At 42.5% G+C, this 60,948-nt stretch overlaps 1 protein-coding gene across 1 annotated transcript; it reads right to left on the bottom strand.

The window, feature by feature from the left end:
• Positions 1-204: 204 nt before the first annotated feature.
• BNC1 (basonuclin zinc finger protein 1) lies at positions 205-36,169 on the bottom strand. Its single transcript, XM_034434643.3, has 5 exons — positions 35,587-36,169; positions 16,926-17,028; positions 14,170-14,405; positions 7,116-9,007; positions 205-4,935 (listed from the first exon to the last, which is right to left on the bottom strand). The coding sequence occupies exons 1-5, from the start codon at positions 35,638-35,640 to the stop codon at positions 4,254-4,256; spliced, it is 2,967 nt and encodes a 988-aa protein (XP_034290534.2). The 5' UTR covers positions 35,641-36,169; the 3' UTR covers positions 205-4,253.
• Positions 36,170-60,948: the final 24,779 nt, after the last annotated feature.

Here is a 60,948-nt window from a genome sequence, read left to right as displayed (position 1 = left end):
GGAGACTCCTGCTCTCGATACTAATTTGATAAGCCATTCTGTTCTTTCCCTCACTATCCAAGATGCAGAGGCCACCTAACAGAGAAAGGAGCTTCTTGAGGGTATCTCCCAGCATGTGGACTACTCTGCGGAACAACATTCATCTATGTCCCTCACTTCCATTTGCAACGCGGCTTGAGTGAGTCTGGCTAGGATCAACTGAGAGACAGTGTTATACATTTTTATTAACACATAAAAATTCTGGAGAAATACAAAACAGCATTACTTTGGCAGAATAGTAAGAAAACATAAGATGGGAGCAATACGACTTTCACTTACAACACCCATTTCTTTCACTGCATTTAAAAAAAAGATATTAAAATTTAAGTAAGCTCGTTTACAACAACATCAACAACAAGGGAAATTAATAAGGAGAGTTGAAATCAATGGAAAAAGATACGATGGGCTTGAATTCTATGTCTAGCTACTTTGACCTCAGTTGGATGGGGCACATATCGGTGCAATGTGATCATTAGAAGTTGCAACGTGGGAGTTGAGGTCCCAATCCTCTTTAGAGTATGTGATTCAGTAAGGCAGGAATAAAGGAGAATGTTTTACTTTTAATCACGAAACAACATGAGATGAGATTGTCCGAACTGTTTTTCAAACCGAAAGTCATACCCAAAAAAAGGAATCCAACCTTGAAATGAATACCTGTGTTTGTATACAACAAAACAAAATGTTTTAGTTATTCAGATTTATCCTGTTTCTACCTTTTTCTCTGGGTGATTTCTTTGTGATCCCATTTGTCCAACCATCAACCTAGGAGAACGATGCAGGTTGAACCTGTCCAACTTCTTTTCAGTGCTACGGACAACCTCAAAACGATGCTTTGAGTATGTAGTTACACTCAACATACACTGTTTCCTTAGATCTGTTCACTAGTGCTGTTATGTTGAGTATCTGCTAAAGCAACAGTTCTTCACCAAAGGGTCACCCCAAATCCCCTTTTCACAGGTTGAGAATTGCCAACTTGTTTTGTGTGTGTGTGTGGATTATCTTCCTCTTGACAATGAGCTTTGTTTCCCTGAGATTTTTTTTTTTTTGGTACGCCTGGTGCATGGTACAGCTACACCCTATTTACAGCACAAATGGTTTTGCTTCATTTAGTCCGTGATGAAACATCTGTGCATAGCTTGGCATATTTAAACATAGGAATGGCATCAACCTGACCGTTGCCCGTTCTATTCAGACTGGTTTTACTACATCTGCACACCACTTTCTGGCAGTGCTGTCAAAGTTTACGAAGAGGATTCTCATCAGTAACAAGAGTTGGAAGGGACCTTGGAGGTCATCTAGTCCAACCCCCTGCTCATGAAGAAGACCTGTACTAGAGATTCGAACCGCTGAACTTTCTGATCGGCAAGCTCAGTGTCTTAGCCACTGAGCCAACTAGTCAAGCTGATCATTTGAGCTTTCCTGAGTAACTTCTGAGACCTCCTTTTGCTCAGTTGCAGAAGAGAAGGCCTGAAATTCTAAAGAATCCACAGTATTCAGCATCTGCTCCTTTTTAAAAAAGATGTTCTTATGTATAACAAAACCCGCGGGAATGGGGAAGAGACCTGCCAACTTTATTAACCCTGTTGCAAGTCACAACTCTTCCCTCGTGTCTTCTGCTCACCTGGCTTATTCACTCATTCCGTTCAACCTTCATGTCAATATCAATGCTGCTGCAACATTAGGATCTTCGAGTCTTGGATGAATTTCCATCCAAAACACACAAATCAGTCTTTGGATTTAAGCGTATTGGGACCACACGATAAAGTAGGTGTGTCCAACCATGGCCACCTTAAGACTTATGGACTTCAACTCCCAGCATTCCCCAGCCAGAATAGAATAGAATAGAATAGAATAGAATAGAATAGAATAGAATAGAATAGAATAGAATAGAATAGAATGGAATGGAAAATATGGAATAGAATAGAATAGAATAGAATAGAATAGAATAGAATAGAATAGAATAGAATAGAATAGAATGGAATGGAATGGAATGGAATGGAATGGAACGGAACGGAACGGAACGGAACGGAACGGAACGGAACGGAACAGAACAGAATAGAAAATATGGAATGGAATGGAATGGAATAGAATAGAAAATATTGAATGGAACGGAACGGAACGGAACAGAACAAATTCTAAAGTTGCCAAGGTTGAACATCCCATTGTTCTCTCTTATCCAGTCTTCAAAATCTCATTTTGGAATCAGTGCACAAATCCAATTTGGTTTGAAGGAGTCAGTTTATAACTGACAATTTCTTTGGAAATTGCTCAGCTGCTGATATAAACAGTCCCCTCCCTTATGAATCTGGAGCCCCCACCCAATCTAACTGTTGATTAGACTTTTTTTAAAAAAAATAAACTTTAGACTCTAGCAACAGTAAACTGGGTCTGCAACCTTTACACGTCAGAGCAAGAATAATGCAACTGAGTGCAACTGGGTTTTATGGGATAGTACGCACTGTCTGGCTTAGAATAAATTAATCACTGAGTATCCAAGATACATACCTTGCCCTGTTTATCTTATCTGCAATGTAAAAAAAAACTTTTTTGTTTAACTTAATATTATTCAGACATTACACAACAGCGACAACAACAAATAACAGGTTTTCAAATGTAGCCAACTGGAAAAATCTGGGGAGGAGAGAGATCTCATGTCAAAGAAAGAAAGAAAGAAAAAGAATTGGAATGATTTTGGCATCATATGTACTCAATGTACCTTTGGCATCATGCTTGCTGAATACAATGGATCAACCCATGATATAAATATATATCATTCAAAGGTCTAGTGATTAAAAAAAAAAAACATATTTGAATTGCTTTCACTGCTCATCGTTATTTCACCAAACGTATTCGCACGTGGCATACACAACCACAGGAATGCAATCGCCTGATTGAAAATTAAATAGAACCAAAGTGTCCTTTCAGTAAAATGTAAGACCAATTCCAGTGTCGTTAAGTGCATAAGACATAACACCAAAGTGATATTATGCATAATGACCAGGATGTGGAATATTATTCATTTATACTAAATAATGTGCTAATACAAAACAGAACGTCATCAAAGTCAGTGGACAATTCTTATTAAAGCTGTAATAAAATATCGGTTTTCTGCCCAGCCCACCATTGTACATCAACACAGTAGAGAGATATCTATTCATATTAATAGATGCTCCCTCTTTCGCGTCGCTTCCCGCCGAATTCTGGAAAATGTCGAATGCAATTTTTTCCCCCAGGATTTAATTTTTCTCAACGAGGCAATAAAAAAAAGTGCAGTAAAAACTATACATTGCATTTCAAAATGTCCGACGTGTGGTTCAAAATGTTTGAATGCATCTCAGGTTTCGCTGGTCCTGTATACAATTCATGCGATCCTCTCAAAAGTCAATGGAGAGTCTTTCCAAAAAAAAAATCACACACACACAAAATTAGAACTTGCATTGTTTTCTAGGATTTGTTTCCTTGCAAAGAAAAATACGGGGTTGCTTGAAAGTAAGTTTCAAGAGACACCCAAGAACTGCTGAGTGGCTTTAGCATCTGGCAGTTCATAGGTCCATCTTGAAGCCAACTGTGTCCTTCAGATATAGAAGAAAACCTGTGGAATTGTCCTGTTTTCAAATGTGGTGAGAACAGTATACAAGCCATCGGGCAGAAGAGAACTCAACAATGGGTCTTCAAACAGAATTTCTTCTGCCACCAAGGACTCCAGAATCAAATGCTACAGTTTTTCTTAAATCTGCCACCTTTCTCTTCCCCAGGCATACAATAATAAATTATGGGGAAACCACCACATTAATTTAATACTGTCAAGTCAGCTCGTGGGAGGAGCTACACATTAAAACAAAGACAGGACTGGTGCCGAAAATGGCATCTGGGCGTCAAATGCAAAATATTGGTGTCACAAGCTGGACTTAGTTTTATAACAGAAGAGAAGAGTGAAGAGGAAAAAAAAAAACCTGACTCATTTTGTGGGCTAGCTTTGTATCTCGTTATATTATATTGGCGTCCACGTTTACAGTATGCAAAAACCGAACCCATTGGGGTGGGTGCATTGGAACGAGAATGGAATTGCACCTCGTGTTTCGAACAGGGTGTACGGAAAAGCAAGTGAAACCGTGCCTCTTTCTAACGCTTAACAACAACGAAGAAGAAAACGCTGAAATGATAAATAGAACACAACAACAGCAACTGAAATACTCTGAAATACTGAGCTATTATTACAGAGGGCTGTGGGACGACCTGCTCAAACTTTTGTGTAAATTGGGATTTTGGCTGTGTCGGTTCCTGCTACGAACAGAAGAAAACATCGTGTTGCAGCCTGGGATTTTGCATTTGTGCAGCTGACGGAGGTGCACGGTTTTGTAATGGGCTCGGAAGGTTCCTTTATTACTGTAGCTTTTTTGGCAGAGGTGACAGGTGATTGGCAAGCAGGAAGGTGCGGTTGGGAAATTCGGGTTAGGGGCCTCCACCGGACAACAGTCTTGGTAAAGCTCTTCATTGGGCGTCAAGCAAATACTTTCACAGCTTTCGTTGCTGTCCTCTAAAGGGCTTTCTTCGTTGCCTCCATCCGAATCCCAAGAGGAGTGAGTTCCACTCTCGGATTTAACGCTAGACGTGGTGCTTAAATCCAGAATGGCTCCCTCGTTGGGGTCGGGCCCGCAGCTCTCGGGACAGGCTTGTGCGATCTTGCTCATTGGGAAAACCAAGCTGCCAGTTCTGTTTGTTTTGCTTTTGAAAATGACCGTGGTGTGTTGCTCCAGATGTTCTTTCAAGCAGGCTTCTGGACAGACGTCTTTGGCCATGTCCTTCAAGAGATCGATCGCATTGAAGTGGTTCTTGTTGATGTCCAAATGGTCTTTTGTTAAAAGTTTATGGTGAAGGTTTAAATTGGAGCTGTGTCTGGAGAAATAAAAAAGAAATATCTAGAGTAAAAAAAGAGGAGCAGGGAAGCTTCCTTTTTAGGGAAAAAAAAAGTTAAAAGTTGTAAAATGTTAAAAGGGGATCAGAGGTTAAAACATACAATGAGCGATTGCAGGAACTGGGCATGGCTGATCTAGTGAAGAGAAGGACCAGGGGAGACAGGATAGCAGTCCTCATTAAAATATAAAATCAGGGGTGAAATGCTCCTGATTCGGACTGGATCACCCGATCCGGTAGCGATGGTGGCGGGTGGTTTGGAGAACAGGTAGCAAAAATCCCTGCCCCCTCCCCCATGCCCAGCTGAGCCGTGCGATTATCAGAAGCTTTTTTTTTTACTTTTAAAAGCATTTTTTGGCTGAAGAGGTTGTAGAAAAAATGCTTTTAAAAGTAAAAAAAAAAGCTTCTGATGATCGCAAGGCTCAGCTGGGATCATCAGAGGCTTTTAAAAGCATTTTTTTAACAACCTCTTCGGCCGAAGAGAGGGGAAAAAATGCCTTTAAAAGCCTCTGGTGATCCCAGCTGAGTTGCCTGATCGTCAGAGGCTTCTAAAAGCATTTTTTTCTGCAACCACTTCGGCTGAAAAAATGCTTTTAAAAGTAAAAAAAAAAAAAAAAAAAGTTGGCCACACTCACCCAGTCACATTACCCCCCCCCACAACAAGCTACACCCCACAGAACTGGTAGTAACAAATTTTAGATTTCACCCCTGTATAAAATTCTGCAGCTAAAGGCAAACAGAGGTGATCCTGAACGGCAATCATATTCCGTGTTAATATTATTTCCAGCCCTATTTGCACTAAATCGGTAAAGTGACCTGTTGCATTTTATAAACACAATCATTCCAGACAAAAATACCATTATCAGATGCACAGAATATTATCCCCAAGGAGGGGGAAATGTCGCCAAAGAACTGAAAAAGAATAGGAGCTGTGACAATTCCGACTGTCAATGCAGGAACTGGGCATGGCTGGTCTAGTGAAGAGAAGGACCAGGGGAGACAGGATAGCAGTCTTCCAATATTTGAGGGGCTGCCACAGAGAGGTGGGGCCAAGCTATTTTTCAAAGCACTCGAAGGCCAGACAAGGAATAATGGATGGAAACTGCTAGATTTAAAAACAATACGCAGGGCTTAATTTGGGCCAGCAGTGGCCAGGACGATTCCAAAGAACTCTATACTCTTCTTAAACCTCCCAAGATAAAAAGAGACCAGACTTTGCTTGGTGGATATTAGAACAGCAGGATAGAAATGGTGACAGCAATATAAAATAAATAAAAATACAGAGGAATCTTCCACTGTGATTTCTAGAAAGACATTATCGTTCATCCTTACTTTATAACGTGGATAGAAAACCTGGCAAGGAAAAAGAACCCCCATAAATAAAGTAAAGTCAGAATGTGAAGCGGTACTTAACCTCCTTCATCTTAATCTTAAAAATGCACTTCTTTTCTATTTTCATCGCCTATCAGCAATATAGCCACCTCCTTGCCTTCTGAAAAGCAGAGTTTAGTTCTATGTTGAGATGTTGAGACTCTAGAAAGAGTGCAGAAAAGAGCAACAAAGATGATTAGGGGACTGGAGGCTAAAACATATGAAGAACGGTTGCAGGAACTGGGTATGTCTAGTTTGATGAAAAGAAGGACCAGGGGAGACATGATAGCAGTCTTCCAATATCTCAGAGACTGCCACAAAGAAGAGGGAGTCAAGCTATTCTCCAAAGCACCTGAGGGCAGGAGAAGAAGCAACGGGTGGAAACTAATCAAGGAGAGAACCAACCTAGAACTAAGGAGAAATTTCCTGACCGAACAATTAATCAGTGGAATAACTTGCCTCCAGAAGTTGTGAATGCTCCAACACTGGAAGGTTTTAAGAAGAGATTGGATAACCATTGGTCTGAAGTGGTGTAGGGTTTCCTGCCTAAGCAGGGGGTTGGACTAGAAGACCTCCAAGGTCCCTTCCCACTCTGTTATTCTAAGAGAACCTTTGGACGATGGATTTTCATTTTAATGCTGTTCTGACAAAAGAGTGTAATGGGCCAGTAAAGGAGGCATGAACAGATTGTTGCATCCCTCCCCAAAACATAAAATAAGCCCTCTTGTGTAAACCCGTTTATTTTAAACACAAGGGGGGGGTACACAGTGATTTTGCCCGCCCATCCTTACCTGTCTCGGCTTCTACGCGAGGGAAACGCGGCATTGCAACCCTCCACAACGCAAGTGTGCATTTCTTTCAGATGCACGTTTTTAAAATGCATTTTGACGCTGTAAGGGTTTTTAAAAGTCTTCAGGCAGATGTCGCAACGAAAGCGGGCGTCTTCCTGCGGAAGGCCCAGGGCCCGGGGAGACCCGTGTTCCATCTCTTTACACGCTTCAAACTCAGAAACAGCCAGACTCCGGTTGGATAGCGTGCTGAAACTGCTTCCACTCAACAAGTGGTAATGCAGTTCGGGCCAGCTGTTCATTGGGATCCTGCAATTCAACGGTTCTCTAAGGTAGCCGTAGGGCTCAGATGCTGCTTTGGTCACATCGTGGTGTTGGCTGGATGCTTCGCGTGCATTCTCACAAGAGGCTATTCTTAGCGATTTGTCTTGGTCTGGCTTATGCCGTTGGTCCATTGCAGTGCACTGGTTATCTGTCTCGACAGCCTGCAACGATTTGAGCCCTCCAACCTTGGAAACGGACATCCCCAACGCCTCTGAGTGAGATTCCTTCTCCATGAGATGATTGGCATTTTTTTCTATCCTAGACACCCCCATTTCCACAGGCCCTTCACTTACCGCCTTCGAAGTCCCATCATCTTCTGAACCGGCCACTTCATTAGCTGGGCTAGTGGTGTCAACAGCTTCTGTCTCTATCTTGATGGGCATGCTAGACTTACGGGATTTTTTCTTAGGCAATGGGTCAAAGGGCAACTCACTGGACCCCTGCGGTTCAGGTACCGACGAGGAAACCAGAGGTAGAGAAGGAAGCGTACCTGGTGTGTTTGCTATTTCGGCCGGGGTGACCGGGCTGCGGTAGAAGGGAAGCACTGGTTGCACCGTCTTCAAATTGGGAAAGAGGACACCGTTGTGTCCGCTGTGGTGAAAACCTGGTTGGATTTTGGCATCGGTACCAGAACTCCCATAGATAGGAACCGATCTGTGATCGGGAGGCAAAAGGGTAAAATCGGTCCTTTTGGTCTCCTCCAGACCACGGAGGGACAACCCATTGCGGAGATCTTTATCCCGGTTGTTTCGGTTCATGGGCATGTGTAGTCTGGGGTTGGGATTGGCACTGTGACGGTTTCGGCTCCTCAACGAGCTGAACACCATGTTGCAGCCTTCAATGGTGCATTTATGCTTGATTTTCAGATGGACGGCGTTGTAGTGGATCTTCAGAGTGCCCTTGTCATAAAAGGTCTTCTCACAGGCCGTACAGAAAACACGACCTTTCCTTATTGCGGCCCCATTTTTGTCAACTGACTTCATCTTAGTTTCTTGAGACACCTGGTTTGTTTCCAGCTTGGAGGACGCGGTCTGAGTTTTCAATCCACTTGGTGAAACGTCCTCTTTCAGTTTCAAAGTGAGGTCCGGGCTGATGGTCCCTTTCTCCTTTTCTGGGTGAAATGACGGATTGGAAGTTAAGAAACTGTTTTCAGCAAACGGCATGTAGTCATCTTGTTTTAAGTCAGGGCTGTGATCTCGAGAGGACTCCATCAAGAGCCTCTCTGGGAGCGAACCAATCAGAGGTGGAGGAACGGGGCTATAAAACTGAAAGGGCAGCATAAATGCCATGTTATTGACCACATTTTCAAAGTGATGGACGTGGATAGGGTGCATTTTGTCTAAAGGAGCCGAAAGGTTGGAGTTTCTCTGATTGCAGCTTTCGATGAAGGCTCTAATATCCATACTGGCTGTGGTTGGTGGAACAGTAATGGATTGCCCTTCTTTCTCCTGAATGGCCATCAGCTCCACAATGGACTTGGTTTCCCCAAAACGTAGAAATTGCTGCAAGGTAGCCAGTTCTTCTTCGCCGGACATGATACTCCAGTGATCCAGGACTTTTCCTGAAGCATCCTTCAAAAAGACAAATGACAACAGTAACAATACACTTGAAAGGGCAACATACTAGCTTCAACAGAAAAGTAGATTAGTTCATTGACTTGGGTTGACTTCTCCAGGGTGACCAAAGAGAGAAATGTTCTGTTTGGTTTCTAACAAGTAGAGCACTCTCAATTGCCCTGTACAAGGGCACCGCCCTGAGTCCTGCTGGAGAAGGGCGGTATACAAATCAAATCAAATCAATAAATAAAATAAATACAAGAGGAGAGAGACTAGATGTTCGTCGTATACCTAAGCTGCTCTTCTTCATTTATCTGGTCTACTTGCTGTCTAACATAATTGATTGTCAAGAGTACAGCAGAAAGAGAAGTGAAGACAACTGGGGAGATCATGAGAAAGAAGAATTGGGAGACCCTCCAAGTGCTTCAATGACCCTCTAAAAGGATGCAAGTGACCAGCTGTCTGCAAGGAATATAAATCCTTCCATTCCCCACCATTCAATCAGAGCTGGAGAAGCTTCTTGGATAAGAAGCGAAACGTCTTCAAAAGAAAAAGCAAGGAAGTCCAGTTGCCTCCTGAAGAAAAAGCACTTCTGGGACAACCATGACCTGGATGACTGAGAAACTCAAGAATTGGGAGACCTTCTCTCTTCTTTCAATGGGAAACTTAAATAGCCATAGCACTTAGACTTACATACTGCTTCACAGTGCTTTACAGCTCTCTCCAAGTGGTTTACAGAGTCAGCATCTTGCCCCCAGCAATCTGGGTTCCTCATTTTACCAACTTTGGAAGGATGGAAGGCTAAGTCAACCTTGAATTGAACTGCCAAATTGCTGGCAGTCAGCAGAGTTAGCCTGCAATACTGCATTTCCAACCATTGTGCCACCACGACTCTGAAAATCCTTGGCCTGGCATCAAAAGGGCAAGGTTTATTTATTTATTAGTCCAATTTATATGCTGCCCTTCTCCGTAGACTCAGGGCGGCTTACAATGCATTATAGCAATAGCCTGCATACTTTTTATGTATATACCTGCTTATTAGGGCTTTCGGGCCCCCCTAAGCGGTATTGTTCTATACAAAGCTGGCTTATTGCCCCCACAATCCGGGTCCTCAATTTACCTACCTCGGAAGGATGGAAGGCTGAGTCAACCTTGAGCCTGGTGAGATTTGAACTCGCACTAATTGCAGGCAGCTGACAGCTAAGTGCTAGCACTTAACATCACTTAGTCCGCTGCACCACCGAGGTGGGAACTTTAATAAAATATGGCCCCCAAAATGTGGCAATTAAAAAAATCAAGTTGCAAACTGCTTTGGAAGCCTTCCTTCCAGATGTGGTATTCAGCAGGTTCTGACCAGTTCTGGAGAACCGGTAGCGGAAATTTTGAGTAGTTCGGAGAATCGGTAAATACCACCTCTGACTGACCCCGCTCCCATCTATTCTCTGCCTCCCGAGTCCCAGCTGATCAGGAGGAAATGGGGATTTTGCAGTGTCTTCCCCTGGAGTGGGGAGGGAATGGAGATTTTACAGTATCTCTCCCCTGTCACACCCACCAAGCCACGCCCACAGAACTGGTAGTAAAAAATGTCCACTGCATATAAGGAAAATCAATATAAAATGTTTTATCGATGGCATATGCCCCCTGAGAAACTGGCAAAAATGTTTAAAGATAAATCAGCTAAATGTTGGAAATGTCACCAGCTACCAGGTTCATATTACCACATGTGGTGGACATGCCCTGAAGTGAAAAACTATTGGAATAAAATTAAGTTATGGGTGGAGGAAATGATACAACAACGTATAGATTTAAAATCAGAGCTATTCCTATTGGGTATCTTACCAGAGAAAATTAGTAAAGATAATATGTATATTTGATTATTCATGTAATAACAGCGGCAAGGATTGTTTATGCACAAAATTGGAAAGTAGAGAATATACCTTCGGAGGGAGAAGTAATTAAAAAAAATGTAGATTGTGCCGAAATGAATAGCTTAACTATGATGATAAAGGAAAGAGAAGATTCAGAATACTTTAAGATATGGAATAAATTTTACTATTGGTTAGAAGAGAGAAACAAATAAGTTTTTAAAAGAGATTGGAAAACAAAAAGAATTGGTTGTAATTAAAATATTATATTAGTGGAAAATATTTGTAATGGATTTGGTGAGATTGAAGGCAGAAGAGGTAGAGAAGAGAAGAAACTTTTGAAGATAACACTGAAATGTTACATGGAAGAAATGAATGATGTACTAAATGTTTGTTTGTCTTAAAAAATAAAAAAAAACTTTACAACAACAACAAAAGAAGAACTGGTAGTAAAAAATGTTGAATCCCATCACTGCTTTCCTTTGTATTTGTTCCACCAAGCTGTTTCAAGAAATCCAGTAGGAAAGGAACAAAAGGCTACCAGCTGGACCTCATCCAAAAAAGCCACCCTTGTCTTATGAGCAGGGGTGAAATGCTCCTGGTTTGGACCAGATCGCCTGATCCGGTAGCGATGGCGGCAGGTGGTTCGAAGAAACGGTAGCAAAAATCCCTGCAAACCCCCCCCCCATGCCCAGCTGAGCTACAGGATCATCAGAGGCTTTTTTTTTTTTTTTACTTTTAAAAGCATTTTTTCTACAACCTCTTCCGACGAAAAAATGCTTTTAAAAGTAAAAAAAAAAAAAAAGCCTCTGATGATCGCGCGGCTCAGCTGGGATCGTCAGAGGCTTTTCAAAGCATTTTTTTCTGCAACCTCTTCGGCCGAAGAGGTGGTAAAAAAAAAACGCTTTGAAAAGTCTCTGACGATCCCAGCTGAGTTGCCTGATCAGCAGAGAGGCATTTTTTAAAAAGCCTCTCTGACGATCTCAGCTGAGTTGCCTGATCGCCAGAGGCTTTTCAAAGCATTAGAAAAAATGCTTTGAAAAGTTAAAAAAAAAAAAAGTTGGCCACGCCCACCCAGTCACATTACCACCCTCCACCACCAAGCCACGCCCACAGAACCCGTAGTAACAAATTTTACATTTTACCCCTGCTTAGGAACCAGTTTAGCCTCTGCTAGTTGCTGATCTTGGACAGCTTTCTGAGAGATGAGGGCTTCTGTCTCGCGGAATCCACATAATTGATCTACCTGCAGACAGGCTGCCAGCACACGTTTGCAGCATGTCATTCTTGAGTTTTCAATCACCTTGGCCCGAGTTCTTTCTACAGCCATCCTAACAGAATGATTGGAAAGGTGTTTTGTGATCCTCCCAATAATGTTAGGATATGTGCCGGTGGAACAAAACCCGAGTACAAGGCAACACGGTGGAGCAATCAAAAGGAGATTTAGCCTCACTTCTAAGTTGAGTATTCTTCCTTTGCAACTTTAATCATATTCTGCGCTAAGATCAGAAGAGCAAATGAACCCGAATCGATCCTTTCTCCGGTTCAGAGAGCACAGCTGTAATTACACGAGAGTGTTGGAGTTCTTTCAAACTCCCAACCTCTACCAAACTTTTCCCCAATAACTACAATAAATATTTTATTACAGAACATGTATTTGATGGCCCACTGAGAAATTTCACTGGGCACGCGAGAGGTTTTCTAAAGACGAACGTATCGTCATCAATTTTTCATGCAAAAGAGGTTCAAGGTAATTGAGCCCCTGGTCTTTTTTTTTTTTTTTTCATCTTAACACTAAAAAGCAAGATTATCAAGTGGCATTAAATATTTATTGGGGGCATAATGTAAATCATACTTTACATTAAAGGAAGGAAGCACAGCGAGCAGAGAGGTGGGCAATGGGTATTGTGTCGAGTGGACGTCCATGCTTGATGCAGGTCAAATCTAAAAGGATGTCACTTGGGTCTCGGTAATTATGCAGTGAATGAGTGACACTTGGTAACGAACAGGGGTGGGTTCTACATTTTTTTACTACTGGTTCTGTGGGCGTGGCTTATTTTGTGGGCGTGGTTTGATGGTCATGTGACAATTCTTTAGGATTTAGCAGAGGTACTGGTCTACCAGGTTTTTAACTGCTTGCAGAGCTGTACCAGTCTACAGTCATTTGTTCTTGGAGTGTCCTGGTCTACCCATTTGTTTTTAGAGGCACCGGTCTACCCATTTGTTTTTCAAGCGCACTGGTCTACCACCACACTGATCAGCTGTGGGGCGGCCCTTTGAAGCCCCGCGGCAAGAGTTTAAACACCTGAGTAGTGCAAATGATTCCTCTAGCCTGCAATTTTTCTCTGGAAATCCATTCCTGCTCCCACACCATTCAAAGGTGTTCATGGGAGTAGGAATGGATTTCCAGAAAAAAATTGCAGACTGCAGGAACCAGGAGCACCCACATAAACCTCCAAGTGCTTCAACGACCCTCTAAAAGGATGCAAATGACCAGCTGTCTGCAAGGAATATAAATCCTTCCATTCCTTCACCATCCAGTCAGAGCTGAAGAAGCTTCTTGGATGAGAAGCGAAAGGTCTTCAAAGAAAAAGCAAGGAAGTCCAGTTGCCTCCTGATAAAAAACACTTTTGGGACAACGATGACCTGGATGACTGAGAATCTTTACAGACCTTATATATATGTATTGTCAGCGTCTCAGCACTGACATAGAAAAGGGAGGATGAAGCCTGAACTTTTGCCTGCTAAATCCCTTTGAAGTTTCGGTCTCCTTGGAGATGAAGAGGGGGGTAAACATTCCTGTGAACTGACGGGAAAAGGAATCAGGAGAGTGACTTGGAAGATAGCCAATGAGAAGCAGAGAATTGGGGATCGGAAAGGGAGGGATTGGGGGGCAAAGGTCAGTACTGACCACGAAAGAGCCAGGATCCGGTTGCTGTACTCAAATAAAGAGAAAATTTCCTTAAAGATTGGCAGTTTGGAAGTTCATTTATTTTGAGATAGCATCGAAGCCTGACATGTATATTCCAATCCTATTGGTCAATCATCCATATATTTTAATTTGCATAACTCTAGCTAAAGGTCTAGCAATCCCACTTTTTTTTTTTTTTAGGTTGCTTTGTATATCTCCCTACCATAGTAAAAATGGTGCTTCGGTGGAGATAATGTCTGATTCCATCCCTGTTCTTCAAGAACTCTATGGCGATATGTCTTCTACGTGTCCTGATATTTTGGATTCCAATGACTCCATGCTGGCTCCCTTCCTCTCCGCCCTTTTTGTCTGTTAGGAAGAACCATGAATTTGATGCTTACCTGTAAAACATAACCACGTATGTAGTCCTGAAGCGTCCAATCCAGAGCATGGAGGATATGTATGACCTCTTCTTGCTTCAAGACACTGAAAAGACGATCCAGGAGGATTTTGAGACGGACAGGAACAGCCTGAGTTCCATACAGCATGAGGCTGCTTATGTCAAAGACTACATTGGATTGGACTATTTCCACTTGGCTGGTTGGGTACAAGTTTGGGATCCTTAGTTTACTTAAAGCTGAAACGATGAAAAGAAAATGCAGCCACCGATGAATAACTGGGTACAAAATAACCACACTAGCAATAGCGGTTCAGCAACTAGGGATTGTTATGTTTATGCTTGTTTATGTTTTATTTGATTTGTATACCGCCCTACTCCCGAAGGACTCAGGGTGATGAACAGCCACAAGATAAAAACACATTACTACAAAAATTAAAACAGAATAAAACCGGATTAAATAATTTGGCTGAAGACCGATTTAAAACACCCCAATAAATTAAAACCAATTTAAAATTTGTATTTTAAAAGGAAAAAAGGGAAAAATTAGGCCAGGCCAGCCTGATAGAATAAAAAGGTTTTAAGAGCGCGGCGGAAGGTGCGTAGATCCGGGATCCTCCCTATCTCCGGGGGGAGCTCATTCCAGATAGTAGGTGCCCCCACCGAGAAGGCTCTCCCCCTGGGAGCCGCCAGTCGACATTGTTTAGCCGACTGTACCTGGAGGAGCCCCTCTCTATGAGACCGTACCAGCCGGTGGGAGGCTACTGGTGGCAGCAGGTGGTCTCGTAGATAACCAGGTCCTAAGCCATGGAGTGCTCTAAAGGTGGTAACCAAGACCTTGAAGCACACACGGAAGATCACCGGGAGCCAGTGCAGCTCGCGCAGGAGAGGTGTTAATGGGAACGCCATGTCGCTCCCATAACCACCCGCGCGGCCGCACTCTGCGCTTATCCATCTGATCGTTCCTTAATTAATGCTTTAACAGCCATTCCAACATCATTCCCTATGGTCTGACAAATTAGAAATATCTGATCAATAGGCAAGGGATTTGGTCTTCCTGCTATTTGCTGAACTACAACTCCCAGCAACCTTAGGAAATAGCTAATGACAAGGGAAGCTGGGAGATGTAGTACCATAACATCTGGGCCAGGGTGGTATCCACTTACCTTCACTACCGGTTCGCAAATGTGAGCGCGTGCACCTCCTCCATGCATGCGCAGAGCCATCTGTGCATGCACAGAGGGTCAAAACCGGGACCTGATGATGTCTGGGTGAGTGGGCGGAGCCTCCTGCTGCAGGCACTACCGGATCGCGCGATCCGGATAGAGCCAGCTGAATTTCACCCCTGATCTGGGCCCATAGATTGCTCACCTTTGCAATAAACCAGGTGCTACAATCTATAGAACTTAGCAATAGCACTTAAGACTTATATAGCACTTCACAACTGTCTCTTAGCAGTTTCAAGAGTCAGCATATGGCCCCCAACAATCTGGGTCCTCATTTTACTGACCTGGATGGACCTGGATGGAAATATACAAAGAAATATGTAGAAACCTATACGATTTAAGTCAAGTAGATTTGCATGTAATGAAGATTCTGATAGCTTGGTTATTTTTTTAAAAAAATCAATCAGAAGTGATCATTCAGAATGCTTGGGAGACAGAAGTCTTAGACCAATCTTTTCTTTACCTGTTGTTCTCTTTTTCAATCTAAACCAGAGGTGAAATGCTACCAGTTCGGGGCGGTTTGCCTGAACCAGTAGTAAAAAAGTGCTTTAAAAAGTAAAAAAAAAAGTTCCAACGATTGCGCAGCACAGCTGATCATCTGAACTTTTTAAAAATTTGTTTAAAGCATTTTTTTTTACTACCGGTTGGGGCAAAAGCTAGTAAAAAAAATGCTTTAAAAAAGTAAAAAAAAAAAAAAAGAGGTTACGACAATCAGCTGTGACAATCAGCTGTGCTGCGTGATCATTGGAACTTTTTAAAAAACTTTTTTAAAGCATTCTTTTACTACCAGTTTGGGCGAATAGGTAGAAAAAAATGCTTTAAAAAGTAAAAAAAAAAAAAAGGTCACGCCCACCCAGTCACATGACCCCCCACTAAGCCACGCCCACCAAGCCACGCCCCAGAACCGGTAGGGAAAAATTTTGCATTTCACCAGTGATCTAAACCTATAGTTTCACTTATAATAGTTAATTCAGCACATATTGAACTGCAAAGCAGATTACAAAGCAAATTGGCATGTAAGGATAAAATATACTGTATAGCAATTTCTCCCTCAAAGGAGGCAACACCAAATCAAATTACGTATAAAAAATGTTCTAGGTTTTTATTTTTTATTCTTATCATCAGCTTTGCCACGCAAAATGAGGACTGGATTTGTATATTTATCTAATTGTACGACTAGCTGACAGCTAGACAATAGAGGTATACAAATCAGCAAAATCTGATTTAATTTGGAAGCTAGATCTGATTTCATTCAGTCATCTTAATCCAGTCTTCAAATTGAATTTATTCAATTCAGATTTTTAAATACGTTTGGGGGGGGGAACCTGTACATGCTTAGAGACAAAACTCATTCAGAAGGATCAATTATACTGTTTAATTATTCAAACAGACTGGCCAATTTTGCTTCAGACAACAGGTTTCTAGACTTAATTGAGTTGACTTTAAATTAAAACTCCAAACGAAACTTTCTCAGACAGAGAACATCAACAGCCCCATCACAAAGAATTTTAGTACATCATACTATACTACCTACCATGAGCTACCCATCCATGCCGACACTGATCACACTGTCGTTGGTTTATTTTTCCAGTCTTAAAACACTGGCAGCTACAGTTTAACAGAGTGCATCGGATGGCCTGCAAGATCAAGAAAAGAGATGCAAAAATCAAGAGTTTAGTAAAGATCTAATCAGAACTTCACCCAGTGCATTGAAGTAAATCTCTCTCTCGAAACTCAACCAATACTTAAGGGCAGTGGTGGGATTCAGCCAGTTCGCACCAATTCGGGAGAACCGGTTGTTAACTTTCTAAGCAGTTCAGAGAACCAGTTGTTGGAAGAAATCTTATTTTGTTTTTTTCCCTACTTTACAGGGCTAATCCTGTAAGGAAGGCAGGAAGGAAACATTCTGGTGGTGTTTCTAGACTAATCTTTATTGCTCTGCTTATAGAAACTGCCTCTCCGGTTAACCCTTATTACATTGTAACAGCTAAGGCGAAGCGCCCATCGACATGAGTGATGTTGAGTTGGCCACTGCGTGGGCCACGCCTACCCAGCTGGTCATTAGGGCAGAGAACCAGTTGTTAAATTATTTGAATCCCACCACTGCTTGAGGGTCAACAGACAAGCTGAAGAAAGAGATTCAGATGTAGCGGTAAAAGAAGCAAATAAAGACCTCCATTCCTAGGTTCTCCTCACACATATGTGCTAGTCATTCCTGACTCTAGGGGGCAGTGCTCATCTTCATTTCAAAGCCGAAGAGCCAGTGCTGTCCAAAGACTTTCTCCATGGTCATGTGGCCGGCATGACTCAACGCCAAAAGCACACAGAACGCTCTTACCTTCCCACCAAAGGTGGTCCCTATTTTTCTACTTGCATTTTTTACGTGCTTTCGAACTGCTAGGTTGGCAGAAGCTGGGACAAATCACGGGAGCTCACTCAGTTATGCGGCACTAGGGATTCGAACCGCTGAACTGCCGACCTTTCGATCGACAAGCTCAGCGTCTTAGCCACTGCGGTCCTGCCTATAAACCCATTCCTAGAGGTTTCCAAAAATAGACTGGACAACCATTTGACCAGGATGGAATAAGGTCTCCTGCCTTGAGCATGGGGTTAACTCGAAGACCTCCAAGGTCTCTTATACCCCTATGATTCTTTAAACAAGTTCCTTCAAAGCTACTTCAACATTCAGGAATCTAGCCTATAACAAAGCCAGGGTTTACACTATTTTATCCTATCTTTATAAGAATATTGGTGGATTCTGGTGTCTCACTTCTTATTCTTAATGCAGAAGGTATCTCAAAATGTTTTGATAATGATGATTCTGGCCCTGCAAGCTTCAGTCCTTGAAGATCCAGCCCCCCAACCTGAAATGTGTTGGATTTCAGCCCAAATACCCCCCATCTCTCTAACCCAGCTTGTAAAACAGCATGAATTGGATATCCAGCTTAGCAGATTTTCAGTGTCATGAAACAAGATACATGGTTAGTCACTACTGTATTTAATGAAAATAAATCATTAGTACCTTAATATATCATAATTACATTTTTAACTGTCACAGAGGGAATCTGGTGTGCTTTTCTGCATTCAGGTGCCAAAAAAATAATAATAATCCAGCTTTAAAACTCCATCTTTGACGTGGGGAGGAAGTAGGACTCACCCTTTGTAACTTTGCTCGAGGCAGCAATATTTCTCAAGTTGGCCCACCCCTTCTCTTAATAATTATTACATTATATTATTCTTCCTGTATTGTATATTTTAATTCCAAGGGATTCAATGAAGCCTTCAGGCTTCTTATACACCTCGGATGAGCCGAGGTGGAGCAGTAGTTAGAGTGCAATACTTTAGGCTACTTCAGCTGACTGCTAGCTGCAGTTCGGCAGTTCAAATCTCACCGGCTCAAGGTTGACCCAGCCTTCCATATTTCTGAGGTGGGTAAAATGAGGACCCAAAATTGTTGAGGGCCATAGGCTGACTCTGTAAACCGCTTAGAGAGGGCTGTAGAGCACTATAAAGAGGTATATAAGTCTAAGTGCTATTGGTAAAGTGGGAAGGAAGGAAGGAAGGAAGGAAGGAAGGAAGGAAGGAAGGAAGGAAGGAAGGAAGGAAGGAAGGAAGGGCTGTGGTGGCGCAGTGGTTACAATGCAGCATGGCAGGCTAACTCTGCCAATTGCCAGCAGTTTGATCCTGAATGGTTCAAGGTTGATTCAGCCTTCCATCCTTCCAAGGTGGGTAAAATGAGGACCCAGATTGTTGGGGGCAATAGGCTGACTCAGGAAACCGCTTAGAGAGGGCTGTAAAAGCACTATGAAGCGGTATATAAGTCTATGGCTATTGCTATTGATTGTCACGACAAATTGGCCAAGTTGCTACAGATAGCTGTCTTCCACTACTTGAGGGTCTATCACAATGAAGAGGGGATTGGCTTATTCTCTAAGGCAGGGATCCCCAACCCCAGGTCCGCAGCATGTCAGCAACTGACAACATAGCAGCACTAACATCGTACGTTTCTCCCTTTTGACCTTTCCAAATGAGATTCTCACTTGTGTGCGATGGAATATTGTCAGGGTTCCCAAGGGGGAGGGTGTGCATTATAGAGAAGCAAGAGACAACTCAGTTCTGATAGTCTCTGTGTGTGAGAAAGAGGGTGAAGATGGCACTTCTTAGTAGTTCCCTTAATATATGCTTTATGGGGATGTTAGCATGCTGTGGTTTGGTAAGATTATGTCTATGGGCAAGGAACAATAAAGAAATCTGCTAGGAAAAAAATCACAATGTATCTTTCTTGCTTTTGGGGACCTCCCTCCCTCCCTCCCTTCCTTTGCTTCCTTCCTTCCCTTCCTTCTTCCTTCCTTCCCATTCTTCCTTCCTTTCCTTCCTTCCTCCCTCCTTCCCTCCCTTTGCTTCCTTCCTTCCTTTGCTTCCTTCCTTCCTTCCTTCCTTCTTTCTTTCCTTCCTTCCTTCCTCCTTCCTTCCTTTCCTTCTTCCTTCCTTTCCTTCTTTTCTCCCTTCCTTCCTTTCCTCCTTCCCTCCCTCCCTTCCTTCCTTTGCTTCCTTCCTTCCTTCCTTCCTCCCTCCCTCCCTTTGCTTCCTTCCTTCCTTCTTTCCCTTCCTTCCTTCTTTCCCTTCCTTCCTCCCTCCTTCCCTTTGCTTCCTTCCTTCCTTTGTTTCCTTCCTTCCTTCCCTTCCTTCCTTCTTTCCTTCCATTCTTTCCTTCCTTCCTCCTTCCTTCCTTTCTTTCTTCCTCCCTTTCCTTCTTTTCTCCCTTCCTTCCTTTGCTTCCTTCCTTCCTTTCCTCCCTCCCTCCCTCCCTCCCTTCCTTTGCTTCCTTCCTTCCTTCTTTCCCTTCCTTCCTTCTTTTCCTTCCCTTCCTATGTAGTCTGGACTTCCAGGAGGGAGCGGCTGCATTCCAGAGGAGCAAGGGACTACTTAGCTCATAGAGTTTGTGTGAGGGAAAGAGGGTGAAGATGGCTCCTCCCTAATAGTTCCCAGAGTATATGCTTTATGGGGATGTTGGCATGCTTTAGTTTGGCAAGATTCTGTCTATAGGCAAGGAACAATAAAGATATTTGGTTGGAAGAAGCACAATGATCCTCTTTTAGTTTTTGGAGCCTAACACTGAGCTGAGCACATCTGCTTGTAACAACATGAGATTTTATGCACAGGTGGCTCTCTCTCTCTCTCTCTCTTTTTGATAAAATACATCCCTTCTTTCGTAACACTGGCCCACCCCACCTTCAAGGAACAAGATACCCTTAGAAAAAGGCAAGTGAATTTCACCATCCTCAGCCGCATTTCAGAGGGCCCTAAGACATGAAATATCTCAGCGGGAGAGTAATCGAGTACAAATGTTGCAAGATAGATTACATCAAAAGTTGCAAGATAGGATTAACACGGTCGGTTTATTCATTGGGCGAATTTGCACAGAATGCTAAGCCAGGAATTTTTTTTTTTTAACTTATGATTTATTGAACAAGCCATTAAGTGGCTTACTTTGCATCAGAATGTTAAATCCAGACAGGGGCTTTGTGTATCCTACTGTGCCAAAAACTTACACATTTGTTCCCAAGCCAAGAGATTCAAAGGCCTCTAAGTGGTATTCTAAGGGTATATATTTCCACAAAATAGTAGGGGGATGCAGCCAGTGCAAAAATGGGATTTCATTCATGACTGATTTCCTTGATATTGTAATCAAATTAGAATTATAACACACGTTATTTTTCTTCAGTTGTGAATTTCAGAATATTTCTCTTCTTAATGTTGCAATGGGGAATAATCCAATTTATTCAGGCATCATATACCCATCTAAGATCCTACATCTAGGATGTGAAGAGGAATTAAGGGGTGGGCGGAGAAAGATGAATTATAGAAAGGAAAACTGGTTTGGGGAAAGATTATTGATCATGAACCATGGTGGCACAGTGGTTAGAGTGCAGTACTGCAGGCTACTTCTGCTGACTGCTGGCTGTCTCCAATTTGGCAGTTCAAATCCCACCAGGCTCAAGGTTGACTCAGCCTTCCATCCTTCCAAGGTGGGTAAAATGAGGACCCAGATTGTTGGGGGCAATACGCTGACTCTGTAAACCGCTTAGAGAGGACTGTAAAGCCCTGTGAAGCGGCATATAAGTCGAAATGCTCTTGCTATCTCTGACTTGTCCATCAACTTTTCCAGAGATGGCAGAAATAAACAAAGCACAAAGCATCTCAAGAAATTATATTTCTCTGCCCCTTCAATTTAGTGTTAAACCAAGAAATTTCCAGCAAGAAAGGCTGCCCCTATAAGAAGCAGGGTCTTCCTGGTTTAAACTCTGTTCTTTCACAAATTATTGGCCTACATCATCTCTTTTTAATATGATTCCATAAACAAAGGAAGAATAATCTAAAGCAAAGCTTTAAGAGCTGAAGGTCAGCTAAGCTTTCGATTTTCAGACATGGATTTGGATTTGGGTTACACTGTATTTTTTTCCTCTTGTAATAATAAATCTCTACCACTTCAGCAGGCTAAACCAGTTGTAGTTTTTTTGGTTGGTTTAGGGCCAGATTTATATGCTCTTCAGCTGGTGCCCTTTTCAATATTGTAAACATTGTGCCTAGAGATTTTATTATCTGTGCAGAAAACTCCTGCTTAATTATTCCTTTTCATTTTTATAGTGTCTGGCTGCTGCTTTATTATTTTGTACTTTTGCTACCGAATGTATTGATTGGTATGTTTGTTTTATTTCATTTTTGAAGCTGATTAACTCCCGTCTTTATGATATGTTGGAGGAAGCACTCAGCACTCCAAATGCAGAGTATATAGTAATTATTTGGGTTACTCTTGCTACTTTTTTTTTTTTTCATTTCAACTGGCTGATTCTGAGATTTAGTATCTCAATTCCTGGCAAATAGATGGGGAAGAAATGGAGGTAGTGACAGATTTTATTTTCCTGGGCTCCAAGAGCACCGCAGATGGGGACTACAGCCAAGAAATTAAAAGACGCTTGCTCCTGGGGAGGAAAGCTATGGCAAATCTAGACAGCATTATAAAAAGCAGAGACATCACCCTGCCAACAAAAGTGCATACAGTCAAGGCTATGGTTTTCCCAGTTGCAATGTATGGCTGTGAAAGTTGGACCATAAGGAAGGCTGAGCGCCAAAGAATGGAGGCCTTTGAACTCTGGTGCTGGAGAAGACTCCTGTGAGTCCCTTGGACTGCAAGGCGATCAAACCGGTCAGTCCTAGAGGAGATCAACCCTGACTGCTCTTTAGAAGGCCAGATCCTGAAGATGGAACTCAAATGCTTTGGCCACCTAATGAGAAGGAAGGACTCACTGGAGAAGAGCCTAATGCTGGGAAAGATTTGATTGAGGGCAAAAGAAGAAGGGGAGGGCAGAGAATGAGGTGGCCGGATGGAGTCACTGAAGCAGTCGGCATGAGCTTAAATGGACTCCGGGGGATGGTAGAGCGTTGTCCATGGGGTCGTGGACTAACAACAACAAATAATATTTATCTTAATTGTTTTGATCTGGTTATTTAACTAGACAGAGTTTCCTAATGTCACATGCTGAAAAAGAACATGAAATGCGTCTGTAGTTGACAAGAGAATCACAATATAAAGCGAGAAAGAATGTTCTAATCAAGTCAAGAACTACACAACATTTGGGGATTTTTTCATCCCATTATATTTGCCTCATTACTACCCAGTCTGCAGTTCCTCCCTACCATAATGAAAGATTCTGTCAAGATGAGTTCAACTCCTAGTAAGGGCATGGACACAACATTCTGGTTTGCGAATGCCTTCTTCAGGGATTTACTTCCTAACCCATTCTACAATCCCAGGATTTCCTAGACAACAACCTCCATCCAATTATTTTTGTTTAGGTTAATGATTTCAGTTTTTAATGAATGCAGGAAGTCCTTGACTTACGACCACAACTGAGCCCAAAATGTATGTTGCTAAGCCAGACAGTTGTTAAGTGAGTTTTGCCCCATTTTATGACCTTTCTTGACACAGTTGTTAAGTGAATCACTGCAACTGTTAAGCCACAGTTGTAAGTGCGAAAAACGGCCATAAATCACTTTTTTCAGTACTGTTGTAACAGTCACTAAACAAACTGTTGTAAGTGAAGGACTATTTGTATAGTAAAAATTAATGCAAACTAGTTCAGCAAAAAGTCCATTAGGTGTTACCAGAAATTTCAAAACAAATACTTTATCTCTGGTCAAATAATCCAACTTTACATTCCTTTGTTTTGCTCTGCACAATCTTGACTTTTAAATCATTCTTGAAGCATCACAGGATTTAATATTTCATCACTCTTTGGTATTTAAAAGGAGTCTTCAAAGCTTTCATTAGCCTGCTTGATAAATCCCACAGAAAAGCATTGTCAAGGATTTCTTCTCACAGCTATTCCATGTCGAGATCTTTTTCTTGATTTATCTTTTGTATTCCCATTTTGGTAATCTCAAGTTTGTTGTGTTCCATGCCATCAAACTCTATAACGTCCATGTCAAGTAATTTTTTTTTAAAAAAAATTCTCATCAGCTTTTAATGGTTTATCCATTTGAAATCTATATCCTTTCTTAGATATATGTTATCAGTATCTCAGTCTATTTTTCAAAGGATACTTAAGCATGAGAAAAAATATCTGGCTTAACCATTGTAATTTTGTTTTTGTTTTTTTATCAGTTGTATATTATTTTAGATTCTTTAGACTCTGCTTAAAATTTCTTAACTCTAAAGACGATAAAACTTACCAGGTATCAAATTAAACTTGCCGTTTTGAAAGTCTCTAATATCCATAAAATGATTAAATGGAGCATGTGATTAGAAAGTCAGTTTGGCTGGTTTAGTATCTTTAGGAAAGGCTCCAGTGCTGCTGAGAACAAAGATATATATTCCCATTTCCCCCAGCTCCTAGTGCTGTTTTACAGTCTCTTCATGAGAAGCTATGATTCAGAGCACTCATGGATGATCTCCCAATCTCTCCTCCTGAGAGATATGAAGGACCTCCTCTCCAAAGCCAGTCTTTCATTCTTCAACATGGGTCATTATCTCACTTATTCATGAAGATGTCTTCAGTCAGCCATGACTCACATTGGAAGCCCGAGGTATTCTATCCAAGTATTAACCAGATACAAGGTCAACTGCAGTTGTTGGACACTCTACAAGCAGCCAAAGTTCATTAAGATAGCTCAATATAAGTAAATTCTGGAAGTGACAGTCCAAGCAGCAATTCGGAAGGAGGGCATCAAATTATCAATATTACAATATTAATCTAGGAGAACCTCTCCAATTCACCATTATTTATCATCTTACATTTCTACTTGGGCAAACCATTAGCATGATTTGGCCTGCACAATGTATCCAGCCATAAAACAGAACTGATAAAATGATAATAGCTAGATTCTCACAAATGAAATTTACCATGATGTACAAACTCACTTCTTTTTGTGATTTGGGGAGTTTTATTACTTATGCTAAGTTTGTTGATGGAGCTTGTTTTATCTTCCGGGTTGTTTGATGTTCCTTTTATATTTCTTAATTTTAAAGAATAATTAAAATTCTGCCTTATTGTATTCTCGTGCCTATATTTTGTTTGCTCCTTGGACTTGATTCAGAAAGTGTTATAAATATTTGAACAAAATACAATGATGGGTTTATTTTAAAAATGGTTGCAGTGAAAACTTGCATAGGCCCCAAATTAGAATTGGCCTGAAAAAGTGAAAAAGCAGAAGGGTTTAACGAAACTCTTCAGAAGAAACTTGCAGACAAACTTTTGAAGATGAACTAAACACTTCAGATATCTTCAGGCTGGATAGTAAGAAAAAAAGCAGATCCGAATAGCTCATGTTAATCTTGTTGGAAACAGGGAGCACATCTCCAGCTTGTGTAGCAGCTCCGTTTTTCCCACCAGTCCTAAATTTCTCCCACTTCTTTAAAAAAACAAACCACCACCAGAAGAAGAAGAATGTAACTCAAAAAACTTGTCTATTATCTGAGATTTAAGGAATACTTAAGGAATACTTCACATGTCTGCTGATTTTGCAGTTTCTTTTCTATCAGGCCTCCATGAACATCTTCAATTGTTTTAAAAGTACAGTAGAACCATGACCAAAATCAGGTTCCGAACAAAAAAATTCACAATTGTTTTCCCCGCAGTCGATTTCCCCTTCTGCGCCAGTTTTTTTTGTAAGCGTCAAATTTTCAAAATTAGGTTCCGGTCACAACCAAATTGGGTTGCAACCAAAGTTATGGAACGAATTCTGGTCATGACCAGAGGTTCTACTGTATATCTAGAGGAGGGACAAGCAGCCTACAGATCCTGAGCTCTACACAAAAGTGAAGCACCTGGAGTAATAAGTAACTTTGCCCACATTTCTCACTGGCTAGTAAAACAATCCTTTGAACAATAAGAAAGACTGGTTTCCTCCTGCCATTAGTAATGAAAGATCAGGGAAGTCTTCCCATTGGCTTGGTGATCATTCTACATAGCCCATGGGGAAGCCATTAACCCAACCTCTTCCTTGTTGGTTCATTTGTTAGATTTATCTTCCATCACTTTGGGGTTCAGAAGACCCATCCAAAACGTCTATGGAGATTCTCAATCATCCAGCTCATGGTTGTCCCAAATGTGCTTTTCCAGAAGGCAATTGGACTTTCTTGGGTTCCCTTGAAAATGTTTTGCTTCTCACCCAAGAAGCTTCTTCGCGTCTTCACTTCTCTGATGTGAATGAGAAGCAAAACATTTTCAAGGGGAAAAAAACCAACAACTGCCAAGAAAGTCCAGTTGCCTTTTGGGACATCCATCCCAAATAGGGCTCAGAAGCTGAAATGTTTTGAGGAAGCAAGACCGTTTAAGAGACACCAACCAGATCATTAGAATCCCAAGTCTTATTTTGGATTTCCTTATAGAACATTTCCCCACTTCCTGGTTTGTTGATTTCCATGGGCAAAAGAAGAAAGGAGATGGGAAAGTACATAAGAAAATAAGTGGGGGGGGGGATGGAGGGAACCCTCCAATGAAGATTCAGCACCCCCCCCAGCTTTTCAGAGTATGAATAGAAGTTGATGAACAGTTTATTATTGGCATGTCAGTCCCATTTTAATAATGCATTTTCTAAGTGCTCTTTAGTTCTTATAGGTTTTTTTTAAATTGATGTTCTTCCAGTGACAGAGATGAGAAGTAGAACAAAACCCCCAACAATATAACCATTGTATTACCCTTATCTAATTCCTATTTTTTTATTCTTTTTCCTATGGGTACTCAGGAAGGTACCCGGTAACTGGTCTAACAAATCTCAGCAAATCTTTGAGAAACGTTGAAACAATGCTTTCCTGAAAAACAATCTTCATGACAGGTTTGTTTCACACCTGATTGAAATTGAAAAGAGGGGATGCTTTGCAGTTCCCACATTCAAAAAGAGGTAAATATTCCAACCGTACAATTGGCAGATTGGGAGGACATGCAGTGGTAAATAGATTTGCATAAAGATCCATCCAGGTTCTGGATTAAGACCGAACTTTTCTTCACTATGTGCAAATTATTTAGATCATTAGAATAATTACATGTAAAAATTCTTTATTTCTGAATGCAGTGGAATGGCAGCTGAATCTCTCTCTGTGTCTCACTCTGTCTGAAATTATTAAGTAAGCTTAGAGAGAGACAGTAAAATATAAATTACTGGAAGCCACTTCTTTAGACCTTTCCTTTCCTTTCCTTTCCTTTCCTTTCCTTTCCTTTCCTTTCCTTTCCTTTTTCCCCTTCCCTTTCCGTTCCCATTTTTCTTTTTCCTTTTTCCTTTTTTGATATTTCACCTTATTAGTTTTCCTTATTCTTTCATTCAAACCTTGTACTGTTTTTAATTCTGTTCAAAAACTACATCAAAATTTTTAAAAATACTCAAAACTTAGTATTTCCCGTGAAGTTGAAATATAGACTTTACAAAGAAAATTCCAAATTTGAAATATAGAACAAATCCATGTATTCGGTTGAGAGTCCAGGAACAGTTTGTAATTAGAAATGAATTTTTCATATCAGGCTTGCTTTTAAAATTTGAAGCTACCCTGTTTCCCCAAAAATAAGACATCCCCTGATAATCAGCATACGCTAAAATAAGCCTCCCCCTGAAAATAAGCCCTCCTCAAAAATATTTAAATGCAGAACTGGAAATGAGGTAAGATGGCAAGAAGAGTTCCATCTTGCTCCACGCACCCCAAAATAATAAGACCCCCCAAAAATAAGGCCAAGCACTTATTTTGGGGTTCAAAAAAATATAAGACAGGGTCTTATTTTCGGGGAAACATGGTATTCTGAACGTCAAAGCAAACTCTCCCAACTTGTTTAACCATTCTTCTAAAGACTAAGGAATCAAACATGAAGTCAAACTTTCTTCTAGTAATACGTTCATATTTCCAAGAATAGGAATAGTTTTGTAGCCAAGCTTAGGTTTGGGGAAAATGGAAGAAATTTTCAAGGAGAAAAGTACTTCCTCTTAGTTTTCCTCAATTTTCTCTTAAATTTTTATGAACCTGTCCAGTTTTTCCCTGCAACTAATTTCCAATAGTCCCTATTTTTAAAAAGAACATTTTTATTTTTTTCTATTAGGCACATACCTCTGATCCCTGGTCAAAATTCACATATTCTAAACAGTTCTCCTATAGATACCATAGTTTAAACCTCAGCACAAATAGTCCTGAGCTATAAACTTTCTCAAAATATAAGACATTAAAAAAGTAGAAAATGAAAAAAAAAAAAAAACCAGCCCAATTCTATCTGGTTAAAGATTCCTGAGATCAAACAAGACAATTCTTAATAAGGGTTTTTACATACAACTACTACTTGAAGGGTTGTTCAAAGTAGAATTAGAAGTAATTTCAATTTCAAGGTCTTTGCTAAATATTTTGTGGCATACAGAATTATATATTTACAAGTAAGATTATTTGTTTAAGAAAAGTTTGAGGCCGGATGAATTAATTTGGAGGTAATAATACGGAACAGTAGAAAATGTAGATTTAGGAAACAAAAAAAAAAAAAAAAATAGAACGGAACAAATTATTCTTTGATCTATATCCACAAAATTCATTTCAGTTCAAGAGGAATTAGCAAATAAACTAAAGTGGACTAAACAAAATTTTTTGAAAGGGTGAATAAAACGGGAAAATGGTTGGCTTACCGGCTTAGAAAGGAGCAGGAACAACGGAGAATAGAAGGGCTGAAAGATGTAATTGGGAATTTCCATTGTACTAAGGAAGGCAAGAGAATGGTAGTTCAGGATTTTTTCACACAGCTTTATCAGAAAGGAGAGGAAAATATCTGTGAAATTCGGAAATATTTGGAAAAGACAGACTTGGCTAAAGTCTCGGAAACAGTGAAGGAAATTCTTAATGCGGAATTTACGATGGAGGAAGTAGAAACAGTTATGAAAGCACAGGCGAATGGCAAAACCCCGGGTAGGGATGGCCTTCCAGTTGAATTATACAAAATAGTGTTTGACGTGATAGGAAGACACATGACGGATTTATTCAATGTGGTTATGAAAGAGGCTCAGGTTCCAGTATCTTGGACTGAGGCTTATATTTCTATTATCCCAAAAGAAGGAACTGATCTATCTCTTATTAAGAACTATAGGCCAATATCATTACTAAACTCCGATTATAAGCAGTTGGACCATATTGATGGTGAAATGATAGCCATTATAATTTAGGGCCCAAAAATCCCACAATTTACTGACTTGTCAGGTGGACCTACAGGTTTCTTCTCAAAATGTTCCAAACCGATGATGCAGATTTGGATTTGGGAGCGGAGGAAAAATACCTTAATTCCAAATAGGCTGCCCATGCCAATTTATATTTCACTGGGATCTCCTTTGACCCTCATGGCTGCTCCAAGAATGGGAGAACCTCAATACACTAGAATCCTTTGAACCTTTCATCCCTAGTCCGATTTGGCCTTCATTGTGACAGCCAAAGGACAGCATGCTTGCACAAAAGGGTTTGAGATGGAAATATCTCAGCTGTCATTCTAAGACAGCTGTTACAGAAGATTGTGGGTACATCTGGAGGGACAAGGTATGAAGGACTAGTTAAATGAGCAAGAACAAGAGCTATCCGAACCATAGACGAGTTAAAAATAAGATGCTCTCCAAAGCACCTGAGGGTAGGACAAGAAGCAACGGTTGGAAACCAATCAAGGAGAGAAGCAACTTAGAACTAAGGAGAAATTTCTTGACGGTTAGAACAATTAATCAGTGGAACAACTTGCCCCCAGAAGTTGTGAATGCTCCAACACTGGAAGTTTTTAAGAAGATGTTGGATAACCATTTGTCCGAAGTGGTGTAGGGTTTCCTGCCTAAGCAGGGGGTTGGACTAGAAGACCTCCAAGGTCCCTTCCAACTCCAAGAAGAAAAAGGGAAAACTGCTGGGAATCTTGAAAATTTGCTCATCAAATATTAGCATCTGGGATAAGTATTGATGGATCACAGTCTTCTACATCACCATGAAACATTTTTGCATTTGAAATAAAATGACCATACCTGTAGATTGTCCAGATTTGAAACAAATGCATTCTCTGTTTCAAGCTTTTTATTTTTAAAATGGGCCAAATGTCTCCTATCCCAGCATCTCATAACAGATTGTTTCACCTGTGTGAGATTTACAGTGTGTGTTTCTTTAGACTGCAGTCTGTTAGATTAACTACCGTATTTCTCAAAATGCACCGAAGTAGCCGCTTTGAGGAAGTTTCAGAGTCAAGTGAAAAAATGCTCTTGGATGTTTTGGAGCTCCTCCCCTTGTTTTCTGAATTGAATTTGGGAACCTTCCTAAAAATGTACTTAGGATTTTTCAAGGCCCAACTCTGAATGTCTGTGGAGATTCATCCAGCAGGTCAATCGTTGTCCCAAAGGTGCATTTCCAAGAGACAACTTGAAGAGTTGTCTGAAGAAGCTGAAGAAGCTTCTTGGGATGAGAAGTGAAATGTCTTAAAAGAAAAACCAGAAAGTCCAGTCGTCTCTTCCAGATTGCCTCTTGAAAAAGCACCTTTGGGATGGCCAGCCTTGAAATGTTAGGAAAACTCCATTAGGTAAAGATTCCCCTCACACATATGTGCTAGTTGTTCCTGACTCTAGGGGGCAGTGCTCATCTCCATTTCAAAGCTGAAGAGCCAGCACCCTCCATGGTTATGTGGCTGGCATGACTAAACGCCAAAGGCGCACGGAACGCTGTTACCTTCCCACCAAAGGTGGTCCCTATTTTTCTACTTGCATCTTTTATGTGCTTTCGGTTGGCAGAAGCTCGGTTGACAAGTAATGGGAGCTCATCCCGTTACACGACACTAGGGATTCAAACCATTGAACTGCCGACCTTTCGATCGACAAGCTCAGCGTCTTAGCCACTGAGCCACCGCGTCCCTTACAAACCCCTAAAAGAAGATTCCCAAACTATTTCTAACATGACAAAGTGCAAATGCTTTCATGCTAGAGGTTTCCAACCAGGGAGCCCATCAGTTTAATACTTCAATTTTCCCAACCTTCAAATGTATAGAATTCGGAGAGATGCTCTGATTTAGAGACTTCTGAGAAGGCACAAACGTATCCACAGTCCAGTTAAGCTCAATGCTAACAGGAAAGAAAGCATTTCAGGGATCATTTGAGAAATCAGGGATCCTATCTGTCAAATGATAGGATGCTAAGGGGTAAAAAAAAAAGCTTTGGTCCGGTTGGGGTCATTTTTCTAATCCAATCCATTGTGACCGTAATAAAACCCGGAGTTTGTTGTTGAAATGAGCATCTACAAGATGCTTCCTTTAATCTGGCAACCTCCAGCCCACCAAAATGCCCACCATTTTGCAACTAGTTACACAGATTACACAGCCCACCAAAATGCAACTAGTTTTGGTCAGGATGGATAAAAATCAATGATTTTTTTAAAAAAATCAAAAAAAATCAGATTTTTTAAATTTAAATCGGATTTTTTTGATTTTTATCGAATTTATTTTAATAAAAAACTTTTGGGGTAAAAATCTATCATAAGATAGTTTTCTGTTTAAGATACATAAATAATTTAGTTTATTCAGCATGAAATGGAGCTTAGCTATGTAGCATGAGGCTGTATATTCTGCAACACCGGGACTATCGGTGAGTCAACAGTGGGTCAAAGGAGTAGCAGAGGTGACAGTTGCTCTTTAAAAATTATGATTTAAATCGAGTTGATTTAAATCAAGCCTTTTTACTAGTGATTTAAATCATGATTTAAATTGCGATTTAAATCAACTTGATTTAAATCAAATCCACCCTGGTTTTGGTCAATGCTTCTGTTAGTTGGGGGACCTCCATGCTGGCTAGAAAAAAAAGCATCTGGAAGTTACAGGTCAGGCAGGACGACCTTCATAAAGAGGAATTGAAATAAGGACTGGTTTGGATTATTTGTCGCTCACATAACACTATCCTAACTGTGAACAGAGTGTGCTAAGGGCCAGACTAAACTAATTGACTGAACTAATTGACTCTGGAGGTAGATGTGAAGTAATTGGTCATCTTCTCTTATTTATCTCCACTATCTAGCAACCTCGGTTGGAGTGCTCCTGAAGCTTGAAGAGCTCCTCAACCATCGTTGTTGACAGACATTTTTTCAGTCTGTCTCTCTTCTATGAACTTTTTTTTTTTGTCCCTGGCAGCCTAGAGGGGTCAGTCTGGGAGGAGGATGTGAAAAGAAATAGTAATTTTGAACGTTCTAAAGAGGATAGATCTTCTCTCTTTTTACCTGCAGGCTCAATTCACCCTAAAACGATGGCTTACTGTCAATCAGCAAGACACCTAACTGAAGGTAGCAAAGAAAGGTGACCTGCCTTTTAGCCGGGCTGGATTCAGGAATAAAGATTCAATTTTTTTTTTTTAATTTGATTTATATGCCGCCCTTCTCCGAAGACTCAGGGCGGCTTACAATGTGCTCAGCAATAGCCTTCATCCTTTTGTATATTTATACAAAGTCAGCTTATTGCCCCCACAAACTGGGTCCTCATTTCACCTACCTTAGAAAGGATGGAAGGCTGAGTCAACCTTGAGCCTTGGCGAGATTCGAACCCTGCAGTAATTGCAGGCAGCTGGTCTTAATAAGCTTAATAACAGGGTGCCTTAAACCCCTGTACTACCAAGGCTCTTGCACCAAACAGCATGTGGACACCATCCCATTGCAAGGGATGCTTTCTAAAACACCATCCAGTGGATGCCACCATTGCTTTTCAACAGCCAAGGAAGAACAAGGGTTTTCAGAAATTGCCCCAATCCTGAAAATCCATCTGAAGAAGATGGGAAGATGGATATCTCCCTGAAGGAAGACCTCCTGGAGAGAAGAGCTTCTGGAATAATAATAACAGTAACAGTCGGAAGGGACCTTGGAGGTCATCTAGTCCAACCCTCTGCTCATACAGGAGACCAATACTAGGGATTCGAACCGCCTGGGCAGACACCGGATCTCCTGTGTCACGATCCTAACAGTGGATAAAAACAGCGGGCAAACCGGCTGGAACCAAGACATCAAGACTTTCAGAAAAACCTATATATTCCACCTTTGAGCGGCAGCAATCTGTATTTTTAGGGAGGGGGGCCGCGGGGGAGAAGAGAGAGAACAAGGGCAACTCTTTTCCCACCCCCTCCACCTGAAACTTTCATCTTTTGAGAATTAAACATGATTCGCTGGCACTCTCTTCCAACTGTTGGAAGTGCACAGTGGCATCTCTGTAGCCACAAAAAGGGAGCGCACTCGATGCGAAGAACATGTTTCTACACTGCATTTGAGAAAGTTTGGCTCCGAGCTATGCACTGATTAATATCAGATCTCTTCCTTGACTCGCTCCTTGATCTTGTCACATCTGGCTGACAAATCCTTACAAGCTTTTCCAAAGCAGGGCAGCCCCGTCATGCTCGGGGAGTTGCTGGAAGGAAGTGACAAGACCAGCCGAGCGCTGATGTGCCATCGCTGAAACTAATGAAGTTGACTTTTGCTTCCAGGCTCCCGGAAAAGTTTTTTTTTTTAAATAAAAAAATAAAAAAATAAAATAAAGGCAACACAACACGCCTCAAGGTTTTGCAACAGGGCAACAGCTCACCAGAAGATAAGACAAATGATCCACCTCCCAAAATTCACGCTGCCAAGCTATTGCATGATCTTTTAAAAAAGCGGGGGGAAAGCTTTCTAAACTCCTTACGGGGATAACCTGAAACAAAACAGCAACCCAGTATGCACAATTAAAATGAAAAGAGAAAAGAAATAGCGGAATTGTGCAAAAGAAATTCTATCTTCCTCCTTTGGAGAGGGTTGTTTCTTTTCTTTGCATTTTCTTCTTCTTTTCCTCTCTCTCTCTCTCTCTCTTTGTAAAAGGTTTTAGAGCGTAATGTTGGATGCTTTTAAAGATATTTTGTTTTCATTTTCTCCCCCACTGTTGAAATATTCTTTATAACCGCTCTTATGCCCACATGGACTAATCTCACTCCCCCTTCCCTCCGCAATGTATTTTTAATATCTCAAAAACATAAGTTCCACCTTGGTTTACTTTTTTAGAAACATTTCCCCCCAATCCTCTACCTTCAGCACTTATCAAAACAGTGCAGACAAAAACATGCAGACACATGGTGCGCATGAATGTACATTATACATGCACCCACTCTAGTAAGAGCCTTGGTGGCGCAGCAGATTAAAGTACTGTTTAAAGTACTGTTAAGTAACACCAGCTGCCTGCAATTACTGCAAGTTCAAATCTCACCAGGCTCAAGGTTGATTCAGCCTTCCATCCTTTCGAGGTAGGTAAAATGAGGACCCGGATTGTGGGGGCAATAAGCTGATTTTGTATAAAAAAGAACACCGCTGGGGGGGGAGGGGGCAAAAGCCCTACTAAGCAGGTATATACAAAAGTATGAAGGCTATTGCTTAATGCATTATAAGCCTCCCTGAGTCTCTGGAGAAGGGTGGCATATAAATTGAACCAATAAATAAATAAATTTAAAAAGAGCCTTGATAGTACAGTGGTTTAGTGCACCCTGTTATTAACACAGCTGCCTGCAATTTCTGCTGGTTCGAATCTCTCCAAGGCTCAAGGTTGACTCAGCCTTCCATCCTTTCTAAGGTAGGTGAAATGAGGACCCAGATTGTGGGGGCAATAAGCTGACTTTGTATAAAATATACAAAAGAATGAAGGCTATTGCTTAGCGCATTGTAAGCTGCCCTGAGTCTCCGGAGAAGGGCGGCATATAAATCAAACAAACAAACAAACAAACAAACAAACAAATAAATAAATAAATAAATAAATAAATAAATATCATGAATAAACAGGGAACATGCTTGGGACCATAGATTTGTTTTTTTCTGAAGCATAGTAAATAAAACTTCTTTAAAAAACTATGTCTTAAACTTTTTTTAAAAAACTAGGTCAACAAAATAATATTAGGAATTCTATTTCTTTAAGAGGATAAAGGGCAGAATTCCCCATCTCATCCTCAAATTAATGTTGCCAAATCACTTTGGTCTGGTCTCCACATCACCACCACCACAACATCATCATCATCACACAACTGTATCATCACAACCGTCGTGTTATCTGCTTAGAGCACTTGGACTCGGGACACGTGGGAGACTCAAATCATGCATTTCGCATCTATTAAAATGCTCGTGCAAAACTTGGTCGGGAATTAAACGAGCTGCCAGCTCGTCGCAATTTACAGGTGGTTCTGCCTCTCCGGCAAAAAGGGACGGGGGGAAACTTTGAGCCAAACGGGGTTTTAATTCACCTGGAAGCAAAAAAACAAAAAAAACAAAAACCCGAAGATGTGCCTCTTTTTTTGGAACCCACGCGTGCAAAAAAATCAAAAATCAAAATCAATTTCTTGCCCATCAGTGCCCTTGAAATAAATCGGATCTCTCCCCCCCCCGCACCCAGCAAGACTGAGAAGGCTGCTACTTCCCGACAAGTTATTCTGCAAATAACCTGGTCCCCCCCCCCCAATTCAGTCAACCGTTGCAATGCAAAGGACAAGAAGCTGCCTGAAATCTTGCTAGTCCGGGACACTCGAGCTATTGCAAGGAAGGCGGAGAAGGGGAGCAAGGAGGAAGGAGAGAAGGGGAGAATCTCCAAGAGGGATGGGGAGAGCGTCCCCTCCGAATCCTTGCAGGGGTGGTTTAAAAAAAGGAAAAAAAAAAAACACACACACACACACAAAACTTTCCTTACCTCCGACATTCTTACACGGCATAGGTTGGAAAGAGCTATAGAAGTCTTTCCCATCCCTTCCGCTGCGAGTTGTAGAAAGAGTCACCAGGAAACATTCTTGTCTGTACAAGTAAAAGAGGCAGAGTCATCCTGAGCCTTTGGTCTCTCACCCTCGTCTGAAGCGCTGCACCTCCACGCCTGGGTAGGCTCAACGCAGGGGAGTGAAATCAGATCTCTCCCCCCCCCCCACGCCCACTCCTGGCTCTGCTTCGAGGGAGCCCACAGTCTGAAGTTGGGACTGCTCGCTCCCTCTCTCTTCTTCCTCTCTCTCTCTCTTCCCACTCACTTTCTCTTTCTCTCTCTCTCTCTCTCCCTTCCTCCCTCTCTTTTTTCTCTCCCTCCCTCTTCTCTTTCTTTCTCTCCCTTCCTCTCCTCTCTCTTTCTGTCTCACTTTTCCCCCTCTTCCTCTTCCCTCTCTAGCTCTCTTCTCTCTCCTTCCCTCCCTCTCTTTCTCTCTTCTCCCTCTTTCCCCCTTTCTCTTTCTCTTCCTTCCTTCCTCTAGCTCTTTTCCTTGTCTCTCTTCTCCCTCCCTCCTTCCCTCTTCTCCCTCACTTTCTCTTTCTCTCTCTCTCCCTTCCTCTCTCTCTTCTCTCCCGCCCGCCCTCCCTCTCTTTCTTTCTCTCCCTTCCTCTCTTCTTTCTCCCTTCCTCTCCTCTCTCTTTCTCTCTTTTTCCCCTCTTTCTCTTTCCTCTCTTTCTCTCTTCTCTCTCCTTCCTTCCCTCTCTTTCTCTCTTCTCTCTCTTTCCCCCTTTCTCTTTCTCTTCCTTCCTTCCTCTAGCTCTTTTCCTTGTCTCTCTTCTCCCTCCCTCCCCTCCCTCACTTTCTCTTTCTTGCTCTCCCTTCCTCTCTCTCTCTTTTCTCTCTCTCCCTCCCTCTTCCTTTCTCTCCTCTCTCTTTCTGTCTCTCTTCTCTCTCTTCCCCCTCTTCCTCTCTCTAGCTCTCTTCTCTCTCCCTCCCTTTCTCTCTTCTCTCTCTCTCTTTCTCTTCTCTCTCTTCCCCTCTTTCTTCCTTCCTTTCTTTTTCTTCCTTCCTTCCTCTCTCTCTCTTTCTCTTCTCTCTTTCCCCCTCCCTCTAGCTCCCCATCCCTTTCTCTCTTCCCCTCTTTCTTTCTTTCTTTCTTTCTTTCTTCCTTTCTTTCCTTTCTTTCTTTTTCTTTCTTTCTTCCTCTGTCTCTGTCTCTCTTTCTCTCCTCTCTCTTCCCCCTCTTTCTCTTTTTCCCTCCCTCTAGCTGCCTCCCTCCCTCCCTCCCTTTCTCTCTTCCCCTTTCTCTTTTTCTTTCTTTCTTCCTCTCTCTGTCTCTCTTTCTCTTCTCTCTTCCCCCTCTTTCTCTTTTTCCCTCCCTCTAGCTGCCTCCCTCCCTCCCTTTCTCTCTTCCCCTTTCTCTTTCTTTCTTTCTTTCTTTCTTTCCTTCTTTCTTCCTCTCTCTCTCTCTCTTTCTCTTCTCTCTCTTCCCCCTCTTTCTCTTTCTCCCTCCCTCCCTTTCTCTCTTCTCCTCTTTCTCTTTTCTCTCTCTCTGTCTCTTCTCTCCAGGATGCTCAGTTGCAGCCCCTGCAGTCAGAAGGCAGACCCCTCACAGCTGGCTAGGAAAAGGGCACGACACTCATCTTTCACACAGGTTGGATCAAAAGGAGACCTGAGCACCCCCGAGCTCCGAATGCTGCTGCTGCTGCTGCGTGTGGAGAGAGAAACCCCACCGCTCCTCCAGACCACGAAGCCATTCGGTCAATGAAGCTAACCTAAGGCCCAAGCTAACTCCCCCCCCCACTCTTTTGGGGCGAGGGGAGGGACTTTGCAAGAATCCATAGATCTCTCTTCAAAGTTCTGCAGGAGGATGAGGAGGAAGATGATGATAAAATGATGACGATGAAGAGAATTCTGGTTTTTTTTCTGAGCAAGAAGCACATCCAGCTAAGCCAAATGTATCGGTAAGGAAAAGTGAAATAAAATGGAGAATATCAATACTCAAATAGCTCACACACATCCTGCTTTATTGTTGTGGTTTTGTTTTAAAGTTCAGCAAGACGATTTAAAAGAAAAAAGGAGAGAAGGAATGCAAGGACGGCATCTGCACCAGAACTGACCCAGTTTGGGATGAAGGTTTACTGCACGCGTGTTAAATTATGTATCAATTAAAAGGAAAAAAATATACACGAGTACCGTGTTTCCCTGAAAATAAGAGCCTGTCTTATATTTTTTGGAACCCTGAAATAAGCGCTCGGCCTTATTGCCATGCACTCAAAAGCCCGATTGGGCTTATTATCAGGGGAGGTCTTATTTTGGGGAAAACAGGGTAGGTAAACTCAGCTATGGTGCCCTAGACACAAATCTATCACATACAGGGTTAAAAAAATGATTTGCCAATGAAAGAGAGAGACGCAGTTTCATTATCCCAAGTGAAACCTGGATCCACTTAAGAACCTCCATTTAGGCCTATGACCTGTGATGGTTTTTCTGCATGAAAAGCATCAATTCTGTTTTTGTGCCGTGAGACTCAAAATGTTTTGGAAATAGAAAGAGGGATTGGTCACTCAGTGATCAATCCCAGGCTTTGTGGTCTAATATCCCGGGTTCAAATCTGTAGCCTCTCTAAATAAGGATCGGAAAAAGAAGCATTTACCAGCTAAAGTAGTCTTTTTATGTTTGTCTTCGAAGTCACTCCTAGTGACTGCATGAAGTAGTCCCTGCAGTTTTCTTGGCAAGCTATTTCAGGATGTGGTTTGCCGTTGCCTTCTTCCTAGGACGGAGAGCGTGGCTGGCCCAAGATCACCCAGCTGTCTTTGTACCTAAGAGCTGTTGGTGGCGCAGTGGCTAGAATGCAGAATTGCAGGCTAACTCTGCCGACTGCCAGCAGTTCGATCAAGGTTGACTCAGCCTTGCATCCTTCCGAGGTCTGTAAAATGAGGACCCAGATTGTTGGGGGGGGGCAATATGCTGACTCTGTAAACCACTAAGAGAGGGCTGTAAATCACAGTGAAATGGTATATAAGTCTAGGTGCTATTGCTATACTTCCACCAGCTAAAGCAGGACTAGAACTCACAGTCTACCAGCTTCTAGCCTAGTACCTTAACCACTAGACCACACTATAGAGTACATTTATGATGTACACCCCCAGAGTCACTTGTTGAGATCGGCAACTATAGAAATCAGATCAGATCAGTTCAGTTCAAAGCAATAAATACATACATACATACTTACATACAGGCAGTGGTGAAATCCAAATTTTTTTACTACTGGTTCTGTGGGCTTGGTGGGCGTGGCTTGGTGGGCATGGCAGGGGAAGGATACTGCAAAATCCCCATTCCCTCCCCACTCCAGGGGAAGGATACTGCAAAATCCCCCTTCCCTCCCCACTCCTGGGGGAAGGATATTGCAAAATCTCCATTCCCACCTCCAGGGGAAAGATACTGCACCCCCTTCCCTCCCCACTCCTGGGGGAAGGATATTGCAAAATCTCCATTCCCACCCCACTCAGGGGCCAGCCAGAGTTGGTATTTGCTGGTTCTCAAAACGCTCAAAATTTCCACTACCGGTTCTCCAGAACCTAGTCAGAACCTGCTGGATTTCACCCCTGCATACTGGTTTTCTGAAAGAGTCTACTCTAGGCAGAGATATATGCACTACTGGCCCAATACAGAGATTCACAGTTTCCTAGGTTCCCAAGCCTGTTTAGCACAATTACTTTATTTTGTTAGACGTGCATCCCAATTTTCATGCCAGATTTCCAGACGATGTGCTTAGCACTCCAGCTTCTCATTCAGTCATCGTCAACCCTATGCTATGTTAGTTTGAAAGAGAGTGACCTACCAAAGCTATTTACTCATTTCCCATGGTTGGTCGTAAACAAGGATCTCCCTATTCTAGTCCAACATCTTTACCACTTCATCACAATGGGCACTAATAGTAAATCCAGCACCCGCATAGTTTAAGGTATGTAAAACAACACCAAAGCAGTCTACAAATAATTTTCAACGTATATCTATAGCACACTCATCTTTAACAACTGTGAATAGTTATAGAGATAATAAGACAGGGATGTTTCTACATTTATTTTAAGGTTATTGGGTGTATTGTTCTCCAAAAATGATCTTTTGTGTTTTTTCCCCTTTGGAAATGTAATTTAGCGCTATTCTCTAGCTTCAAGTAATACCTTTAGGTGTTCATCTAAAATTCTAGCTGAGTACAGGAAAATCTTCCACGGTATGTCTCACAGCATATTTTCACCCCGAGATAAAATTTTAAGTGATTCATGGAGAAGGTGGGGGGTTGGGGGAAATAAAATGCATCAGAAAATATCAGGAACTGCTTATCAATGTCTCAATAGGCCATCATTGCTTCTGAATATTTCTCTCTTTGCCCGTCCCGACTATTCACTTTGCAAAAGAAAAAAAAAAATCTATACCACACCCACTGGCGTCTGTTGGAGGAGGAGTAAACGGCAACGCAGTGATTGTGGCAATATGATCAAAGCCTTGCCCTTTGGGTGTGATGCAACTTTGATGTGTGTACAAATGAGGCCGGGCTTTGATGAGGCTGCCATTTTGCCTTTATTGACCCGCTCTGTGGATGCCAGTGATCCTATACCTACATTATATATACAGTAGTGTCTGCCCCTGAAATCAGTGAAGCTTCCCCACTGAGTTCGATAACATCTGGCATTTTCCGTAGAGGAAGAAATTCAACGTAATGTGGTTACCCGAATCCCATGATTTTAAAATTCTGACTATTTTATTTTATTTTATTATTTTATTATTTTATTTTATTATTTTATTTTATTTTATTTTATTTTATTTTATTTTATTATTTTATTTTATTTTATTTTATTTTATTTTATTTTATTTTATTTTATTTTATTTTATTTTATTATTTTATTTTATTTTATTTTATTTTATTTTATTTTATTTTATAGGCTTTTATAGGCTTTACAGGCTTCCTTAAATGCTGTCAATGAAGCCTAATATTGAGCAAATGTCATTCAGTTTTAATTGTCTTTATTTTATATACATTTTATATGAAATGTATGTGAAATAAATAGGCTTAAAACTAAATGACATTCACCGGGCCACATCAACTGCATTTAAGGAAGCTTGTTTGACCCTTTACAAGAGGAATCTTCTCAGTTTTCCCTTCTGTTTATCCAATAGTCAGAATTTTAAAATCATGGGATTTGGGTAACCACATTACGTTGAATTCTTCCTATATGGAAAATGCCAGATGTTATAGAACTCAGTGGGGAAGCTTCACTGAATATTTGTATGTGCTTTATTTCCATGACCTATTTAATACTTATTTTACTTGCTCAGTGTTGAATGTTGTAGGGCTATAATTTGAAGGTGCTTCTGATATGAATTTTTTAAAAATGGCAATAAAGTCAACAAAACATAAAAAGGAAAATGGCATACACCTTCAAAGAAAATCTACTGTGGGAGGAAAATGCATGCTGGACAGGACAGTTGGTTGAGACAGAGCCAAAAGTGCATTTCCCCTTTGACTTCTCTCCTCTCTTTGTACATTGATTTTGGGTTTTTTTTACTACTCAAATAGGTGATTACAGGGAAAGAGAGCACACTTACAAGAGCTCTGACTAAAATCTTGCAATTAGGCTAAAGGGAAAGGTTCCCCTTGCACATATGTGCTAGTTGTTCCTGACTCTAGGGGGCGGTGCTCATCTCTGTTTCAAAGCCGAAGAGCCAGCGCTATCTGAAGACGTCTCCGTGGTCCTGTGGCCTGCATGACTAAATGCCAAAGGCGCACGGAACGCTGTTACCTTCTCACCAAAGGTGGCCCCTATTTTTCTACTTGCATTTTTTATGTGCTTTCGAACTGCTCGGTTGGCAGAAGCTGGGACAAGTAACGGGAGCTCACCCCATTACGCGGCACTAGGGATTCGAACCGCTGAACTGCCAACCTTCTGATCGACAAGCTCAGCATCTTAGCCACTGAGCTACCGCATCCCTCTGCAATTAGGCTAGGATCATGTCAAATAAAACATGATTTCACATACAGCTTCAACTGCAGAAGATGGCCATGTTCCTGAAGTAAGTGGAATGCTGCTGCCTCTAGAGATCAAAGGTGATGGAGATCAGTGAAAAAATGTTGGACGAAGAGTCTAGTCGGCAAACCCAAGGGATGGTCTTTATTGCAGAAGATAACCTGCTGACCTTAGAAAGGTGCTGTCCCATAGATAGTGCTGAAATGAGACTCAACCACTCTTCTGGGGACTGGAAGGTTCCATTGTATTCCCCTCTGCTCTATAATGGGCGGACTTCAACTCCCAGAATTCCACAAAGTTTACAGAAGATTGGTTGGGGAAATCTGCTCATTGAAATCCACCCATCTTAAAGTTGCTAATATTAAAAAAAAACAAAACACACACAACAACCCTGGCCTAAGGAAATATATTTGTTCAGCTTATCAGTTTAAATAAATAAAGTTTATTATCATTGTACATGTATACACAGTATACCCATACAATGAAATTCACATAACACCCAGAGCAGTGGTAGGTTGCCTCCGGTTCGCACCGATTCTATAGAACCGGTAGTAAAACCGGCAGGAGGCTCCGCCCACCGACCCCGACGTCGTCAGAACGCTTCTGCACATGCGCGTGGCCCTGTTGTGAACCGGTAGTAAAGGTAAGTAGAACCCACCCCTGACCCAGAGACCAGACCCAACTCACATGACAATCCCCAGACACACCGCCACCCACCGAAAATTCCCCACCGCTAAAACCACCTAATCATCCACACAACAGACCAAGTAACGCTGTCCAACAGCTCACTGATGGTGGCCCTTGAGTTCATGGTTGAGTGCAATTATAGCTCTGGGACAAAAACTATTCAGAAAATGTGTGGTCCGAGTTTTCATTGTTCTGTAGATTTCTATCACTGTGAACCAAAGGAGATCACCTGACACCAGGGGTGGGCTCTAAAAATTTTTACTAGCGGTTCTGTGGGCATGGCTTATTTTGTGGGCGTGGCTTGATGGTCATGTGACAATTCTTTAGGATTTAGCAGAGGTACTGGTCTACCAGGCTTTTAACTGCTTGCAGAGCTGTAATGGTCTACCCATTTATTTTTGCAGGCACCGGTCTACTCATTTGTTTTTGGAGGCACTGGTCTACCACCAAACTGCCTTTTAACCACTGATCAGCTGTAGGGCGGCCCTTTGAAGCCACGCGGCAAGAGTTTAAACAGTTTGTTTCCTTCTAAGCTGATCAGCTGGGACTCAGGAGGCAGCAATAGATTGGGGGTGGGGCCAAATAAAAGGTAAGAATAACGCGGGGGGGCGGGGTCAGAACCGGTTCAGTGACGTCATATCATCACCGCTACCGGCTCGGCAGAACCGGGCGCAACCGGGAGGAACCCACCACTGAACCGGGCACAGGTAATGTATAGAAATTATACAATATATTTGGGTTCTTAACTTTTTCTTATTTAAATAGATAGAAAGTAATCTACCCAAAATTAGCAATGATGGTTCAGCCTCTGATGCTTAATACTTGGGAAGAATTTGACCATTTGGATAAGCAGCTATGAATTGATTGATTGATTGATTGACTGACTGGCTGCATGAATTTGATATGAGACACGCTGAGAAATTTAGCAATAGTCAAACAAAGTGGCACCGATCCAGTTGCAATATTAGAACAGCGAATGTATCACCAGGAGGAACTTGGTTTCGGGGGTTTTTTCCCCAGTTGTTCACTTTCCGTGGCATTTCCTGGGGGTTTCATGCTTTTTATGGCAAAATTTGCAGTTCGGAAGTTAATTCATCCCGGTGCCATAACAAGTTCAATGAGTAATCATTTGTCAGCGTGAAGTGACAATTTCTCTTTTGTTTTCCGGCTCAGTCTTTAAGACGATTGCCCCAGTGACTAAAGGTGCATCAGTGACATTGGCAGGCTGACACAAAGAGCAGGGTGTGTATGTGGAATCCTTTGGCACATCATCAAACTATACACTATTATTAAACTAGCAAAAAAACAAAACAAAAACAAAACACTCAACAACCCCTCAGTGCCTCCTTGCACATAAAATGTAGGGGAGAAAATACAGAAACATAAGAAGGGGTTTAAATATATATTCTCAAAAAATTATCTCAATTTTTTTTTATCTCAATTATCTTCTCATCGTTCCCATCACCCATCTCCTCCCACTTAAGACTGTATGACTGTAACCTGGTTGCTGGTATCCTTACGATCAGGGGTGAAATCCAGCAGGTTCTGACAGGTTCTGGAGAACCGGTAGCGGAAATTTTGAGTAGTTCGGAGAACTGGCAAATACCACCCCTGACTGGCCCCAGAGTGGGGTGGGAATGGAGATTTTGCAATATTCTTTCCCCCAGGATGGGAAGGGAATGGGGGGCCCGAAAGCCCTACTAAGCAGGTATATACAAAAGTATGAAGGCTATTGCTTAACACATTGTAAGCCGCCCTGAGTCTCCGGAGAAGGGCGGCATATAAATCAAACCAATAAATAAATAAATAAATAAATAAATAAATAAATAAATAAATAAATAAATAAATGGGGATTTTGCAGTATCCTTCCCCTGGAGTGGGGTGGGAATGGGGATTTTGCAGTATCCTTCCCCTGCCACTCCCAACAAGCCACTCCCACCAAGCCACACCACACCACACCCACCAAGTCACGCTCACAAAACCGGTAGTAAAAAAAATTGGATTTCACCACTGCTTACGATTTATATTGATATTGTTTCCTGATTGCTTATTTGTAACCTATGACTATCATTAAGTGTTGTACCTTAGGATTCTTGACGAACGTATCTTTTATTTTATGTACATGAGAGCATATGCACCAAGACAAATTCCTTGTGTCTCCAATCACACTTGGCCAGTAAAGAATTCTATTCTATTCTATTCTATTCTATTCTATTCTATTCTATTCTATTCTATTCTATTCTATTCTATTCTATTCTATTCTATTCTATTCTATTCTATTCTATACTATTCTATACTATTATTCTATTCTATTCTATTCTATTCTATTCTACTCTACTCTACTCTACTCTACTCTACTCTACTCTACTCCACTCCACTCCACTCCACTCCACTCCACTCCACTCCACTCCACCCCACCCACCCCACTGCATTCCATTCCATTCCATTCCATTCTATAACTCATTCCACAATGTTATTTATGCTACCTATCAGTGGTGGGATTCAATTTTTTTTTACTACTGGTTCTGTGCTGGTGGGCGTGGCGTGGCTTGGTGCGCATGGCTTGGTGGGCGTGGCAGGGGAAGGTTACTATAAAATCTCCATTCCCTCCCCACTCCAGGGGAAGGATACTGCCAAATCCCCATTTCCTCCCGATCAGCTGGGACTTGGGAGGCAGAGAATAGATGGGGGTGGGGCCAGTCAGAGGTGGTGTTTACCGATTCTCCAAACTACTCAAAATTTCCGCTACCGGTTCTCCAGAACCTGTCAGAACCAGCTGGATTTCACCCCTGGATGCATCCCATCCTTGCATTCTTGATGCATCCTGCTCTGTTTGGGGCAGTGTTTTTAAAACTTTGCAACTTTCAGTCGTCTGGAGAATTCCGGGAGTTGAAGTCCGCTCATCTGAAAGTTGCCAAATTTGGGAAAAAAAACATTAGTTTTGCACCTTCTGCTGAAAATAAATGGAAGAACAGTCACAGAAAACACAGAGAGCGTCTGCCTGGATTCAAAATGGTACTTTTTGTTAATTTTTATTTTACAAAGAATTCTGCCTTGATTGCTAAGAATGAAAGTAACTTTAACCTGACGTCAGAAGAGATTGCCTTTCACTTTCCCCATCTTCCTTAGAGTCGAAATACACACGGATAAATTTTGGGAGGTAAAGATCTGTCTGCTTTTCTTTGCTTCTCTATAAAATAGCACCTATGTTGCAGATGTCTGACTAAACAAGACTGAATGCTCCTTTACCAGGGCAGCTGCTAAAAGCCAGCCGACGGCTATCCCCTTGTGTTTCTCCTTTAGAAGTGTGATTAATTATTTCAACAACATTCTCTGGCTCAGTCAGCCTTCAAAGCAATGTACATTAAACTGGTTGGACCAGAAAGATACCAACTCGTAGACACACCTACCCATCTTAGACCTAATGTTTTCTATTTTATTTGTATCGTTGGCTGCATCCATCTCCGATCTGTTCTTTTCTAGGTGCGATACTCTAGGTGCAATTTATATAAAGAAGGATGCATTCTACAATTCCCTCCTTCCCATTTTCTTTCTTTTTGAAGTCTGCAAATCAGATGTCTTCCTGAAGTTTGCATCGTTTAAATATATATATATATATATTCTCATCAGTAAAGAGCAAATATTAAGCTTGGACACAGACAAATGTCTCTTGACATGCACTTCTGTCCAGCTTGTTATTTTCAAGTTCCTTGCATGGTCACAATGGAAAATGGGATTCTAGATCAGATGGGTCAAGTCACTTTCTTGAGAGGAGTCACTTGAGAGTAAGATGAGCAGTATATTAAATAAACAAACAAACAAATAAATAAATGTATTATCTTAAATAGCTAGATTCCACTCTCTTGTACTTTCACCCCTTATCTTAAGTACCTATAAAAAGCCCTCGAGTGGAGAACAAATGCAGTATTCATTAATTAGTAAGTAATTAGTAAGAACTAATTTATAGCAACAAACCATGGTTAGCTGAATTTGCTCTCCATTGTTTACAAATTGTAGGGACTGAACTCACAGCACATACCAGTAGTTAGCCCATGTCAAACAACCAAATTGTGGCTTAGTATAATGACACTAGGAAGCTTATCAATCATAGCCATTGTTTTTCCTCCATTAATTTGTCTAATAAATTCTGAAAACAATTCAGGTTAATCACCGTAGCTAGTGGCAATGAATTCTCTTTATTAACCACACATTGTAAAGTACTTTTAGTTGTTCTCAATATTCCTGGGTTCAGCTTAATTCACTGGAATAATATGAGAATGTTAATAATAAGAGAAATGGACAAAAAAAGTTTTCTACGTAATATTTTAACAGCTCTATCGTCTCCGATAGAAGAGACCATTTGTAACTCAGGGGTAAACTGTGGGGTCCTCAGTGCTCTCTGAGCTTGGCGACTTTCTTGTAGACGTTTCCTTACCCAACTCGGCAATGTCATCAGGGTTAGAAGTGAGTGGAGTTTGAGACCGAAAAGTGCTACCACAAAAACATTTTACCACCCTTCACATAATTATAAAATGACAATGTCTACAGTATATAAAGAGAATTTATATAAGATGTTTTACAGGTGGTATTTACCCCCGACGAGAATAGCCAGAATGTTCCAGAATAAATCGGAGAAGTGTTGGAAGTGTCATCAGACTCCAGGATCTTATTACCATATGTGGTGGACATGTGTAGATGCACAGAAATATTGGACTAAGATACACTCGTGGTTGGAAAAAATGATAAAGAGACGCATTGACTTTAAACCAGAGATATTTTTATTAGGGATCATTACCAGAGACATATAATAAAGAATTGCAATATTTAATTGCGAACCTTTTAACAGCAGCTAGAATTGTATTTGCCAAAAACTGGAAAGGAGAAAAGATATTTACTGATGAAGAAATTATCAAGAAAATGATGGAATGTGCTGAAATGAGTAAATTGACATTTGAAATAAGAGAACAGGAAGACAAACAATATTATTTGATATGGGATTTATTTTACCAATGGATGGACAATAAAATATGGAGATAAATATGAAATAAGTAGACATTGAGATAAATTAAGTGAAATATCTTTTATTGGAAATAAATTTCTGGATATATATATATAGGGATATTTTGAAGGGAGGAAGGAGTACAAAAAGATGTTAACCGATCGATAAACTGTAATTATTTGGAATGGTGATGTTTTTTATGTTTAATTTGTTTTTTGTTTTTAAAATAAAAAAAAATTGATTAAAAAAAAAACATTTTACCACCCTTGTTGAAGTAGATTGCTGTTGGTTTCTGAGATCTTCTTGAATTTTCAGGGTTTTCTTTTCCCCTTTTGAGACATGGCATCTTGAACTGTACGCAGAAATTTCCACTGGCGCTCTATCATAGCTCAATCTAACCTAATCGATTTTATCTATTTATGCATTAACATATTGGAACGACTATTTTGCACGGGGAGTTAACTCTCCAGGGAGAGGCATATATGTGTGTGGTATACTGCAAATCTGTTCCATAGGCCTCAGGGGAGCATTAGCACATACTGATGTTATGTCCTATGTAGGTTATTCTTGGGAAGCAGGAGAGTTATCTGTTCGCTGTCTTGTCAAGAACAAGTAAACACAGCTCAAAGTGCTTTGGGATTGATGAAGAACAAATAATGTAGCATACATGTTCCATAAATAAGGAAGCGTATCAGTGTCAACCCCCCCCCCCCACACACATCCAAGTTCATTTTGGAGACGAGACAAATGCTGATAAACCGAGTTATATAATTTGTAAATTTGACCCAAAGGGGAAACACAAATCCACGAAGTGTTTAGAATATAAGCATGTTAAGTGTACTTAGTTTCACCAGAGAGTGTAGGATTTAAGGACTTTTAAGGACAGAAATTAAAAATAGATCAAATTTAGTTTCTGACCCATCCTTCTTATAATGGGGACTGTAAGCGGTTTGGACCGGTTCGCCTGTACCGGTAATGGAAATTGTGGGTGGGTGGGGGCAGGCCCACCCGCCCCAGCTCTATGCCGTTCTATTTAGGCATGTTTTTGAGGGCACATGTGTGGAAGGCAGGTGCGTGCGCGAATCGGGAGGGGGCATGGATGAAGCGAGCGTGCGTGCGGCAAACCCATAGTAACATAATGTAAAACCCACTGCTGACTGTAGCTATTCCAATTTATTTTTAAAAAAATGTATTAAAAGCCAACTATAGTGCTTTGCCTGAACTAATGGCATGACTCTGATCTGTGCCAGAGGCTGTAGTGTAACTCATTTACACCCTCAAAACAGAAGTGGGGTTCAGCAGGTTCTGACAGGTTCTGGAGAACCGGTAGCGGAAATTTTGAGTAGTTCGGAGAACCAGCAAATACCACCTCTGGCTGGCCCCAGAGCGGGGTGGGAATGGAGATTTTGCAATATCCTTCCGCTGCCACACACACCAAGCCACGCCCACAGAACCTGTAGGGAAAAATTTTGAATTTCACCCCTGCACAAAATCCTTCCCATGCTTGACGATTTCTTAAGCGGACACAAAACTAGCATATGTAGTTGAATTAAAACGTTTTGTTTTCTTCTGAAACTTTTCTTTTCTTGGATTTATCCACGGTTGGCCTACAGGGGGTTGAAAAGCTCAATAAATTGTGTGCCAGTGGGTGTCGCACATTGGTGGTTGTGACGCATATTTTGAGTGACAGGGAGCCGCAGCAGAGGGGTGAAAGAGCCACATGCGGCTCCAGAGCTGCAGGTTGCTAACCCCTGGCTTAACCACTGCAAGCCAGGCCAAACAACCAGACCAAAAAAACAAGCAGGCCAAAAAACAAAAAAGGTTGTAAAATTGAACCCAACTCTCTTAACAATTGCCATGCTTAGCAATGGGGATTCTGGTCGCAACTGTTTTCATAAATCAAGGTGTCAGGCCTGGAAGACATCTTTTGCATTGGGTCTTCAGACCTGCCATATTTCCTACTGTGGGAAACTGGGAGGGGGGAAACTTTCATTGGGGGTGTTACTTGGGACCCTGACACAAGGGCTACCTGTAGCTTGAGGTCTTCTTCGAACTAAAATGCAAGGAAGCCAGGTATGAGCACAGATGTTCCTCCTCTGCTCTGGGCAGGCCATCCCTTCCCCACTTTCCTGCCGGTAACTCTCTTTTGCTACAGGCTGACCAGCCAGCTGTGTGTATGTTTTTCGTGCAGATGAATGTCATTCAGAATAATGTCTTTCTCAAGGACTGGATTGGAAAGCTGCCTGAAGATTAAGTTTTATCCTGATGTTCACTCCCATTCCTGGCCTTTGTACTCCCAAGAACTGACATTCTCGGTGCCTGGAACAGCCTTTCTCTCTCTGTCTCTGTTGTCTCTCTCTCCCAACCTTTCGAGTCAATCCCTTGTGTTATTAAAATGTCCACTTTTTTAAAAATGTTGTTTTGAAAAGCGATCTCTCCGAGTCCTTCCAGCCTCAAAACCTTCTCCCAATGAACTTTTGAGTTTACATTCTCAGGGCACCAAGGGATCCCAGATTTTGCAATGCTGGTAACAAGGGGAAATAAATGTTCTGGCAAGTGATTGGTTAAACTTCTGTGATGTCACAGTGTTCTGCCCCAGCTATGGACCACAAAGAACGCAGCACACACAAAGTCTGTACAAACCTTAGTTTACTAATTAAGAACTACTAATGAGCTTTCTTAGTAGTTGTTCGAACACAAGTACAGTCTTTTCTGAACAAAGGCTGTTAATTTAACTTCATTAACAGCCGACAAGAGTCCCAGGAATAATAACTCAATTCTGAGGCACAGTCTTTCAGATAACCGTAAGCTTACTGTGGTTGGCAGAATGCCCAGAAGCAATTTGCAGGAAAAAATGACGAGAGAAGCAAGAGCCGATCAGACATTGCTGGAGTCAATACGTGAAGGAATATGAACGAAGTTGTTTTCTGCAAATTGCCTCAGTCGTCGTCATTCCTTAAATAGGCTAGGGGAGTGGCCAATTAGCCCCAAGCCTTACTCTCGAGGAGACCTCCTCCTGAGGAGCCACTCCTGCCTTTTGGCATCTCTGCTCGCCCGTGCATTGAGAAGAGGCTCCTCCTCTTCTTCCTCTTCACTTATGGGAGCTTCCGGAGGTTCTGAAGGCCCTGGCTGAATCCCCGCCTCTGGCACCACATCTTCTCCAGCCTCCTCATTGTCCGACTCGAGTGTCAGCTGCAGAGGCTGCTGGCGCAGCACCACACCAGCCTCCTCGCTGTCGGAATCAGCTACCAGCTGCACAGGCCGCTGGCGGGCCACAACACACAGAGGGAACAATCAGCAAAAGGGCCTCCATACGCTCAGCAATGATAATGTTGCCTAGTTGGGTAATGAAACGTCTGTAAGACAGCAACCAAGCTCAGAGTTCCAAGGACCCCTCATTTCAACCCTGAGCTACAAATATTCCCCTTTATTGAAATGCTCAACCTTCTGCCACTACAGATGGTCACTTTACATTACTGTACTTCAGTGGTGGGTTCTAACTGGCCTTACTACCGGTTCTCTTCATGCACGCGCTTCGCCCCCGATTGCTCCGTGCAAGCGTGTTAGGAATCTGCCCAGCTGAGGTGTGGCAATCCACTCTGCCGCACCTGTCAGCTGGGCTAAAAAAGAAGAAATAAAAGGTAGGAATAATGCGGGGACAGGCGGTGGGGCTCAGCTCCCGGACAAAGAGAACCGGTTCGGTGATGTCATATTGTCACCGCTATCGGCTCGGCCGAACCGGGCGGAACCGGGAGGAACCCACCACTGCTGTACTTAAGGAGAACCAATGGTGGGGGGTTTAGAGCAGTGTTGTCAAACTCACGGCCAGTAGGCCAGATGCGTCATGCACTGGCCACGCTCATGCCTGGTTTAGCAAAGGGGGAAAAAAGTCCCAATACATCACATGACGCCGCCATGACATCCCTGGATTAGAGGAAAGGGCTATTTTTTTGTTTTTTTGAAAAGCTGCTATTCTCCTATGTCTAAAACTGAGCTGTTGTTGTTTTTTATTGTCTCATCACATTTTAGAGCCCGTTCCTAATCTGAGCATTCTGAATCTGTAACACACAAGACAGAGGCCATATGTAATTTGAGAGTCCTGCGTGTAGTCATTAGTAACTTGGGAGGTGCAGAATTCCACGATAAACACAAATTTTAACTCTGCTGATTCGCTACTGATGTCATCTAGCAATTGCTGTCGGCTGTGCCTGTTTTCCTAATTGTGACTGGCTAGTCGTGATGTAATTCCTTAATTGCTACGTAAAAACTACCTACCTATTCCTCGGCAAAGAGAGCCTCTGTGTATATGGTACTTGCTAATTAGATTAAAGCAGTGTTAAATAATAACATTTTCCTCTCGTGGGATTGTGCAGTTGCTTATTTAGCTCTGTCTCTCTCTCAACACACAAACACACACACCTGTGTGCGAACATCAACCTTCTCTGCAGCATCCAGCAGTAATAAAGTCCATGTGAAGAGTTTGCAAAAGTCGCCTTCTCTTTCTTGCTTTAAAAACAGATACTCTGCATAATTTTTTTTAAAGGAATCTGTTTGCAAAAAGGATATTGGCCGAATTTGAATCCCCAATGGTGTATACCAGGGGGTCAGCAACCTGCAGCTCCGGAGGTGCATGCGGCTCTTTGGGCCCACTGCTGTGGCTCCCTGTCAGGTGATCCCACCACTGGCTGGCCCCGCCCCTCACTCTCCCCTCCCAGTCACTCCTCACCTGGCCTGAGAAGGTAAGGGCGACGGCAGGGGATGGGAGAAGCGGCCATGGCAGAGACATAGAGAGATACAGGGAGAGAGGGAGGGGGGGAGGGAGGGCGGGAGGGGAGAGAGAGAGATGTCAAAAGGATTTTGTGGTTCCCAGTGTTTTTTTAACAACTGGTTCTCTGCCCTAATGACCGGCTGGGTAGGTTTGGCTGGAGGGTCATGTGACTGGTGGAAGTGAGTGACATCGAGATTGGCCACGCCCACTCAGGTTTTGTGGCTCCCAGTGTTTTCTCTTCTGTGGGAAATGGATCCAAATGGCTCTTTGAGTATTTAAGGTTGCAGACCCCTGGTGTATACCTTTCCTATTTTTATTTGTACAGAAGCCAGTGCAACCCTAGCTTGCATGAACAGAGGGATAGAAAGAATCAACTTCACGTGAAGTATTAGTACCGCTTTCTAAAGCCTTAGTAAGATCACATTTACAACACTGCATCCAGATAATTTTGGTCACCAAATTATTAAAAAAAAAAAATGTTGAGACTCTAGAAAGAGTGCAGAGAAGAGCAACAAAGATGATTAGGGGACCAGAGGCTAAAACATAACCAAAAACAGGAATGTGATATGTCTAGTCCAGGGATCAGCAACCTGTGGCTCTGGAGCCGCATGTGGCTCTTTCACCCCTCTGATGCAGCTCCCTGTCACTCAAAATATGCGTCACAGCCGCCAATGTGAGAAACCCGTTGGCACACGATTTATTGAGCTTTTCAACCCCCGGTAGGCCAACCATGGATAAATCCAAGAAAAGAAAAGTTTCAGAAGAAAACAGAATGCTTAATTTCAACTACATATGCTAAGTTTTGTGGCCGCTCAAGAAATAGTCAGGCACGGGAAGGGTTTTGTGGCTCCCGGTGTTTTCTTTTCGGTGGGAAATGGGTCCAAATGGTTCTTTGAGTGTTTAAGGTTGCAGACCCCTGGTCTAATCTAATGAAAAGAAGGACTAGGGGCGACATGATAGTGGTTCCCACAAAGAAGAAGGGGTGGGTGTGTTGTCAACCTATTTTCCAAAGCACCAGAAGGCAAGACAAGATACAATGGATGGAAGATAATCAAGGAGAGAAGCAACCTAGACCTAAGGAGAAATTTCCTAACAGTGTGAGAACAATTAACCAGTGGAACTGCTTGCCTCCAGAAGTTGAGGGTTTGGAGAAGAGACTGGACAGCCATTTGTCTGAAATGAGAGGGTCTCCTGCTTGATTGGATTAGAAGACCTCCAAGCTCCCTTTCCAATTCTGTTATTCTGTTAACTTCTGTGAACAATTTAAGCAAACACCTGGCTTAACGTTTTCAATGGAAGCCAGGATTTTCTCCTCTCCCACCGCAGACGTGAGGTTCAAATTGCCCGGCTTGGCATGGCAAAGGAAGATGTGAGCCAGGCGGGTGTCCCTTTATCAGGATGCAGGTCTCAAAATCATACATGAGATGCCATCAGTCTTCTTTGTTTCTTCAAAACTGATCCAGCAAGAGCCTCTGGCATTGATACTCCTTTTTTTTCTTTTTAAAGAACTATCCTCTTTAAGCCGAAGCTGTGGAATGTCAGGAATGAAGTTACACCAGAGCTGCCAGATCACATCTTCAAAAATAAATGTTATCTCTCTATTTTGATTGTCTTTGGAAGCAGCGGACCAGAAATAGTGAATCGGGGACAGATTAGGGAGTTTAGATGAGCCCCCACCCACCCCGTTTCAAATAAACCCACCTTAACAGCATATATGGAGGGTCTGTAAGATCATCTAGACCTCTCCCATCTGTCTTTGAACTCCGTTAGCTTAACCACAATAAATCTTTACTTTTACTTTACCGGGATGATTCCTGAGGCATCTTTATCATTTCTCCCTTTTTGCCAGAATAGACATCACAGCTGGGTAGCAACTTTTGAAAAGTTTTAGCTATGGCGAGGGAGACTTTCAAAGGAATCTCCTCTTTGCATATAAAAACGGACATATGTTTTCACCTTAACCCTTTACACATTCCTTCGTGGCTGCTGATTTTAGAGTGGTGTGAACAAGTTTTTTAATTTTTTTGTTTGATTTGGATTTGGGGTCCTTCAAAATGGTGGCCTTTTTGTGATGGAGAGGGAGGAAGGAGGAGGAGGAGGAGAAAAAGAGGAAGAGCAAGAGGAAGAAGAAGAGGAGGAGGAGGAAAGGAGGGGGAGGAGGAGGAAGGAGAGAAAAAGAGGGGGAGGACAAAGAAGAAAAAGAGGAAGAGCAAGAGGAAGAAGAAGAGGAGGAGGAGGAAAGGAGGGGGAGGAGGAGGAGGAGGAGGAAGAAAGGAGGGGGAGGAGGAGAAAGAAGAGAAATGGAGGGGGAGGACAAAGAAGAAAAAGGAGGAGGAGAGGAGGAGGAGAAAAGGAGAGGGAGGAGGAAGACAAAGAAGAAAAAGAAGGAGGAGGAAGAAGAGGAAGAAGGAGAAGGAGAAGGAGAGGAGGAGGAGGAGGAGGAGGAGAAGGAGGAGAGGGAGGTAGTAGTAGTAGTAGTAATAGTAGTAGTAATAGTAGTAGTGGCAGCAATCATGTGCGTATCCCTGGTCTGATCCAGTGTGGGACATTTATTAACTTTCAGAAACTGGAATGATGACAAAGCTCAAAGCAATAGACTTTTTTTACTGCCGAAGATTTCTGCTGGCTTTGCAAAACCCCTATCATCTTAATAGAGAAAAGGAAAGGGGGGGGGGGGGAGAAAGAAAGAAGAGTCCAAGAAGAGTCTGGAAATTCCACCTGGATGCTATCAGTCTTGTCCAAGTAAACAAGGCTGACATTTGTGCTAGCCTGCTGGCTGGTACAGGTTAAGAAGGGTCACCCAAACCAAAACGACAGCCCAGTTTGCCTCTAGAAATACATGGGTTCTGGAATGTGTCACCCCAGAGCAGAGACAAGCAGGGTTTTTTAAAGCAAGAATGCTTACTCGTCTAGGAAGGGTGCGACTGCCTGCGTTGGAGAACACAAGTGTAGGTTTTTGCCTCATTACCCTGGCATGCAAAACGATGGAAATATCAAGGACACGCGATCCTTCAAAGAAAACACCCCTATGAAATAAACGCGACAGGGAAGTCATCAGTGACCATTTTCTAATCGTATTTTCTTTTGAAGGATGATTCCCCCCTCCCCCCCGTTTTGATAAGAAGGATGTTTGCCTGTGTGTGTGAGAGAGACAGCTTTTTATTTGTTCTCTGGATGCCCACTCAGAATCGCTTTGAGAAATAAATAAACCAATAATAGATAAATAACGCCCATCGCACTGCGGGCTTCAGTCGTTTTGGCTCGATCCGGATTCTTGAGAGCAACTATTCAAAACACTTCTCCTTTCAAGGGCCCATGTTTAATCGCGCATGATGCTGTGAGGCATGCCTAAGACATTGCACGTGGGCATGGAGGATGAGGCAATCTCTGAGCTGATTTAATAGCCTTTCTCTGCAAGAGCAGTAAATTTTGTAATCTGGAAGTTCACAAGAGTCCATGGCATCTCTGAAAGGACTTCATTGAAGTAGGTTAACCCACTGACTCTCACCAGAAAGTATGCTTCTATTTTAGCCCAACAGCAATAGGGTACAATTATGGGGGGAGGGGGGGGGCTTGGTTCTCTCTGAATCTGTTGTTTTCTTGCCAAATTAGGTTAAGATCTAATACTGATGATGTTACCTAATTGGGCAATGAAATGTCTGCAAGAAAACTACCAAGCTCAGAGAGCACCAAAGATGCCTCAGTCCCGTCCGCAGATGTCTCAGATGCCTCAGTCCGTAGAGCTGCCAGAAGGCAAGAGCAGCTAAAGCAAAAAGGACGACTCGGGAGGAAGGCCAGGAGATTCTTGGGCCCTCCCATAAGGCTTAAAAGACAAGCAAAGGCTCTTTGGCTCTTTGTAGGAAAGCAACGTTGCTAAATCTGTTTTCCAGTCGGGCGCCTCTTGTTTCTGAATTTCGTGGGGCTTTGCCAAGAAAGGCCTTTGGCAAGGTGCCAAAGAAGAGAAAGGTTTGTGATAAGCCCAAAGGACTTTTTTTGAAGGACTCGTTTTGGAATTAATTTGGACTAAGCTGGGAATGAACATAATTCTCAGCTGTTATAATAAAATAGTTTTGCTTGAGACTAATTGTGTCCTGTAATGACTAAGTGAGCTTAGGTCACAACAGAATCTTGGCATTTCTGATCCTTCCCCATCTCCGCTCCTTGTTCCTACCACCAAATTTTGACTCGACCCAGAAGTGGATTATAGCAAGCAGAGTGATCTCCTGTCTTCGCTCTTAAAGTCGTTGCCAAACATAACTTGAATTACGCAGGCTCATCAACGGAGACAACACAATTACCCTTTCTATTCAAAGTCAGCCTAACATGGCAAGTCATCATTCTAACCTCAACTCCTAGTATCAAATCACGGTTAGATGGCTACCAATTTACCCAAGAGGAAGATGACTCTTAATTGAAGACAACACTCTCCTCACCACACCTTTCCCATAAAAAAAAGAAAACTCAGCAGTCTCCAGTGCCGTATTTTGGGCTAATCTACCATGATTCACCTATTTTTCAAAATAAGCAAGTCGGGGAAACAACCTTTAGCCTTCCTTTCAGTAACTACAGTAATCCCATGCTAATTTGTTGGCCATGATGGGGGGGGGGAAAGGGCATGTCCATACAAGAATTTAGACTGCAAGTGACCAATCATCTGTACTGTTGTTCTGCTAGAGATTTACAGGAGAAGAAGCAATGGGTGGAAATTCATCAAGGAGAGAAGCAACCTAGACCTAAGGAAAAATTTCCTGATGGTGAGAACAATGAACCAGTTGCCCCCCAGAAGTTGTGAATGCTCCAACACTGGAAGTTTTTAAGATGATGTTGGATAACTATTTGTCTGAAGTGGTGTAGGGCCGTGATTGCGAACCTATGGCACGCGTGCCACAGGTGGCACGCGTAGCCATATCAGTGGGCATGCGTACGCTGGCCAGCTGATTTTTGAGCTTTCTGGGCCCACCAGAAGTCTAGTTTGCCAACTTCTGGTGGGACTGGAAGGCCCGTTTTTTGCTGTCCCCAACCTCCAGAGCCTCTCTAGGAGTCTGGGGAGGGCGTAAACAGCTCTTTTCACCCTCCCCAGACTGGTAGAAAGGCTCTGGAGCTAGGTAAGATAGAAAAATGGGCCTATCCGGCCATCGCGTGCCAGGAGCGGGATGAGCGGGGGGGGTCGCATGCATATGCGTGAGGGCAGGGCGCATAGAATTATGGGTGCGGGCATGCGTGCGACCCCCCTCCCTCCTCCTGGCACACGATGGCAAAAAGGTTAGCCATAACTGGTGTAGGGTGTCCTGCCTAAGCAGGGGGTTGGACTAGAAGACCTCCAAGGCAGTGGTGGGTTTCAAAAATTTTTACTACCGGTTCTGTGGGTGTGGCTTGGTGGGCGTGGCAGGGGAAAGATACTGTAAAATCTCCATTACCACCCCAATCCAGGGGAAGGTTACTGCAAAATCCCCATTTCCTCCCGATCAGCTGGGACTCAGGAGGCAGAGAATAGATGGGGGCAGGGCCAGTCAGAATTTTTACTACTGGTTCTCCGAACTACTCAAAATTTCTGCTACTGGTTCTCCAGAACTGGTCAGAACCTGCTGAAACCCACCTCTGCTCCAAAGTCCCTTCCAACTCTGATATTCTCCTTACTTTGTTCAGAAAAGCAGCTTTGGAGCCCCATCCCTGTTTCACTGCTCAGGCTGCCTCTTGGGCCCTCTTGGGCCCGAGCTCTGCTCTCTCTTGGGTTGCCTTCCCTCCATTTCACAGCAACGGCTGTTCAGAGCCAGGCCAAAAAAAAAAAAAAATGCCAACAGTCTTTAACATGTCCCAACTCAGTCTGTTCCACTCTAAATTATGGCAGCTGCAAGGAAGCCTCTTCCTTGGCAGCCGAGCAAGCTAGGGAGGCTTGGAGGAGCACAGAGACATGCCAACCAGCCAGCCTTGCCATCAAACGAGAAAGAAAAGGTTGGATGCTTATCAGTGGTGGAATGCTGTTCCTTACAATCTCTTTGGCACTGTGGCGGTGTGATGCCTTACTCCCAATGTTCAGCCCTCCAAACCGATGAAGGTCAACCTGGACATTTTCTGTGCCTGTGTTGTGGTCCGCCAGCAGCCTGCGGAGCTGGCAGTGGAGTCGGACAGTGAGGAGGCTGGGGAAGAACATGGGCCAGTCCTGGAGTCAGAGGAAGGCCCGGACGATGGCTCTGCATCGAAGGCAGAGATGGGGCCAGGGGCCATCTGGAAGCGATGCGTGGACTCTGGAGCCTCCAGAGGCAGATAGCAGAGAGGCAGAGGAACAGGAGAAGCCTGTTCCTAGTGCATGCATGCGAAGAGCTGCCAGAAGGCAAGAGCAAAAAGGACAACTTGGGAGTAAGGCCAGGAGATGATTGGCCTCTCCCAAAAGGCTTAAAAGGGCTCTTGGGATCTTTGTAGGAAAGCAACGTTGCTACATTTGTTTCTTGTCGGCATCTCTTGCTTCTGAACTTCATGGGGTTTTGCCAAGAAAAGCCTTTGGCAGGGTGCGAAAGAAGACAAAGGTTGGTGATAAGGCCGAAGGACTGTTTATGAAGAATTGGTTTTGGAATTAATTTGGACTAAGCTGAGAATGAAGTAATTCTCAGCTGTTCTAAATAAAATATGTTTGTTTAGGACTGTTTGTGTCTGGTAATAACTACTTGGGCCTAGGTCACAACAGCCTGACTGAATCAGGTCCAGTTCAAAGACGTGTCTAAAAGCTCATCTGGACATCTGAAACAATTCGGAAAATTGATCCTTTTTCTCCATCTAAGTGTTCCGACAAGATCGCCCTGTCTCCCAGCTGAGCCTTTTAATGAGTAATCTATTTGAACGGTTGAATATGGTAGGCTGGTAGATAAGGTGGAGACAATCCAAGATAGAGATCCTACTCAAGTGTCAGGGGCAAGATATTCTGTCCTGCCTTTAGTACCGTGATGGCGAACCTAATGAGCCTTAAAGAGCCTTGATAGTACAGTGGTCTAAGCACCCTGTTATTAACATCAGCTGCCTGCAATTACTGTAAGATCGAATCCCGCCAGGCTCAAGGTTGACTCAGCCTTCCATCCTTTCTAAGGTAGGTAAATTGAGGACCCAGTTTGTGGGGGCAATAAGCTGACTTTGTATAAATATACAAAAGTATGAAGGCTATTGCTTAACGCATTGTAAGCCACCCTGAGTCTCCGGAGAAGGGCGGCATATAAATCAAATTAAAAAAAAAAACCTATGGCATGGATGCCAGAGGTGGCACGCAGTGCCCTCTCTGTGGGCACGTGTCCCATCGCCAACTGCTTTTCTGGTTTCCAGCACACACATGCGCACCAGTCAGCTGGTCTTCACAGGCTCTGGCACACCAGAAAATGGTCTGAACACGGCCCAAAAATGGCCAGAAAATGGCCTGGAAAAAAACCCAGAAACGGCCCAGAAAACGCCCCCCAAAACGGCCAAAAACGTCCAAAAAACAGTCATGTGCGCAGCTGCCAGCCGGTTTTTGGGTTTCCAGCGTGCAGGCACACACAGTCTGGTTTGGGCACTCGGTGCTGAAAAGGTTCGCCATCTCTGCTCTAGTAGTTCAGTGTTTCTCAATCTCGGCAACTTTAAGACATGTGGACTTCAACTCCTCATATTTCCCCATACTGAGAATTCTGGGAGTTGAAGTCCACACGTCTTTAAAAGTCGCCAAAGTTGGGAATCATTGCTCTGGAATTCACAGGGTAGATGGGACTGAGGGCTCTCATGGGAGCATAGCAACTCCAAACTGATGACATGTTTGACCCCACCCTCAGGCTCAGCCTGGTCATCTCCTACATCTATTCTCCAGTTACTAACAGCTTCAGTTAGTTGTGGGGCTTCAGATTGGGCACCTCTGTCCTGTAGGAACTTTTGGAAGTTCCCGAACGCTCCGTTTGGTGGGAATCTGACTAATCTCTGCTGTTCCACCGCAGTGCGACATGATAAAATCTGGGGAAAGCACAATCAAGTGATCGGGCTGACTTTGTGAGTCAGGCTAATGAAAGAGAGCCAGTGTTGACAATCACTGCATGTGCTTAAGGCCACTTGTACATGTTGCCCAGGAATGCAGTTTAGAGTTATTTAAACACACACACATATACACACACGTATTAATCTGGGTGGGGATGGGGCACGTTTGGGCAAAGAGAACATGTCACACCATCTTCTCTTCCAGCTCATCACACTGTATAATTAGCCTGCCCAACTATGCCGTTGCATCTTGACAAAACGCAAACAGTTGTCCAGGTTAGCTGCCATGACTTTCTCTTGTTGTCTCCTCTTGATTTCCCTCCCTCTCAACTCTTCCTCTAAGTCCTTGAACCCAGGTCTTCCCAGGTGGTGGGGCCTCCCAGCTGGGGGGGCTTCACAGCTGCTGAAATGACAACTCCTATCAGCAACTCGTGAACAAACGGGCTACGAAACATGTTTCCCTCATCACACCCCCAACACACAGTAGCTGCTATTTCAAAATCTCTAGCAAAGGTTTTTTGCATGTTGTCAGCAGAACCAGAAACAAGGATTCCCTTTCACTGGAATTTATCTAACCGAGGATTCTGCCTCCAAGAGTGGCCAGCCAGATGTTATACAGGCCTTCACAAGAAATGCCCAGCTTGATCTAAAATGACATCTGTGTCAACATGGCATTCAAATATTACAGTAGTCCCCTTGGTCTCCTTTTTTTTCTCCACTAATTAAATTGAAAACCCCCAGACAATAACAATAGCACATAGACTTATATACCTCTTCACAGTGCTTTCCAGCCCTCTCTAAGCGGTTTACAGAGTCAGTGTATTGCCTCCAACAATCTGGGTCCTCATTTTACATGGTAGAGGTAGGAAGGTAGATAGGTAGGTAAGTAGGTAGGT

This window comes from Pantherophis guttatus, chromosome 13, assembly GCF_059756535.1.
Source record: "Pantherophis guttatus breed Tessera chromosome 13, ASM5975653v1, whole genome shotgun sequence".
Classification (NCBI taxonomy): Eukaryota; Metazoa; Chordata; class Lepidosauria; order Squamata; family Colubridae; genus Pantherophis; species Pantherophis guttatus.
The sequence above is the reverse complement of the archived record's forward strand: the minus strand, read 5'-3'. Positions and strand labels throughout refer to the sequence as shown.

Excerpts from the sequence above, each read along its gene's own strand:
- BNC1 (XM_034434643.3), bottom strand. The coding sequence starts at position 35,640 with ATGGGAAAGACTTCTATAGCTCTTTCCAACCTATGCCGTGTAAGAATG. Across the intron at positions 17,029-35,586 it reads GCCGTGTAAGAATGTCGGAG|GCCATCCGATGCACTCTGTT; the intron begins GTAAGGAAAGTT and ends TTGATCTTGCAG. Across the intron at positions 14,406-16,925 it reads GCATGGATGGGTAGCTCATG|CTTTAAGTAAACTAAGGATC; the intron begins GTAGGTAGTATA and ends TCATCGTTTCAG.